The following is a 69,858-nucleotide window of genomic DNA, read 5'->3' as shown; positions in this document are numbered from 1 at the left end:
TGATTAGGAATGTCAAATATTCTTTTCTGTACACCGTGCATGCCTCTTATTTATGTAGGAAGCAGCTGGTCTAGGGACTGAGCCAAGCACTTTTTTTACTCAAAAAAAGTAACTTTTCTTTCAGAGCTGGGGGGACAGAGTATTACTGTATTTCATTGTGAGTTGACAGATAGAATCCATCTCTCTGCTTTTCCCTCTGTGCCCTGACACGTCTCTGGGAAACACTTTCCGTGTCCTTGCTTCAAAGAGATCTGCAGGTGTCTGGGAGAATGGGGGCAAGGAGGGAGGGCTGGTACACGGTCGGGCCAGCGGGATGTTTGTGGCTCAGGGACCACATTTGGGTGCCCAAATGACATCAGAAAAAAAATGTTGTCTGGGTAGATTTCTGTCCACTTCTATTTCTGCACGTTGCTGAGCAGTACTAGATGCAGCAGTTACTGTCTAGGGGATGATATTAGCTCTGTCTCCGCGTGACTCTCTGTGTAATTCCTTTCTGTAATGAGCTTAAAATGGAGCGTATGTTCCCATTTTTCTCAGCAGGCAGTTACGCTTCCCATCTGAAGTAACACAGCCTCAGACTGCATTTCAGAAAGTTTGCCTGGGAGAGGAGGAGCCCAGAATTGCAGTGTAGCTAAATTTGTTGCTGAGGAAGCCTGTTCACTCTGCCTGATTGATGGGCAGGCACTGTCTACTTGGAAAGCCTGGCAAAAAGAATGGTTCTTGGTCAAATGAGTGATTGAAACCCCTTTCAAAGATGCAGGACTCTTCTGTAGAGCCATCACAACACATAGAAGTTGTCCAGAGAAGGGCAACAAACCTGGTGAAGGGCCTGGAACACAAACCCTATGAGGAGAGGCTGAAGGAGCTGGGATTGTTTAGCCTGGAGAAGAGGAGGCTCAGGGGTGACCTCATTGCTGTCTACAACTACCTGAAGGGACATTGTAGCCAGGTGGGGGTGGCCTCTTCTCCCAGACAACCAGCAATAGAACAAGGGGACACAGTCTCAAGTTGTGCCAGGGGAAGTACAAGCTGGATGTTAGGAGGAAGTTCTTCACAGAGAGAGTGATTGGCATTGGAATGGGCTGCCCAGGGAGGTGGTGGAGGCACCGTCCCTGGAGGTCTTCAAGAAAAGACTGGATGCGGCACTTAGTGCCATGGTCTGGTTGACTGGATAGGGCTGGGTGCTAGGTTGGACTGGATGATCTTGGAGGTCTCTTCCAACCTGGTTGATTCTATGATTCTATGATATAAATATATCTGCCAATTAGAAGAAATATTTTTTAGCTTGAACATGTAAATGATTTAAATGTGAGGAAGACCAATGTTACAGGTGTCACCATAAGGCTGTCACTATGGCTCTGCCTCACCTCAAAGCAGCCTGCTGCAGCTCTGCACAACCATGGCCAGGGGTTTTGGTTTATTAAAAGGGGCTACACAAAACAAATGGTAATGGAAGCAGTAAGTAAAGCTATGTGAGGAATGAAAATTATATCTCCAATAACATTTCTGCTCACAGAAGGTGAGAGCAGCAATGGGTCACACATTAGAGGATTGTTGAACTGGCAGTCTTTCATTCAGTGTAGGGCTGGCATCATCTGCTGGTTTGTACCTGAGTGGAGAGAGCTGGGAGATAGCAAATAAATAGGACAGTGTCTTACATCTCCCTTTAAGAATGTTCACATGACTTTCCATCACTCAGCCATGGCTGACATCACCACCACTGCTTCTGCTTTCTGTGATACAAATCAGTTTGGAGGGTTTTCAGCATACATCCTAGAGGTGTACCTGCCTCCATAACAAAAATGGGATCTTACTGGACTTTGCCACGGCAGTTAGCAGAGCGGCCACAAATTGAGTGCAAGCAGGGGACAAAACAGAGGTAGAGATGGACTTTTCCAGTCAAAATAGCACATATTCGCTGGGACAGGTTGCTGTGGGATGTGATCATTCTGACAGTCATCTTGTCAGTCTTGTGAGATGGCATTACACTGATACAGCTTTCAACAAGCTCATATGCCAGGTGGCCCACGGCCAACCAATCCCACCACTTACCTGTACTGCCTTCCAAGCTTGAGTCCTGAAGACAATTAAAAACAGTTTGAAGAGCACATTCACATCAATATTGAGACAACCTGGGCTGTCCTGACACGCGTGTTCCCCTTTCTTCATCCTAGTTGTGCAGCATTTCCAAGAGCCATTTCAGAGATGAACTGGTGGTTGTCATTAGGACTGTGGCCAGAAGGACGCTCTCTGCCTCAAAGCTGAGTGTCATCAGTAACTGAGCTGCCAAGTGGTGCTTGATGAGCTGGTAGGGTCGAGGCAGCTGAAAAGGCTTGACTTCACCTGGCCTGGCAGGAAACTGGGGTTTGTTTAATCAGCTAGCCAAACAACCTCCAGCACCTGCTCCCTTAGCAGAGGAGGCCAAGCAACAAACATTTTGCTGGATAAAAGTTTCCACCAAGTTCTCAGTGGTGGGTGGGAGATCTGCCAGCAGTTCTACTTTCTGGCACTGAGACCTCTTCACAGGGGCTGACACGGACATCAAGGGAAATGTGGTTAACCTTGTTGCTCCTACCAGGCACAAGGACGTAGTAATTTGGACTAAATGTTTGGATTTGGCTATTCTATTTTTCACTTGTGTTATCAGGAGCTGGTGAGTTGCCAAAGGTTTGGCAGCTGATAAAAACAAGTGCCATGACAGATCCAGGGAAAACCCCATGTTCAGAAGCAAGCTGCTAGCCCCAACAGCTCTTGCCTACATGTTTCAAGGTCCCTGAGAAATATATTCTTTGACAATGCTGCTGGAGGATGAGATATGCTCTACATGTTGAGCAAGCTGGATTTTGCTGAGGCAGTGGTTCCCATGATCAAATGCTAACACTAGCTGCAGTTGTTAAACCAATCAGGACAGGAGCTGTGCCCCTGGACTTGCTGCTGCTTGTCATATGGTGGCACATTGTTCTCCTGAGGTGAGATTCACCATACTTGGTGTTTGCCAGCTAAAACCTAAACACCTTAAATCGATCTGACTGAGAATGAAGCGGTTCAACACTAACAGCCCTTGTGTCCTTCTCTGCACAAAGCAGGGCACTGAGCACTGCCCCAGCATCGTTCATCTCCACCTTAAAAAAATGAAGCCAGGCAACTGAGTTGCTTTCTGAATGTATCCATCTTTTTCTGTTGACTGTTGAGGGAGATGAGACAACTAACTGAGACTTCAGAGCCAACATTTAGATATCTGCTGCAGGGTGAATCCCACCATTAGCCAAGATGGTGAGCTTTTTGCTCCAGTGAGTGCCCAGTTACCACCACACATGGGTAGGTTTGGGTACATGTGGAGGGCATAGCAAGCACAGAGGAAGGACAGACCTGCAGCCTTCTGCTGGGCTTTGTGCTGCATCCAGTTCTGGCCCAGTTTCCTTTGTTATGACCTCCCACTAATTCCATCTCCAAAACCTCTTTGACATGGCTAACGTCTGCTCAGAAGCTTCCACTGCTTTCACTGGCCAGCAGGTTACCCTGACTCCTGATGTAACTGATCACATCCACCCTGCAACAGGGGACAGGCTTCCATGTAAGAACAGACCAAAACAGTGCCAAGATGTCGCCTTCACAAGGCATATTACTACCTGGAACACAAATCCATTACCCAGAGGCAGGACCTGACGTCTGAGCCCAGACAATGCAAGTAGGTGGGACCTTGGATCTGGCTTTTCTGGATTGCCTCAGGAATGTCAGTGCACAAAGTCAACTCTCAAAACAAATGAGTTTACTCAACTTAAGGCGTCAATGGATGTGTACATCAAATGCCTGCTCACACCTGACATCCACTCCTCCGCTGCAGAGCCTGGCCCTTGTTTCTAGGGCCAAGACAAGGCTGTGCATGCTGTTGACTGACTGCTGAACCTTGTTGGTAGCAGATGTGCCATGTCTGTGAGCACCCAAGAACTACTGCGTCCATCTTACCCAGCAGCCTGTCTTCATGTAAGAGAGCAGAAATCTGGGTGTGCAGCTGGAGTGGTGACATTTTGCATACAGACACTCCATTTTGGTTTTAGAAAGGATGACTCCTGTCTTTCCTGCACCTGCTATTTTATCAGAAATCCCAATGGTTCTCAAACAGACATGGATCTGGTCAGTCCCTTGAAGACTCTTGATTGACATTGCAAACAAATGGGAATCACAGTGTCCCAGATATGAAATTTCTCAGGAAATAAGTTAGAATAGACAAAAGCAGTTTTACTTGGATTCCTCTACAACACAGAGGTTGAAATACAGTCATCTGGGTGCCAATCACACTGTCACTGGGAAGAGAAATCTCAAAGTTGAGCATAAGCCAAATGGGAGCTGAAGACCTGAGGTGCAAGTAACAAGGCTTTTCCCTGTCCCAGCCTGGAATCTTGGCCAGAAATGTCATGAAACTGTTCATCTCACACATGGTTGTTTTGTTCTTCTGTTTTGTTTAATCTGACAATAAATTGGTGTGTATGATATGACCACCAGGATTAGCATCTGTGGATGTCTTTGTAGCTTGAGTATACCTAAGTGGGGGTGGCTACCTTGAAGAGACATTGCCCTGCAAAATGACTAAAGCTGGATGAGGCCAATGGCTGGGAGAGGTGAGGAAATGCACCGAAGAGCCGTCAGCTCCTCAAAGGAAAGCCTGGAGTTGACAGGCATCCCAACCACAAAGCCCCCACTCCTCTGTGGTGCTGGAAACAGCCAATCCACAGTGATGAGGACAAGCAATGGCTCTGAGGTGCCAAGACTCCCATGACAGGAGCCATCCGTGCTGCCCGACCCCCACACAGTGGGAGAGAAGAACTAAATCCAGCCCAGGAGGGCCTTATTGTGAGAAGGAAGTATTATTTAATGTGCATTGTGCTGGGAAAGGAAAACAAGGGTCCTGGCACTGGGCCAGGTCCATTGGCCTCTTTTTTTCCCTCTTTTCTTTTCTTCTGGACAATTGTTCTAGTGAGGCCACTCCACTTTTTTGGGTTTGTTTTTTTTTCTTTTTATTGGGGGGGGGGGTTGGGCTTTTTTTGTTGTTGTTGTTTTTTTCTTTTCTTTGTTTTGTATTCTTGAGTGGTTTTGGAGTTGACAATGCACGGAGTAATTTCTTGGCGCTCTTCCTGTGTTTTGGCACAGGAGCTGCCCAAGCACTCAGCCATGCTTCCTGTGGCAGAGACACCACTGCCACCACCACAGCCACAGCCACAGGCACCCGGTGCTTGGATCGCATCATTGTCCAAGTGGGGTCTTGTTGCCTGCCTGGGAGCTGGGGGGCAAGAGGGAGAGGCGGGCAGTGGAGGTGAGTCAGTGTGGAAAGGCAGCTCACATTTCTGCAGGGTGACTCACCAGCCCTTGGGAAGAGAAAAAAATAATGAACAAAAATTCCAGCCAAATTCTTTCAGGGAGGTAAACAAGGTCACACAGCGCGGCGAGATCCTGTTTACCTGAGACAGGACGTCTTTGCCGAGCTGGTGCTGGAAGTGGGGACATGTTGACATGACTCAGGGTGGACGATGCAGGGAGACAGGGCTGGGGGCACCGCTTTGCTCTAGGCTGCCAGCTTCACCACAGCAAGGATGGGGCAAAGCCCTGCCATGGGGTCAGGTGCTCCCCTCTCTAGAGGCTAGCTCCAGCGCCCTGTGAGTGGGCAGGAGACAGAGGAACACTGGGCAATGGTAGGGTTGTACCAGCACTTGGTGCTCAATCCTCACCATGCCAGGGACCTCAGCAGTTCCAACCCGTTTCTGCCTGCTTGCTTGTATCCCACCACGAGCAGGTGCTTTCCCCACGGCCCCACGAGGAAGCCCTGGTGGCCACACAGTTAATCAGAGCCCATTCCAGACGCTGACTGAGTGTTTTTTCCTGATAAGAAGACGTGTGTGAGCGTACGTCGCTGGGGTGAATATCCTGTTCTTGCGACGGGACGGAGAAACAGGGGGCAGCCGGAGAGGGAGGAACTGCGACAGGGCAGCGTGCCAGGACTTCGCATTCCTGGCATTCCTGCCTTGGCTGGCGACTGCAAAACAGCCCAGAGGGGACGACAAGGCACCCACGGGTGACCACCCCAGCTGTCTGTGCACCCATGCTTTGCCTCCATCAGTACCTCCCCAGTGAGCCTGGCCTTGATGTCAGGGAAAGGAGTCAGCCTGGGCTGCCCCTTTGTGGCCACCAGGTCCCCAGGTGGAAGGATCATGGCCATATCAGCATCTCCTCTTTCCTTGACAGTCTTGGCCCCTGTTTGTTGGTTTGACCTTCCCAGACATGTTTTTGGAATGCCTTTTCTGGAGTGGCCCTCATACTCCAGCCCTGCAGCAGGGGATACCAGCAGGAACCCACACTGCAGATTCAGGGGCACTTGCTGCAGGATGAAAGGCTCCAGGACTTTGCCACATCCTTTGGCCACTTTGGCCAACCAGCAAAGACATACGGCAAGGACTTCACACTCAGATCTCACAGTCTAGGGTTTCATTGGATGAGAAAAACCCAATTCCTTCTTCACCTGGGTGCTGTGCACAGGGAGGACAGGGGTGCACAGGAGTGGAAATTTCCCTGGTCTGCACTGGAGAATTTAGCTTTCAATAAGCAGGTTTGTCCTGCTGCTTCCTCTTCCACAATCTCTGACCTATCAGCCTGTATGGGCTTCTTGCTGGGTCCAGACATATGAAGCATGCTTTACACTTCTGCTCCCAAGCTGCCATTAAGAACTAGCACAATGATGGCAGAACCCATGAGATCCCCTCCTTCTGTCAGCACCATTTCACTTCTCAGGGGTGCCAGAGAACACCCACAGCCCTGCTTCACTCCCAAACAAAGCACAGAGCTCAAGGGTGCCCCTCTGCCAACTGTCTGGACCAGCTCCCAGCCTCTCCACCCTTGCAGAGGTGAGCCAGGATCTGCAATCCAGCTATTTCAAGATCTGCAGCAAGAAGAGCTCTTTGCTTTCTTTGCCTCCCTCACCTTTTTTTCATGGACAGAACAAACCAAACAGGGCCAGCGCTGACCCTTGGCCAGCTCTGTGTCATGACGGTTTTGTCTCGTGGTCAAATCAAGATCCTTTGGGTCTTGCACAACCAGGTACTTGGCAAAAAGAAAGACTCCTTTCTTCAGAACACACCCCTACTCCACCTTCTCCAGCTTCCCACTTTCTCCTTTCACAACCTGCCATGGGTTGGTAACTTTCTCAATGAAACAGGCACCCATTGTAGCCTCACTGACTACTGAAAAGGAGAAGGAGACTCCTTGGCTCCCATCCCCAGCTGCTCACACGTGTGTTGGTGGAAAGGGAAGGGAGCAGGAGGAAAGAGGACAGTGCCTCTGGTCACATGCAGAACCCCTTTTTTGAGGAATTGAAATCATGTTCTAGCTGCAAGATTAAAAACATACCCCAAGGGTGCTTCTGCATTTTAGGAAGTGGCCAATGCTGCCATGTCTCTGAGGCCTAGGCAGGCTTATCAGAGGCTTTTGAGAGAGTCCCAGCAGTAGCCCTCTCTGGGAGCCACTGGAGCACCCTGGGTGCAGGTCCCATCTGCGACAAGGCTTGCAGCAGGGACCTCAGCCTCGCTCCGGCGCCTGGTGCCTTTGCACTGGCAGCAGCAGGGTGAGGAGGTGGTAAGGTTTGGGGGTTACTTGGTGCATGTTTGTTTGTAAGTGGCCGAGGTGAGTAGGTGATGAGGTTTGGGGTTTGCTTGGCCTGTTTGCAGGGTGGACACTTACCAGCAAAGCCAGGCTGATTTTGTGAGACTTGTGTATTTCTTTGCTATACTTCTGCTGGGGGAATCCCTGCAACACAGCAGCAGAGATCTCTAGGACTGCAGTCAACAACAGATTAGGGGACTTTGCTCAGCATGGAGGCAAGTCCTCAGTGTCTCCAGACCTGCCTCTGCAGAGAAGGGATGCTGTGCATTGGTCCCAGTCTTCTTCCTGGTGTGGAGAGCCTTTTTATTCCTGCACTGGAAAGAGACTAAATCACACTGCACAAGAACTTTGGTGCAGGACAAGGCAAAGAGGGTTTCTGCACTTTGAACTCAGCCCCCAGTGATGCACAGGAGCTCCCTCATGAGCTCCAGTTATTCCTGAATTCCTTGAGTTCAATCTCTTTTCAAAGAGCCTTTTACATCTGCAGTTGAGGAGAGGCCTTGTATTGGGGAAACACGGGAAGGTTTTGCATGAGTTGACAAATGTTTTATAAATACCTCTGGGTCTGTAGGAGGAACAGTGTCAAGGTCTGATCTTCACTGGCAAAGCCTGGCCCAGCCCACATTTTCTTTGGAAGAGGCATGCATGAGTCTCGTGCTGCCCAGAGGAAAGGTCCAAAGATCAGGAGCTTAATCTGAGGCACAAAGCTCCAGTCACTGGACTTCAGCCCTGCCCAGGGCTCCCAAGCAACCTAGCTGCTTGGGAATGGGAAAACCCCAGCAGGGATCCTCTGGTCTCCCAGAGGGTTACAGCCTGAATGACTAAACCTGTTATGTCTCTCAAATGATCTGCTTCCTTTTATGGTCAAAATCAAGTGTCAGAATCACAGGTTTCCTCTTTCCTTGGAACTGGGCTTTCTCGACACCACAAATCCTTCTTGCAGTGCTAAAATTAAATGTCTGAAAGCACATGCATAGTGTTGCAATCTTGCTGCCCTGCTTACTGCTCTGTGTAATGCATGAGTTGGGTAACAAACAATAGAGGTTGGAAATAGCTGGGACCAAAATTTCCTCTTTCAATTGCAGAATTGTTTCCTTGACTGGTGCGTGCATAAGCCAGGTGGCAAAATGCTTGCCCGAACCATGTTTCCTGGCAGGCAGGAGGGTTCTTTGGGTGAGGGGTGGAAAGGAGTGAAAGAAAAAGCTCCCAAAAATGTAGCTCTGTCCTTTCTTGAGTTTAGCTTCACACGCTACAAGTTTGCTCTCTCAGTACATGGTTCCTGCAGCTCCTCACGAACTTCTCAAGTCCTTTCCAAACCTGTGGATGGGAACTATTGGCACTTCATATCAGAGATGGAAACCTGAGATGAAGATGCCTGTACTCAAAGCAACTCTGACTGCCAAAACCTGGTGCTGTGATCTCTCTCACTGAATGATACACACCCCAAGAAGCCAGGTCCTACCAGTCCTGGAAAGCAGTGGAGCTTGTTGCTCCCCTAAATTCCAGCACTGCAGTGACCACTTCCCTTAGCCTGCAGTGAGTTCCGGATGGTGCCTATTCCAGATGAGCTCGAAATCTGGGCCTCACCAGGCTTTTTTCCCTCCACTCCAGTTCTGTAATAACTCATCATGGGCCCATCTGCCTTACCCATAGGCTCAGCAGGAGGTCTGTTCAGGAAGTTGTCACATCCCAGTCTCCAGCAGCCCACTGACTAGAGGTGGGGAGCTTGCAGCGGAGTGCCTTTTCTGCATCCTGTAGACCCAGCTGGGTGCTTCTGGTCCTGGTTGTGCAGGTAGAATCACCTACAACTACATGTTCCTGCTTTTGAAGGTCCCAACCATTTGAGGTCTCCTTCAGATGCTGCTGTTTGCACTTTATCTGACTGAAATGTCTGTCTCTGCCACACTCAACTGTCGTGACCCAAGAAAGGGACCCTGGGCTGGGAGATGTAAGCCTGTCAAACTTGAGACACTTTGGTTTTGTGACCGTAGGCACCCAAAACACCAGGGACACTGCCAGCAATGATGCCATCCTTCCCCAGCTACACCCACAGTACAGGTGAAGCACCGTGGTGGGCATGGCAGCACCTTGCCAGCTCCCACCGTTTGCTGCCTGAGGGCCTCCACTTCCTGGATGGGTATTCACACGCACCTAGATTCCTTAGGTGCATGTGAAGGGTTTTTTAAGCCAAGTTCATAAATATTCATGTTTTACAGATAGAAAAAAATACCCTGTTGCTGACTGGCCCTGCTCAGGAACTGCTGGTCTATCAGCCCTTGCTTTTCCTCCCTGTGGTAATAGGAAGCCACCAAGCTCCCAGGGCTCTGCTACACCCATCCACCCAAGCTGGCTCTCTCTCCAAACAGAGAAGAAGCTTCTTAATCCAAACCACTCCAACCATCAAACCTCTTGCTTGGAAAAAAAACAGACAGGATGAATTTGCAACCACAAATCCCACTTCCCAGTGGCTGGGCTAGAGCAGAGAAGGAAGGGAATAGTGTTGAGCTCTGGGTTTGGGGCTGCACCTGGTTCCGCATCCATGTTCAAAGTGGGAAGCTGGGGTAGGTTTTCTGTCCCACACGGTAGCAGCATCTGGTTGCTTCTTCCTGACCATGAGCTTTGAAACCATCTACAAAACCTGAGTAAATAAATAAGTACAACAATAGGTCACAGCGTAGCCAGTGGGACTACCCATGGAAAAGGGAAAATGCATATCATGGGGAAAAAAACACAAATCCTGTTCAGCTGCTCCTTTCTGTTTCAATTAATGCACTTGAAGGCAGCTGTGCTGGGAAAATGCTTTATTTGATTACTGAGCTGTTCATATCTGCCTCAGCAGAACTAGGAAGGCCTTGTCCCAGCCAAACCTGAGCGCATAGAGCCCATTTAAGTTGGTTTACAACCAACTGACAAAGCTGGTGGACGAGCTGAGGGATGCTCTACTTATCAGAGCACCCCTCAGCCCTCTTTGGGGACAAACCTACACCAGTGGCCATCAACTTTGCTGCAGCAGGTGCCAGTCTTGCCCTTTGTGGGCCAAGAGCCCCATCTAGATTTGTGCATCGTCCTGGGAGACAGCTGCCCCTCACCCAGCTGGAGATCCTTCAAGGTGGGGTCCCCTGCAAGTGAGATGTGTGCTTCTCATTCTCTCTGCTATCCAGAGCTGTCTCAATCTTTCCAAGGCAAGGCGATGCTGCAGTCGTGGTGTTTTGTTCACAGCCACCAGGTTTATGGGACACCAGGGAGGACCCCCCCGCCCCTTTTCCTCCCCTCCCCCTCCCAGCACAAGCATTTTGTTTTTCTTCTTGATTAGCGGAAAAAATTCCCGAGCTTGTCCGAGGGAAGGAAAGTCTTTTCTCTCTCTCTCTTCTCAGTCAATTAATGAAATACAAACAAGTTCCATGGCCAGGGTGAAAGAGTTTTTTCACCTAAGTAACACCTCTTCAGAGGTGCAGGCCCTTTGGCACAGCCCCCCCGGCATGAGAGCCTCCCTTCTGCAGCCACGCTGAAGCAGGAGGTGGGCAGCTGTTTCCCCGTCCCGCTTTATCCAGATACATGCAGCCAGTGCAGGGTTTGGGACCCCGCAAGCAGCTCATAGAGCTTTTTGTAGCAGGCACCAAGCCATTGTATGCAGGGTCACAGCAAACCTCCCTGCTCTCCTTTCTGGGAGCAGCTAACACCACGGCATTCTCAAATGTCAGCTCTCCTGCATACCCCACCACCCCCTTCATATTTGTGGAGCCTGCCAGCAGGCAGGAACCGGCCCCAGGACATCTTCCACATCTGTCTGCATATACCTGGCTGAGGTCTGCTGCCCACTGCACAGCTCTGCCTGCACTTGGTAACCCTGGTCCCTGCTCCCTGGAAGAGAGAGAGCATCCCACCTTCCATGTGCTCTGCAGAATGTCTGCCTAATTTGGGCACCCAAAGCACTTGTGTGGGCATGTGATGTGGTTCACAAGTGACCCCGTGTGTGTACACCAACCTGCCTATGTGCCAGACCCTCATGGGGCAACATCTGATGTCGCCAGGGGAGAAGGTCAATAATGGGACACTAAGAGCCCTCTGGCCATCCACCTCCTGGGTGCCCTGGGCTGCCACTGCATGTCTGAGTAAGGGCTTCTTTCTGGGACTGCATCTTGGTTCATTAATCACCACTCTTCCTGTGCTTACCTCATTCACTTTTGCCTCTGACATAACTGGTCACAGCCAGCTCTGTACTGCAGGGATCAGCAGCAGCTAACATCATCTCTATACTTCCCTGAGTCTGTGACAAGCTTTATAATGAAAAATACTTTCTCTTCATGCAGCAAACACTCAAGCAGGGTCTGAATTTGAGGATCAGAGTTTGTCTTCACTTGACTGCATTGGCTGGGGCTGATGCCATTTGGGAACTTGGGAGTTTCCAAAGCTGCTGGGGGCAAGACCCACAGCGGAGCTGCTTGCCTGGCATCTCTGCAAGATCCATCTTTCATTTTTGCAGTGCATGCAAAACAAAAAATGTCAGCAAACATTTCAAAACACACATAGACTGTGAAGCCACAAAGCTCCCCGCTGCCTGGGTCCCTGCTGTGTTTGGGGTTGCTGCTTAATCACTTGCAAACAGCTTCTTTTTATTGAGTTAGTCATCACAAGAGGGTTGTTTCCCTTGCGGCTGCTTTCGGCCTGGCTTTGCTACAGCCCTTGTGAAACCAAGGCAGGCCATCATGAAAGAGAGTCCTATCTGGGGAAGAAAAAACTCTAGGTGAGCTTACCAGGACTCTTCACCCTCCTGGCTACTCTGCTGAGAGCCCCATGGACCCACCGCTGTGACCGGGGCTCTCATGTCAACCCAGTGCCTGCATGCCTGCAAGGAGGCCCCACTATTTGGGGTTCCCTTCAGTTCCCACCCTCTTCCTGCTCATGTCTTTGGTGGGGACTCTGTCGTTCCTTTAACCCTCTGATGAAAGCCAAAACCAGCCTGGCTGACTCGCTGTGTCTTTTAAGATGGGAAATTCCCAAGCCTGCAACAAGTTCACTTGGTCACGGCACCATTTGGTCATGGGCTGCATGAAGGCGAGTGGGGAACAGCTGCATGCTCAGGCAAGAAGTTTTGGTTGTGTTGGGTTGTTTTTTTTTTTCCTAAATAGCTTTTAATCCTTCATATTTTCCTTCCTCTTTGTACCCTGCTTTTCCCTCGGCACAGCTGGCTTCTCCACCCCCAGAGCCAGAGCGCACCAGGCACTGCTGTACAGATACCAAGATGGGGCCACCCTCCAACCCATCTCTATCCTACCTCAGGATCCAGTGGGGTAGTGGCTCCCATTGGGCCCTCTCCAGACCCATCTGGAACGTGGGCAGGTCAGGCAGCAAGACAGGGCAGCCATTGTGGGGGGCAGCGCATACGCCAGGGAGGCAGAGAGGAGAAGGCCTGTGTGATTTTCATGTCACCTGGCTGGCATGAACAGGGCTCTTCCTTCAAGCCACAGCCAGCTGTGGGGGTGAGCTTAAGCCTTTTGTATCCCCGAGGGCAAGTAAAATAGACAATCTGCCAAGAGTTTTCCTGGGGCTGCTGAGGAATCTCTTGCAAACTGACTTTTCATTTCATGTCGCCGTGCAACAGATTTGCTGTTAGAAACTTTCAGCCCTGAAAAGCCCAAAGCCTGTCTGAAACACAGAGGTTTCCTTTTTGACCCGAACAGCCCACGAGCATCCTCTCCCATCTGTCTGCTGCTTTCGGGAGCTGTGTTCTCACAGGGGCACCCATCACCGAAGCCTCTCTCTGCTGCCTGGAATGCTGCATGCATTTCCTCCATCACAAGATGAACCGCAGGTTGAGTGACATATCCCAAGGCTGTGCCTTTAGGTAAAGCAGCAGCAGAGCAATTAAAGCAGGGAGTGTTGCCAAGGCTCCTCAGCTCCTCTGAGGTTACCTGTAGCACCAGGCGAGCCAAGCTGGCATCTCTGCGTGAAGGAGATGCTTTCCAGCAGTGTGCTGCAACCCTCCCAGGGCTTATTTCGAGATTTATTTATGTGGGCTGGGTGTAAACCACCTGCTCCAGCCCTGAGAAGCAGCGCGGGCGCCTGCCTTCCCGTGCCCCACGCTGACCTGTGCTGAACGCTGGCCAAGGCGCTGCGAGCAGGCGGAGCTGGAGCGGGAACCCGAGGAGCTGCTGCGAGTGGACGCCAGGCACTGCGGAGGTGTCGGCTTCAGGCGCCTGGGTCTGCGGCTTCCTTCAGCACCTCTTCATTCTGAGCTGTCAAGAGGGGAGATGCATGCCCTGCCGATGGGGCTGTGTGCCTCGCCCAGGAGCGCTGTGGCCCGGAGGGATGCCCCTTCCTCCCACCCCTCTGTTGGGGCTGATGCACCTACGCTTGCTGTGCTTTGTAGCCCGGTTTGCACCCACTGCTCTCCAAATGCCTTGCTGACAGGCCCTCAAGCCCTACGTGTCTCACGCCAAAAATCTTTCTTCTCACCTGATTATCCTAAGGAAATCAGGGCAGGGAGGTGATTATTATCCTCTCTGTGATTCTGCCCGTGGTTTCCATCCTTAAAGGCGGGTGGGTCTTAACTCCTACTTCTGCTCGCTTTGAAGGATCAAGGAAAACATGTCCTCACCCCAGAGTGAACCATGCTGGAGACAGGCACACACCTGGGAGTGCCAGGCTTGTCCTTGAAGGAGAGAGCCTTGAGCACACCCAGACAACGAGCTCTCTGGCTTCACTCTTGCAGCACAGGTCCCCACTTGGCCCTGTGCTCCTCACAGCTGAGTCATGGATTGGAAGATGCTGTCCATGTGCCAGGGGGACCCTCAAAATTGAGGCACGGGGGAGCAGCTGCTTTCAGTCCTCACAGCCTCCTGCCCAAGGGCCAGATGTGCCATACCTCCCTTGCTGGGAGGAGGAAAGGGAAACCAAACGGCCTTTCCGACGGGGGGAAGAGCTGCTGTTGTCTAGACGATGTGACTAAGGAGGGAAGGGGACGACTGTTTGTACAGCTTCAGGGCAGTGTAAACAGTGCCGACTGTCCCAAGCCCTTCAAAGCAGAGGAATCCGAAGATCAGAAGAAAGAGCAGGGAAATTCTGGCTGGGTGTCCAAACAAAGCAGCAAAGAAGGGGATCTCTTAAGAGATAAAATCCCCAGCACCTGAGTCATTTCAAACCAGCAGTGGGCAGGAAGGAGGAGCGCAGCACCGCTGGCCATGTGCGGGGCTGTGTGTGGACTCCCAAAGGACTTTCCCAGCTTTGGTGGCTTCTCCTTGCAGTCTCACAATAAGTGTCCTGAAAATGAAACTGGAGGCCCTGGGAATCCCACTCTGCCCCAGGGTGAGCTGGTTTGGACTCTACAATTCCCTCAGCTCACAAAAGAAAGAGAAAAGGTTGCTGGAGAGGTGGTTTCTTTCTTTCTTTTTTTTTTTTTCCCTTTTTTTTACAACTTTAAATACAGTACTGAGTATAAATTAATCTTACATTTTAAAAAAAGGCAAAAAAATAATAAAATAAAACCTCACCATCTTTACAAACTGAAGGAAACAGATACTGAAACAGGAAAATGAAGTGTCTTAAGACTTGAGGGCTTGGGGATGGAGGACAGTGGTAGGAGAAGTGCCTTGGCAGTGGTACAAGAAGTGTTTTGGGCTTGCAGGAGGTGAGGGCTAGATCCTTCCACAACTTATAACAGCCCCCAGGTCGTGGCTTGGCATCCTTACCCTGGCTTCCTTCAAGGCTTTGCCCTGTGGTGGAGGTGCATGTTTGTGTGGGGGGAGAGGAAGCTGGAGGCAGGAGGGAGAGGGGGAACTACTGTGCTAGCTCTGGGCAGGCATTTTCTTCACCTGTAAATCTGCAGAGCCCTGCATGCCATGATCCAGGACTGGGACTCCAAGGTGTTGTTGGAGGGTCCCATCACAGGTAACATTTCTGCTAATGGTGACTGGCTACTAGGTGTGCAGAAACAGCCCTGTCCACAGAGACCCCTTCCTTTGTCTGGAGCAGACAGCAGTCCAGGAGGGACTCCACAACTGGCCATTCAGTTGTTTGCTGGGTCCTCCTCGTTTAGAAGAGCTCATTTCTGTCTCAGATGGTTGCTGCCAACTGAAAAGGCACAGGTTTTTTTTTCTGTACTTACACAGAGTTGCCCACATCTTGGGCCAATTTCCAGCTGGGCTGGGCTTATCTAACAGGCAAAAATCCATAAGGAATTTGAAAGGGAAAATATAAGGAAAATGATGGGAGATAAGGGGACATTGGCAGGGAGAGAGCAATGGAGGCATATTGTGCAGGACACTCGTGAAGGGGTTAAAAACCTCGGGGGAATGATAGGATTCTGCTTTCAGGACTACAGAGCAGGCAAGGACAGCTCACTGAGATTAAGTCATGCTTCTAAGTTTGGCTGCTGTTGGTCTTGTTGTGGTGCCACTTCACCTCCTGCAAGGAAGCTGTGCTGGAGTGTTGGAGGAGAGGCAGAGAAAAGGGCAACAAGACAGAGATCAGACAATTCCTCTTCCCCCATCCCACCCCAGACCTCGTGGGCACGTTGCAGTAACAGTGTGCTCTTCTGCCAACCCAGTGAAGCCAACACATGCACGTGCCTTAGAGCTTCCTGCCACTGGGGAATGAAATCCATTTAAGAACATATATATATATATATATATATTTATATATGTATGTATAAATACACATACTCAACAGGCACACACACGCACACACACATGTGTATATGCACACAGAGGCACATACACCCACACACATACAGAGCAAGTTTCAAAAATAATTTCAGTCCAAGCCTGGAAAGTTGAATTCTCCACCAGCATGTGCAAAGAGGGCTCCCCGTGGCAGGGGCCGGGGGTGTGGAGACAATTCTGCCACCTTCTGCCCCTTCCCCATGATTCAGACACCTTCCAGTCAGCACCAGGAGCAGGAGGGGAAAGAGATGGGGGAGGGAATGCATTTGGCTTCTCTGTTTTGCTTCTTTTTGTTTGTTTGTTTCATTCTGTTCCCCGAGATGTTGTGTATCTTAGTGGTTTTGGTTTTTCTTTTCTCAAAATAAAATATACACACGCACATTAAAAATAGAGATCTGTCCAGGTAGGGCGCTCAAAGTCCTTAGTGCATCTTCCATCATCGCTCGCCGCTCACAATCTGAGACATGCCTCTTTTCAACATGCAGGTCCAGTGCAAGTGCTCATCTCAGCCAGGCCCCTCATCCTTACCAGAACCATGTGGGAAAAGGAGAATATTCTCTCTCTGTCCATTTGTTTTTCTCCTCCCCTCAGAAGGAATTGGACCTACTTTCCTTTTTCACATTTTCCGTCTTGTCCTCTGGAGCAGGAAAGGCATTGTCCTGTCTTTGCTGCATGTTGTGGCTGCCAGGGTTCACGGTTTTAGTTGTATTTTGTTCTCTTCTCATATATACACACACACACACACACACATATATATAGGTCATCTTTGTTCTTTCTTTTTTGTGTGTGTAAAACTTTAAAATGATGCTAATAAATGAAAGAAGGGAGAGGCTTTGGTGGGAGAAGGTTGACTGATGGAAAAGGAAGCACCAATTGCCGTCTGAATCAGACGTCGAGGCAGATGGACAAAGAGGAAAAGTTATCACTCCAAGGACCCCATAGGGGCAATACAGCAAATACATTAAATAAACCTGTAAGTGAAACAAAAATGGACACAGCATTAGACTATGCAACCCCCTCCCCTGCAACTCCCCTCCTCTCCTGTTTTCTCCTCTGGAAACGTTTGTGTCAAAGTGTCAGAATTCCAGGAGGGCTTTTGACCTTCCCTGTTCCTGACCCTGGACAGCTTGAGCCAGAGATGAGATTAGCATGGGTTTGCATTGTTTCTACCCTGGGTAGGAAGATCCTGGGATAATCAGAGCCCCTGTGATGCTAAGAATGGGACTACTAGTTCCAAGATACAGCCTGGAGCTCCTCATCCCCAGCTCCTTAAACACCCCTCCTTCCAAGGCAAGGGGAAGTGAATGTGAATTGAAACACCACAGGCTCATTGAAGGGGCTGTGGCAGAGCTGGAAGTGCTGAGTCACAGGCCAGGGCTCTCCCTGTTAGGCTGTGCTGCCTCTCTTTAGATTCAGCCCCACGGTCTGTGCCCTGGCTACTCTTTCTCTCTTTTTTGCACCTTTGCCTCCCAGATGGGAAACCAGGGTTTGTTCTCCTTTCCCTCCTACCAGTGGAATTCTTCTGATGACAAGGGACTTAATCCTGTTTACACAAGTCAGGGAGAGAAGAATCAGATCCTGGGCTGACAAAGTCCAGATCTCTTGCCAGAGATTCCAGTTCTCCTTTCCCCTGGCATGACCTTTTTTATGCACACAGGCTTCCCACTAGGAGAGACGAACCAAAAGTCTTGCTGATTTTCAGTCTTTTTGCCAACTCAGCTAATGAAGTAAAAGCAAAAGGGATTCCCCAGAGCGACATTAATTCTCTGCTTTCAGCAGAGAATCAATAGAGAAAGGAGAACAGGAGCTGCTCCACAGAAGAGATGAATTACATGGCCCCTGAAGGGATTTAGGTGTAGGGAGAAGTCAGACTCACTCTTTGCCTGTAAGAGAGGCAGAGAAAGGAGAGGGCAGGGCCTGACAGCAAGCGTGGTTGCAGCATGATCTTTCCACCTCTGCAAAGAGCTATAAAGCCCTAAATAGGATGCACATGTTGGGTCCCAGCCTAATCCTTCTCCCTCCTTCAATCTGGGTTTTATCATGCCCAGGCCCTGCATTAGCTGCATACTGAAAGAGTGTCCAGTGCTGCAGGAAGGGTTGAGATGACCGCGCAGAAGCGTGTCCTGGGAGAACATCTCTCCCAACAGGAAAAGCAACTTGCTGTTACCTGCTTTGTGCTCTCTCTCCCCTGCCAGCACTTCTATGCTGTGAGGATTTCTTTCAGCACTTTCTTATCGTTGACATGCTTGTACTTCTTGTGTTTCCTCTTCTGTGCCGGCGGCCGGCGTACTCGCTGCCGCTGTGAGACAGCGGCTGTGGTGAACGAGGGTGGCAAGCCTGCCAAAACAGAAGGGAGAGTGTCTGTACAGCAAGGGGCAGCCGGCTCGTGTTGAAATAACCTTTCTCCACACACTATCAACAAAGAGCTCTGCGGCAGGAGGGTCACAAGGCCTCCTTCTGTTCTTCTGTCCCTTGTCCTCTGTTCTCTCCAATCTCTGCCCTCTCCCTTTTCCCACGATGCCCTTCCCCTCACCTCTCACCTTCCCCTCGATTTCAGCCCCTTGCTGGCAAGCAGGGAGAGGTCTCTTGGCTGGGATTAACCAGCCCATGGGATTCACTGGAGTTAAGCAGACTGAAACCAGTGGAGGGCTCTTTCCTCCCTCCCCAGCCTCCCTTCTCACACCTGCCCCCGCTCTAACAATGCCGAGGTCCTTACGGCGCTGCTTGCGTGGCGCTGGCCGGCTGACCCTGGGGGGTGGACGGGACACCGCTTCACAGCGACACTGCACGTGGTCCTCCAAAGGCACAACGACTTTCTTGAATATTGGCTTCCTCTGGACAAATTCGATCTTGTTCACCTATTTGGGAGAGAGAGAAGAAAAAGATGAACACAGCTGCAGCTCCTACTCTGTGAAACTAATCAGTGCCAGTGGGCTTCAGTACTGGCTTCTCCCTAAAGACTTAGAAGGCAGTTTATAGAGCACAGTTCAGATTCAGGGGCGGTGCATATGGGAGCTAATTCTGTACAAAACAGCAGAGCAGACCTAGGCCAGGCAAGTCTGGATGTGACTGGTTGTCTCCCCTGCTCCTGACAATTGCTGCTGTTTAAGCAGGATGGCTGCCTGATCAGACAGAAACAGGGGACATGCAGAACACACTACAGCCTGTTTCTGACAGATGTGATGGCAGAGACCTAGGGGCAACCAGAAATTAATTTCCACAGGATCCTACAGGAAGGGTAAAAGGAGGAAAACTGAGGCCAAATCAAGCAAATGCAGCTTGAGCAGCTCTGCTGAGGCCTGTCTGAATTTGTCTCAAGCTCTTTAATAGCTCTCCGGGCTGAAGTTCTCTCAGCTCTGTGTTTCATGGGAAAGGCGGTGCTCTGGAAATTCCCTCGGACTCTCCACCAATGCTGACTCAGAGGGAAGACCTACTGCTTCACATCCTACCACAGGGCATAAGCTTTCTAGGGGGTCCTCCCACTCCAGGAGCAGCCAGGCCTGACCCCACTCAGCTTATCTAGCAAGACCGCAGTCCCTGAAGTGCTCCGCAAGCTATAAATACTCACTCTGCTGTGCGCCTGGGATTGAATTCCTCTAAACCCACTGCCCCCAGCAGCATCCCTCGGCCAACACTGAGGCAGCCAGGCTGTTTATCTTTCCTTGAAAGCCCACTCCACACGCTTCAGACCACACGCTGCTTGCTAGACAAACACTTCCAGCCAAACAATAGAGAGACCTCTGTCCTCAAAGAAACCATTTCCAGGTCACTTTTTCAGGCTGGCTTTTGACCTCTCACTTGTTTTTTCCACAAAAACAACTCCTGCTCCCCCCCCCCCCCATTTTCCCTAGTTCAGCCTGGCTTTTCTGAGAAAGGAATTTCCTGATGAAAAGGGCTGTGTGAATACAACCTCTACTGCCAACCTCTGCTGCCTGCCTGGGGGAGTCTTTTACAGCTCAGGCAAAGGATTAGTATGGGATGAGTATTATTTTTAAACAAGCTGTCTGGGAGGAAGCTGTGAGGAGATCACTGGTGGCTGTGAGGACAGGATCAGAGCAAGAGGTTAGCTGTCAGGAGCCTGCTTGCTGCTGGAGTGGGTCAGGAAGTAACTGTGGGGCTGCAAAAGAGGAGAAGCTGCTCCAGAGACTTGGGAAGAAGCTGCAGTAGCAAAGGGGAGATGGAGCACTAATGCTGCAAACTCTCCTTTTTCCATCAAAGTTAATTCCTGAGATCAAAATGTCCTGTTTCTTCTGCTGTAACACAGCAGACAAGGCTGCCTCCAGCCACAGAAACAGCCAAGGAGTAGAGTGGCAGCTGGGGATGGCGCCCTGTAGCTCTGATGTGGTGACAGTCCCCAGCTGCTGGACAGCACCAGCCCTCCCAGGAGATGGCATGGACGTCAGTCACCCCGCACCAGAGACTGCAGAGGGGATGCGAGGGGCGACACAGCTGTGTGAGCCTTCACCTGAGCTCCGCTGCGGTGCTGGTTTTCGGAGGGTGGGGATGGAGGTGGCCTGTGGGAGGAGGGAGCAGCGAGAGGAGCCTCCCTTACCTGGACGTGCCGGACGCGGATCTGCGAGGGGCGACACTGCACGTTGCGGTTGTTGCAGCACCCGGAGCAGCGCTGCACCTCCACGCAGGGTGGCCATACCACAAAGTTGGCATTGGTGCTGTCCACCATGTTGCGGGAGATTTCAAAGACCACTGCCCGCGTCTTGCACTCTGCCAGGACAGCTGGCTCTGCTGCTGCCAGAGCATCTACAGAGGGCCGAGAGAGGAAGCGGGGATGAAACGGGCACTGCAGCTGTTACCAACCCACCGCAGCCACCTCTGCTGGAAGAGAGAGAGACCCCACATGGCTCTCACACGTTCTTTCTCCTTCTCCCACCCCTCCAGCTCCCTCCCTGGACAGAGCCGCGCTGTATAGAGGAGCCCCCAGGAAAAGGATGCTTCTCACTGCAGCAGCAGTCCTAGGCACGAGATGACACTTCTTTAGAGCACATCAGCACCAGCAGGATTAAAGCAGAGCAGTTTGCAGAGCTCCAGACTCCCTCTCCTGCCCTCCTGGGGTGTAACACCAAGCTCTCACGTGAGGCCCAGACCCTTTTTCTCATCTGACTATACATCCATGGGCACTACAACCTCTACTCCTACACATGTATTTCAGACGGGCATCTGCACCCACCCACATCTGCTTAGGTGAGTGCCTCAACAATCACAACCTCACTCACACCTCTCACTCACCTAGGCTTCGTCGCTCTCGAGATAGGGCTATGGGGCTTTGACCAATCTGAGTTGCATTGAGGGTCAGGCTTGAGCTATCCTCCTCTGCAAATGAAAAGACACAACCAATTGGCATCAGTAAGAGGCAGGAGAAGATGGCAGGCACTTGTGTTCTGCTCATCAGGCAAAGTGCAGAGATGTGGGCCAAGCCACAGTCCCAGTATTTCACGCTAGGTGTAAAACCCCAGCAAGGTCACAGCTATGTTGAGGCACAGGAGCTCTCAGTTTGCTCTCTTCTCAGACTAGGCAGTTCAAAGCAACAAGCCTGTCATGAAAGAGGAGCCACAATAAGGTCTGGGAGAGGAAAACTCTAGTTTAAGGATGACAAAGCCTACAGCAGGGTTGTCTAGTGTCAGAGAGTATCATCTGGCTGAGGCCATAATATGACAAGATGGGACAAGCAGAAAGTTTGGTATGTAACAGTGATGTCCCTCACTGAGGTGGCTTGGGACTTGGGAGAGTCTGGCTGTGAGAAGACAGGCAAAGGGGGGTGATGGGTGGGAGGCGGGGTGCTTGCTTTCTCTCTCCCAACTCCCCACAGGTGCTCTGGGTTAGGGTTAGTTTTATGACAGAAGAACAGAAAAATAAGGTTGAAATGGCTCTTTTTCATATCCTGCTTTAAGGTAAGCTGCAGAGTCTGGAGGTATTTCAGCCAGCAATGGGAGAGGAAGGCAGATAGCATTCAGGCCAGCCCTGAGCAGTTCCCTCCCACCCCACTGCTTTTTCCCATAGGAAGTGCTGAATAGAGAAATGCCCATAATCCCCATGGAGCACTCCAACATGCAGCCCCTCCTGAGCTCTGGACAATGGCCACGCTCGGAGATAGCTCCCACCCAGCTACAGCTCTTTCCTTCTCTGACCCGCTTTAGCAGCTGAAGGAAGCTGAATGGACGTCAGCATCAAGGGAGCAATTTTCTTAAAGGGAATTTGGGGCCAGTGGAAGATCTCTGTTTATCAGATATGTGTTGGAGCAGACTTCCCATACCTATCATGTCCCATCCCTCTTCCTCAGTTCCGTTCTACTGCAGCTTAGAAACAAGTGCTGAAGGATTTGGGATGGCTGCACAGAGGCTGTATTCACAACTTCTATGAGTGAGGTGGACAGACACCCTTTAAAGCAGCTGGAGAGCAATGATCAATTCTAGGACACCATCATTTCACTCTGAGCAAGACACTCAAAATGAGATCTAGAGGCTCATTCTCTAGAAGCTGTGGGCAGCTGCAGTTAAGTCAGCAGCATCTCAGTTCATCTGACTCCTGGATCTGCCTAATCCTTGCCCCCTGCACAGTCAGTGGAGGGCAGCAGCTGTGACACATACATAGGGTGTGAAGAGCACAGGGAATAGCCCCAGTTGCTTTGGCTTATTTTGTTAATACACTAACTCCATGGAAAGCAAGCAAATGGTGACGCCCCTTGGTCAGTATCTGGGCGCAGATGAGAGCCACAGGGTGCAACAGAGCTTCATAGCACTGCTTTGTTTCCCTGACCAGCCTTTCCCATGTGGGACCTGAAGTGAAACCAGTGACTCAAAGTATTGCAGCCTTTTCCCATACCAATGAGCTTTTCAAGGCCATTTTATTTCTTAATCGTGAGGGCATTTAGTAACTGAAAAAGAGATGTATCTGTTCCTTAGATACCAGGACATGACAGACTGCATGCATTTTCTCAGCCATTCCTTCCCCACCCTTTCATCCTCTGCCGCCTGGCATTTTAGCAAACAAAGGTGGGGGCTGCCTTTTGTGCAGAGGTTGAGTAGATGGTATGGGGGGGGGGGGGGAGGAACTAGCAACAACTGTTGCCTCAAAACAAATCTCCTATTGAAAACTGTGTCATTCCCTGTCCCAGGTTGTCCCTCTGCAGCCTGGGTCAGCCATGAAGAGGGTTGGGGTGGAGGCACCCGCCTGGGACAATCCAGAACAGCTAATTTTGGAAGTTGCCCCATTGTGTGGCTCATGGACAAGGAGGGAACTGGTGAGGGCAGGGAGTGGCCGTGGTGGTGGTGGGGAGTCTTGTCGCCTCTTTCTAAGGCAAACAATAGCTGAACACAGCTGGTGCCCTCCCCCTCGTTTTCCCCCCCCTGCCCCTCCAGGGCCGTTTTGAAAGGCAGCGGGAATGCTTTTGAGACTGCGCCAGTGGTTGGACTGGCATAGGAAACAAAAGCAGGAAATTCTGTTCCCCCGTAGATAGTGTCTCGGCAAGGATTACAAAGCTCCAAACAGACAAAACACGAGAGAGAAGGCGAGCTGGGGGGGCCGGGGGACGCCGGGCGGGAGCAGGGTTAGAATAGAAAGGAATTTGCTCTGAAGAGACCGTTTATAAATAAAGCCCCGGGGCCAGCGCGGCCGAGCGGCGCGTGCTCCCGTACCCACGCGTGCTCCCGTACCCACGCGTGCTCCCGTGCCCACGCGTGCTCCCGTGCCCACGCGTGCTCCTCTGCCCACGCGTGCTCCCGTGCCCACGCGTGCTCCCCTGCCCACGCGTGCTCCCGTGCCCACGCGTGCTCCCCTGCCCACGCGTGCTCCCGTACCCACGCGTGCTCCCCTGCCCACGCGTGCTCCCCTGCCCACGCGTGCTCCCCTGCCCACGCGTGCCGACCCCTCTGCGCTCTGCTCCTGCCGCTCTCTGCGCTCCGTCCTGCCCCAGTGACCCCCAGGTGCTGCAGCCCCCTAAGCTCTTATCTAGGGGCAGGAGGTGAAGCGACGCTACCCTGTTAGCCCCTGCCCTGTATCTCACCCACGGACGAGTGCTTTGCTGCTTCTGTCCCAAGAGTCTCCGGCAGCCTTTTGTGGATGCTAAACCTGACAACCCAGTCCAGTCCCTCCTGCTCTGTCACCCTGTTTCCACCTCCCGCTTCACCACCTGCTAAACTGATGCTCTGCCAATTGAGGTCTCTTTGTCTGTGCTTCTCCCAATGTGAAAAGGCTGCCCCCAGTTCCTTGCATTCACCTTGCTCAGCTCCTGTGATTTTTGGAAGCGAGTGTCACTTGATAGACCAGACAGTTAGGAGGAGGTCTAAAAAGACACCCAGGTGTCTAACTCCCACAGGTTTCAGGGGGCTTAGATATATAATCAGATCTGGGCACATGAATGGCTCCTGTAGTGAGCAACGGCTCCTCCTTATAGTGAGGTCTGTTAATAGTGTGCCTGCTGGAAAAAAGAACAACTCCTCCCTCCCCCCACAAAGTTAAGAAAAATAGAGGAGTGTTTGGCGAAGAGATTTACCTACGGAGTCTATCCGCAGAGCACGCTGCAGGTCGCTGATGGAACGTACTGAGCTGCTGCCCAAAATCTCATAAATGTCTTCAGGTATGGGGTCCCCCTGTCAGGTGACAAAAAGAAAAGAAGGAGAGAAACAAGCGTTAGAGAGGTGACCTGCAAATACTGACTGCATGACCAGGTGGGAGCGAGGGGAATCGAAGGAGCATGGAGAAGGCACAGCAGAAGCAGCAAAACACAAAGATGTGCCCTCATGAAGACATCATGGATAAACCTGAGCAGAAGTGAGAGCCACTCTTGTTGCCTCTCATGTAAATCATAGAATGGTTTGGGTTGGAAGGGACTTTAAAGATCACTTATTTCCAACCCCCCTGCCACAGGCTGGGACAATTTGCACCAGACCACGTTGCTCAAGACCCCGTCCAACCTGACCTTGAACACTGTCTACCTGAGGGGTAGTTGTGGCCAGAGAGAGGTTGCTCTCTTCTCTCAGGTGGCCAGCGCCAGAACGAGAGGACACAGCCTCAAGCTACACCAGGGGAAATTTAGGCTTGAGGTGAGGAGAAAGTTCTTCACTGAGAGAGTCATTGGATACTGGAATGGGCTGCCCGCGGAGATGGTGGAGTCGCCGTCCCTGGAGCTGTTCAAGGCAAGATTGGACATGGCCTTGAGCTCTGTGGTAAAGGGTTGGACTTGATCATCTATGAGGTGTCTTCCAACCCTGATGATACTGTGATACTTCTGGGGAGGGGACATCCACTGCCTCCTTGTGCAGTGTGTTCTGCTGCCTCACTACCCTCACTGTAAAGACTTCCTTCCTAATATCTACTCTAAGTCTACCCTCTTCCATCTTAAAGCCATTACTCCTCATCCTATCCCTACATTATATATATTAAAAAAAAAGGCGTGTAAAGTGGTCAGCAGATTGAAAAAGACAACGAACGCCCGGGCTGCACAGCAGAGCCCTGAGCACGATCCGAGCAGCCAGCAAGGCTTCCTTCTCCGGTGCTGTATGACTTCTGCAGGTGACTTCTCATTCCTGCTGCCTGCGGTACAGGCGTTTTAACAGACTTCCCTTACGCTATCAGATAAACACCTTCCCAATATTTCCCTGGGTTATGAAACTCCCTCGCACGGCTTTTGTCAGATACGGGGTGTGTGTGCGTGTGCGTGCGCGTGTGGCTGCAGGCCACGGTGGCCCCATAATACACAGCATTTGCATACTCTGACAACGACAAAAAAAGGTGAGGGCTGGAGAGGAACATTGACCTTTGCGGCTGAGGCTGCTCCGGCACAAGCCTGCGGTGAAACCGCAAATGCCTCAGGGAGGACATGAAAGGCTGCTGGAGATGGTGGGCTGAGGAGCTGATTCGGAGGAAGAAACACATGGGAGTTTGGATGGCACTGCATGTCAATGCCAAAAAATGCTGAAGGAAGCGGGTTTACAGACACCAGGGGATGGGCCAAACTCAGAGTTTGTGCAGGCAGGTGCCACACCATCCGTTTCTTGGGAATCTTACTCTGGCACCAGGCTTGAATGGGGCTCAGTGACAGCCCTTAGCAAGACTACAAAGGAGTGGTGTGGGAAAGCAAGCACTGATTAAAACGTACTTCCGAAAGACTAGAAAAGGAGACGGAGGAAAGGACTGGCCAAAGTGTTTGCTTAGCTCCCAGCTCTCTTCATTCAGGGCTACTCATGCGTAAAAGCTGCTCTTTCAGCCTGGTGCTGGATGCTGTCTGAGCCACAGCCCTACACATGCCCCTGTAACTGAGAGAAGAACTTGGCTCGTGTGCTTGTGAAATGCAGGGATTTTCGCGTGGGTTTTTATGGGCAGTTGGTGGCATGTGTGTGGTCCTTCTGGTAGATAACTATTCCCTCCCTGCCTGTGTTCAGTGCAGAACACTTCCCTTCTACTTGGACTCGAGGAAAACCACCAGGCAGGTGGTTAAATGTTGTTTTTTAAACCGTTAGGACTTTAGCCCAAACCTGCAGCCACTTTTGCATGGCTGCTTGATCCTGGCGTCCTCCCACATGTGCCTGGCCGCTCGCCCTTTGCCTCTCCTAACATGGCAATAGGAGTGCTCCCCCCTCAGCCATGCTAGCTCACCCTTTAATATTATAGCTTAAGCTAGGACCTGGTGGCTTGAAGGGTGCTTCAGCCCAAATTGTGGGGGCAGAAACCTCCTAGCACAGCTGCAGAGCAGAGGGCACTAGTGTCTTAAATCTTTGCAGACAGATCCACCAGAGAGCTTGAGTCAGATTGAGCCTCTCTACCTTGCTCCATCCCTGTCACATCTCACCACAGATCTGGCTGTCTGCCTGCAGCAAAAAGCAGATTTTTACATCCCCAGGCATTACTTCCTCAGTCTCTGAGGGAGAGGGAAGTAGCATCAGTCATGAATGCACAGCGAGAGGGAGACTTGTGTAATTCAGGGATCACTGAATAGCTGCAAAATGAAGATGCTTTCTGACAACTCCTGCTGCGTGAGGAAGAGTGGGACCAACAGCCCAGTGCTGGAGAGGCTCTGCAGCACTTCCCTGCCTTGCACCACACACATTTACTGGAAAAGGTATCACATACAATTCCCAGTGCTTGCAGCCAGAGCTGAGGGCTGGGCAGTGAAATTGCAGGGTTTTCAATGGTTGCACCTGTCAGCCAAGTGCATCTGTGTGCAAACGCTGCTGCGCACGGATGCCCCTGCTCCTTCCTGACACTTAATACGTGTAGGAAGTGGAACTTTATTTTAAACTCTGGCACTTGCTGGGGGAGAGCGTGGGCAGGTGCTACGAGACTCAGTGACTTTGGAAGCAAGCTGGGAGGTGTCACCTTGCTAGCTGAGCAGGGGGGAACAGATACGAATAAGGGATTGCAAATGTAGGCCCTCATGAGCTGAACTTCTGAGGACTGCCTGTAGGAAAAAGCTCTACTCCCTGCTCACAGCAGTAGCTTTAGGTGCCATTTTTTTCTTGTTGCAGATACTATCAAGCATGGCTACGGCGTATCACCAGCCCACATGGCTCATAATCTTGTCCTCCTCCCCAAGGTTTGTGAGGCAGCTCTGCCAATGGCAATCAAAAGCCTGTGAAGTTCCTTGCTTTCCTCTCGCGGTGCAGAACTGTGCCCAAGGCTGGCCTAAGAGTGGCCATACAGACCTGAGCTGCAGTTTGTCCTTGCTTCCTTTACCATCTGTGATTTGGAGCAGCCATGCCTCTGGCCCTCCATGCCAGCCTTATGCATGGAGGGCTCTGATACTGGAGCAACACACACTCGGTTTCTGGGCACTTGGTGGAGATGGGACACAGGGAAGCAGAGGTACATCAGTCACCTCCATCTGAGCCCATGGGGTCAGAAGGTGGAGGAGCATTGCAGGAGCTGAGATGCCCAACAGACCAGTTCAAGCAGCTAGTGCTTTTCCTGCTTACTAGCTCCTCTGGAGTTATTTGTCTAATGAAGGTTAACAATCTCCTTTTTAACTGTGCAGCAGATCAAAGAAGACTTTTGTCTCAGTGGACTCCTGGCTGTCTGTCAAGTGCCCCAAGACCTGGCCTCATATTCCTGCGAGGCCCTGAATTCTTAGAAGAAAGTAAGTTTGCTCTTTCCTGCCTTCCTCTGCCCACAGTGTCTGGCTCTCCCCGAACCTCAGAGGCATCCCCCACTCTGCCAGAAGACTGGCAAGGACATCACCTCCCCTGCTCTCAGCTGCTGGTGCTTGGGTAACAAGAGCCAGGGCACACCTGACACAAGGCAGTAAAGCACCTGGGCAGAGGCCTCACTGCCCGGCAGCCACTCGGCACTGCTGCTATGACGCCAGCTTTGCCTCCCTCCTCCCAGACGTCAGCACAGTTGTTTGGCTACTGCAAACCAACTCAGGGCATTGCTGTATATGCAAACAAGACGTTCCCTCCTCCTAGCTCCCCACATACATGGTTTCCCAAAAGCAACCTCTTCCCTAACCCCTCCGACCTCTGCTTACAGAGCTTTCTGACAGTGTCTGCTTGCTTCTGAGCACCATGGATGCTGAAAGGTCCCTTTGCCATCAGCCGCTTCTGGGGTGGTGGCACACTGTGCAGGTCCTTCCTGCAGCTGTTCACAGTCAACAGTTTCAGAGTCTTGCCCAAAGGCGTATCTCTTTTGGTTGAACAGCAGTCACAGAGGAGGAGGGACCAAAGACTGTGCAGCTGGCAGGGAAGACAGACCCTCAGGGCTCAAAGAGACCAGCCAAGAATATTTCCAAGGGTGATGACTCCTCCAGTCCTCTTTTTTGAGGTGGTGTGTCTAAACATCCATGTGTGACTGCACAGAAGACAGCAGCAGCACCAGTCCAGGGTGAAGAAGCACTTGGCCACTCATTCTGCACAGGAGAAGACTTTCCTGACCACCTCCACACTGACCATGGCAGAGGATTTTGCCAGCACAGTTCTCAGGAGATCAGCGAGGCAAAAAAAACAAGCATTTTTTAATTCCCTTTGAAGCTGACGTGAGGACCCTGAGGGGAGACTGCACCACATTCCCTGTCAGAGAGCAAGACCAGCAGCACCTGCCAGAAGCCCACTGAACCTCAGAGGCTCTTGTTCCCCTGGCATAGGGCTTCCATCCTTTCAGCACCACTCCTGGCATCGCCTGTTTTCTGTGCCTCTCCCTGCAGCAGGCACAACCCTCCTCACACATGCCCCTTCCACACAGGACAACAGTTTATGTTTGCCTCCCTTAAAAGAATCAAACTTTATGTTTGATCTATCCCACGTTCCTAAAATACCACCACACCTACCCACCCTTTTCCCATTTCAAGGGGGACTCCACTGCTCCACCCATCTCCCCCGTGCTCCCCCGACACCTCTCATAGAGCTGAAGGCATTTCCATCCCTCAGGCCAGCTGTGTACCAGCAGCCCTGGAAGCAGGGTAGGAACCACTGTCATTCTCTCCTGCTGCGGCACGTCAGCTGATGGTGAGAGGGAGGCAGGGACAACTTGCCTGGCTCCTTCCACGAGCTCACCCCAGACATGTCATCCATCCCAGCTTCCACTGCTTTGTCCTTGTCACAGCCTCCTGCTAGGGAGACTTGGGAAGAGCCCCAGAGCCTTGCACCAGGAAAACGTGAGAGGGAGCTGGGCCGAGGTTATAAGCAAGCACCCAGCCGCACCCCATTCCTCTGGAATTCCAGAAAGCCCTGCCAGTGGGGCTTCACCCCAGCACAACCACACTGGGCTCGGCCCAGCTCTGTAAATGTTGCAAGGCAACTATTACAGCCCGTGGGGCAAATGCAAATTGGTTCACCATCCTCGCTTCCCAGCTGGCAAATACCTTCCCGCTGAGGCTCCTGCTCCCTCTGGGTGGAAGAACTCCAGGGCCCTCCAGCTTCAGATAGGTGTGATTGAAAAGGGAAAGCAACCCAGGAGGCTCCATCTCCCAACTTGGGCCTCCACTATTCCCCATGCACTTTCTCTGGCACGGCTGGAAAGGACTTGCCAGCCTCAGTCAGAGAGCGGCTATGGTTCAGCAGCCTGGTAGCAGCCGTGTTGTATGCACCAGGTGCAGAGGGTGCAACACACTGCCCTCAGAGTAGAATGTGGGCACTGGTTGCAGGCAGAAGCACCCACCGAAGCAGAAACTTTCTTGGTTCTCTGGTCATAAAACAATAACATTGTGATTCCTCCCATGAAATCTTGAGCCAGAACTGCCAAATTCTACTAGGCTGCCATACAGCCTTTTATTGTGATTACAGGTTAAGGTCTGGGATCAGATGCTTCATCTTCATCCTTCCCTACCGCCAGCCATAGCTGATGGTTCACACTGTATGGGAGAAAGAGATCTGTGCCACCCACAGAGGAAATACCATCCTCTGCCCAAAACAAACATAACCACTGGGTAGCCCACAGCTCTAACTGCTTCCCTTTGCGGCTTCAGCAAGGTCAAAACAGGCCCATAAAGGAGGTGATGTGATGCTTTGTACCCAACCCCTTCCCTGCCACCCACAAAGAGAGGCTGCCCAAAAATGAAGGAAGAGAAAGAAATGATGCAACAGAAGGGAAGTTTTGCTGGAAAGATATTTCCTGCCCTTGACACCCCCTAAAATGCAGCTCCAACTTGTGGTTTTGCCACCTTGGGTAGAGCTAAAGTGGGAACTAAGTGCTGTGTGTAAATGTTAGAGGTCTTCTGACTCCCTCAATCTGCAGACCATCAGATGTGACAGTAGAAGCCAAAGGATTTGGAATCTTGGGGCCCCATTCCCCTGACCACGGCTTGGGATGGGGCTTTGATTTCCATGCAGAGACACTGAAGAAGGGTTGAGGTATATGTTCATCAGCCAAATCCACCACCTGGACATTGTCTTTTGCCTGACTTCCCCCTGAGCTGAGCACGAATGAGGGCTGTGAGACCAGATGCTTGCGTGACTGTGCAAGTGCACTAGAGACACTTATGCCCTGCCTCTTGGCCCCAGGTAGTCACACACCTTACCGAGTGGCCATGCCACCCCAGTTTCACTGTCTCTAGCCATGCTTCCCTTCTCCTCACCCCTTTCAAAGCTGTCTGCCCTTTCCTCATCATCCCCTGGTGATGCCAGGTTGGGTTTCACACTATGCATTATTCTGGAGGTGGGAACTGGGCCTTGGTCCCTGCCTTATGCATGCTGCTGCTGCTGCGATGCCAAAATAACCAGAGGGAGCGAGAGGCTCTTCAGAGCCACCGGCTGGGTGACAGCCGCTGGGTGAAGCTGCCAGCCGGCCTGAGGGCTGCGAGCCCCTTGCTGGTCCCCAGCTGCACCCCTGCTCCCACATCAACCGGGCACCCCTTCAACCCAGTCTCCCGTCCTTCGCTGGCCGGCCGTTGGCTTCAGCGGGGAAGGTACACGGGGATGGGTTTATTTCCACACGAAGCCTCCCCGGCGGGGCCAGTCCAGGAGGGAGGCGCCCCGTCCTGAGGGGGAAACCGTCCCCAGCGGCCGCTGCCCCGAGTGCCGGGGGCGGGCGGCTCTGCCCGCCATGAGCGCGCCCGCGCCCCTGCTCAGCCCTTCCCGCAGACAGGGGAGGGGAGGGGAAGGGAAGGGAAGGGAAGCCGCCGCCCGCCCGGGCTCCTCGCACCCGCCGCGCAGCCCCGCTCCGCTCCTTTCCCCGGCCGCCCCGGGCTTCACCCCGCCGCACCTGCGGAGCGGGAGGCGCCGCCGCCGCTTTCTCCCACATACTCTCCGGAGCTCGCAGCTCGGCAGCACCGCCCGCTGCCGGCGACGGAAACTCACCTCCAAGCGGGCCAGGGGCAGGGAGAGGATGAACGCCAAGACCACGCCGAAATTCATCCCGACTTCAGGCCCCGCCGGCTGCGGGCACATGGACGGCGAGCCCCGAGAGGGAAACGCTTCCCGCAAACAGCTTCGCGGCCGCCCGACCTCAGGCATCGAGGGCGCCCCGCATTCCCATTTCCCCTCCGAGCTGGGCTGGTGGTGGGAGAGTTGCAGGAGCCCTTGGAAGAGGAGGAGGTGGTGATGATGATGGTGAGGGGAGACAGAAGCAGTTCTCGGTGACTCGCCTGCCTCTGCGCTATCTCATAAGTCCGGTGGAAAAAAAACGCAGTCCCTCGAAATTATAGGCATCCAGGGTCTGTGTGTCCCTCAGCACAAGGCTTGCTTCAGGATTGCTTTCTGCTAGGTGGTCCACATGCTATTTTTCCTCTTGATTGTCTTCCTTTAAATATATATATATATATATGAAAGATTTTACATACAAGTAACTGTGACTCAGTGTTCTTAGAAAAAGATGCACAAAGTAGTAATTAAAAAGCCCACAACTTTTCCAAAGTTTGGTACAAATAATAATAATGATAAAAATCTTCTTTAAGGTGTCCTTTTCTTAAAAAGCTCCTTTCCTTCCTTACGCCCACTTGCTTTATAGCGAGAAGTTGCTAAGTGTACATTGAAATTCTTCCCCTTACATTAGATTCTGGCGCCTCCTCGTTCGAAGTGATGGCAGTTTGCTTGGACGTGAGGTTTGCTTTGGGCTTGGAGACAGGTGAGAGCAAATGTTTTCACTCCGGGTTGCCTGTGTGTGTATGCTGAGCCTTGACAAGCCTCGGAGCAGAGCTGCTGCTGCCTCCTGCACTCTGTTGCAAAGAGAAAGAAAAAGGAAAAAAAGAAGACGAAGGGGAGAAAAAGGTTAAAAAAGCCCGAAGGGGAGGCGAGCGAGCCGATGGGTCTTTATTTCAGTCTGCGAGCTGCAAGAGAGACTAAACTGGCACTCGGTGCTGCTCCTTTTATACAGGAGAGGAGATGGGTGGAGCATAACTTGCCATTCTCCTCTTGGCTGGGTATCAAGGCGAAAAATCTAGTGAGGGAGTAGCAGTCCGTTGCTGACAAAATAAAAAGTGTGTCCATTTAAACGATAAATTAATTTAAAATGACTAATGCAATAATAACCCGTATAATGTGGCTTCAGTATCGCGTGAGGAATGGGGACAGAAATTCCTTCCTCCTCGGCAAGAGATAAGAGAGGAGTTCCCGGCACGGTAGTTTGTTATTTTTTTGGCCCCAGGTTCTTGCTGTTGCAGTCTAGAGCCCATTTCTTTAAGCTTCACTCATCTTCTTCCCTGCCCTGCTACACCACTAGCTCCTGGGAGGGAAACGGCTTTAGTATCTTACATCTCTTTGTGTGCAGGGGAAAGGAAAGGGGGGAAAAAAGCAAGCCAGAGAAATTTAAACGTTGCTACAAGACAATCTGGTGTTGCTTGTGGCACCAGGAGGTATTTTGCTGCATGATTATCTCCACGATGTAATAAACATCTGAAGGGAAATTAAGCAAGCAGATATTTGCCGGGGGGTCGGGGGGGGGGGGGGGGGAGGTAAGGGGAAGGGAGAGGGGTAAGAAGAGGGATGGGGAGGGGGAGGCTGTTAACAGGTGAGTTCAAGAAGGAGTCACATCCTACTGAAAAAACACCCGCATGCACGCCCTCTCATGTACGTACGAGTGATCTCCTGCTGCAGAGTTGCACACTCGCAAAGCGCACTCCAGGCACGACCAGGAGGGGTTTCTGCACCATCTTTGTGCAGGCTCGTATCCACCGATACATTCCTGCACCGTCATGCACCGCAGGCACTCGGCAGGCGTTTGCTCTGAATCCCAAGCATCCTCTTTGCTTTTTCTATGCTACGCACATGCTTCTTCTATTCGAGCCGCTCGCATGCACAGCTATGTGCAAATTTTGTCTCATTCACACATCCTTGGGCATCCATGTGTTCTCCTTCACTCTCCCTCTCTCTCTTCCTTTCTCACATACATACACCCACCAGCATACCAGTGGCTTCATCTCACAGCATCACACATGCTTCCTTAGACTATCTAGGTGGCTGTGAGTGTCACGCAGCCAACCCGCTTTCAAACACATGGTCGCCTGCCAGCACTCATGTATGCACCGTCCAAAATGTCCAGGTATGAGGAACAGCTACCAGAACTCAGCAACAGGCAGTCCACCAAATGCTCTTCTGTAGTAGGCATCTGACAACAACTCCCAGCTTGGCTCTGAGCCTGACTTTGGTCTCACGGATGTAGGTGTCGTTCAGGAAGCACAGGGACACAAGGTAGACTCGGGGTCCTCCACAGCTTTCTTACAGTAGCATAGCTCCTCCATACCTCCCATCATAGAGACAGTTAAACACAACATGAAAGGTCCTATGGTAGGGCATCAGGACACCATGCTCTTAGGTCCCAAGGGGCCATTGCACTTCACCCTGACCCAGGAATAAGAGTGGCCATATTTCTCCACAGGTAGGCAGTTTGCCAGAGTCATGCCAGCACCAAAGCTGGGACCATCTGAGGTGCGTGAGTTCAGAGATAAGAAGTGTCCTGGGAGTCCCTCAAATCAAGTGTGAAGTGGCTCAGTCCCAGTTTTGAAGCTCAAGTGGGAGAAAGTGGAAATGCAGCACATACCTTTTCTCATTTGTACCTCCAGAGACCTTAACAGGACTTTACCTTAGATGTTCCAGACACGCTAGTCCTGTCCCACCCCAAATTCCTCAGGAACTCTTAGAATTCCTCTCATTCTCCATCCTGGCCTGCCAGCAGTGTACCAGCCATTTCACGTGATGACAGTTTGGCTCTGACCCCTCAGCAAGGTGGAGCTACTACCCTACCATCTACCTGAGTGCTAAAACTACTGAAATCTGCAGGGGGCTCTGAAAAACAAAAGGTTTTAAAAGGGCCTGGGTCCATCTCACGTCCCTCAAGGTGACACTAGCCAGTGAAGTGCCATAGCAGAGCTACTTGGCAATCAGCAGGAAGAAAGCCAAAAATTTGGGAAGGCAAGTCAGCTTCTGGAAGTCATTCTGTGTAGAGGGAACTGAGGGCATCTAGGTCCTAAATGTCCATGACCCCATTATGTGTTTAAAGTCCATAAGGGATAAACGGAGGCTTAGATACCCTTTGAGGATCTCTGCCCTCAAATAATCTGATGTGGCTCCATCACAGTTTATTCAAGCTGTGTAGGGTGTCCCTCATAGTAGCTGCTTGGCCAGGACAGAACAGCCTGCATGTGGGAGGGTTGATTAAACTCCTCAGCAGGGAGAGCTGTCACTGCTGGAGAGAAGGACTCACAGTAAGCTAGCAAGGACTGCTGCAGATTTCTTGCTTGGTACAGCAGGAGCTGCTGCAAGGCCTGGGTTTTTTTTTTGGGGGGGGGACTCTATAGGGCATGCTTTTTTTTAAATATCCGGCTACATTACATGTGAGCTGGGATAGAAATAGAGTTATTTATTTTCATGTGCATGATGCCAGGCAGTTCTCAGACACTCAACATCAGAAACAAAAAAGCTGATCCCTCTTGAACCTCCAGACAGCAAGGAAGAGGATGTTTGGAATTTGTCTAATCATCTACCTATGACCCTGCCTGGAAATACAGCAAAATGACATTCAAGCCTCTCAGGCTTCACTTTTACTTACTCTTTCTGCTTTTAAGACAGGGATAGATTTTTCTCTGTTGAGGTCTTCAGATTCACTAAAGACTGGGCAAGTTTCACTGGTGTGGGGTAAAACAGGAGCGTGCACACTTAAAACCACCACAAGCCAGGTGGAAGCTCATTTGATTCTCCTGCTTTCACAAAGTTAGCTTGCCATTTATCCCACAGACCCCTACATCTAATGAGGATGACTCTGTCTTCCCCTCCCCTGGCCTGTACTGTGGGAGTAGAGGCCTGCAGTGCTATCAGGGTGTCATAGGACAAGAGTTTAAAACCACTGTCACATACTGTGGGAAGATTTTTTGGGGCTACACGAAGCAGCTGGTTCACAAACTTGTCCCGTTAGAGCATGGTGACTTGACAAGGTCAGGTCAGAACTGTGCTATCAGGCAATAAGCCCTGCAGAGAAACCACAATAAACCCTGAGATTTCATAAGAGCCTATAGCAGGGTTCCTTATTAACACCCTTGCACCACCACTGCAGCTCTCCAACCTGCCAACAGCTGAACTCATCTCTTCGGCTGTTTTCTTATCGCAAGGGAGGAGGGCCACACGTGTCTGAGGACAATAGGCAATTCCTCGCTGCAAGGCTGCTCTGCCTTCATTTTGTACTGCTGGAAAAAATGATCTACCAGCCCCCATCCACAGAGGCACGATGTGAGGGGTCATATCTCTTTCTTTTTTTACCTTTTTTTTTTTTTTTAGAAGGAGGGGGGGGGGAGAATTGTGAAACAGCAGGAAGAAAAACAGGGCTTACAATGGAAAGCAAGACTCAATCGGAACAGCTGAGATGTCTCAGCCTCTCCATGATGAGTCCTATTTTGAAAAAACAATCAATGGAAAGAAATTAGGAGGTGTTGACAGCCAACGTGTAGTCAGCCCGCCCACTCAAGGTATCTCACTTAGGTGTTGCTCCTGCTCCGGTCTCTAAGTTCAGGAGAAGGATGAGCAATCCCCACGCCTACTCTGCCGGGCTGCCACAGCCGTCAATGGAGAGGAGCAGCCCTGACACTGAAACGAAGCACCTAGAGTAAGTTTTACGCCTAGTTTACACCTGGAGGCTCATTCCGTGAGTACATCTGTTTTACACAGCGTTGCCAGGCTTGCCCTAACCCAAGTGATAAGAACAGAGTCACCGCACGTAGCTTATGCAGCAGTTTACACCCTTTGCCCCAGAGGTTACTGCGGTGGGAGCTGCCTCAACTTCCTAACAACTGAGTTCAGTCTAAACAGAGGAAGAAAAGAGGAAAGGAGAAGAGAGACAAAAGGAAGGAGACAGAGACAGGCAGGGAGCCTGGTGTTTACAGTTGGTGCTGGAGAAAGGCAGAGCCTCGGGGTGCCCAGAGCTTGCATAATTCGCCTTCTTGCCCCTGGCACCGGCAAGGAAAATGCTTTCCAAGGATGAGTAAAGCCCTCACAGAACAGCTAGCTCCAGGGGAAAGGGAAGGTGTCACCTGACAAGCAGGCGTTGGATGAGACCTGCCAGGCTTCCTCCGGGAACCCCCCTCCCCCCCCGCCCGCCTGCCTCTCCCCAGTGGAGGGATTCCCCCAGCCCCTCACCACCTCCTTCATCTCACCCGTTCCTGGCAGAAACTTGGCAGAGAGGAGAGGATGGGGAAGGGACTTGAGCACACAGCTGCATGCAGAGGGCAGATTATGGCTCCTGGCAGAAATGGAGAGGGCTTGTGCCGGCCACAGCTCACTGCCCTGTGCTTTTGGGTGAAGGAGAAGGCAAAGGCACTTCACATCTCTGCGGATGTGCAGCTCAGGCAGGATTCAAAGAGCAAAGGCAAAGCTGGAAGGACTGATTTCCCAGCACTTTCCCGTGTGTTCCTATGCCAGGTGAGGAGGAGGGGATGCAGCCTTCCCTGCTCACACTACTGTATATTCCTTCCCCCCACCCAACCCCCAAGTTTAGGGTAGAAGGGAACAATTTCCTTGCTCTGGCAACCATCCATTATGTCTATGGATCTGCTCCCCACCCCATTCCCCCTCTCTTTCCTGTTTTGATGAAAGGAAAAAATGTTCTGCTTTCCTTCTTTATTTTTCCAGACTGGTGAATAGCACTCGAAAGGAATTTCTCTCCCTCCCCCCTTCCCCTCTCCCAGTATAATAAATATATACATATGTGTGTGTGTGAATACGCCACACATTGCAGGTCATCTGTTGTTTTTCAAGAGCCATATACTATTTTTGTTTCCAAATTGATTAGGTGGGCAGTGGTCCCCCTTTCCACTGACACCACCCCAAACACGGCTTCCCCTGCCCTCAGTCTCTGCCACTCACCATCTCCCCATCCTTTGCCCCTGGGTCCGCAGCGAGCGGCTGTGGTGGTAGCAGCAGCGAGAAGGAAGCTTGCTGAGCTGGAGTAAAAATAGCCCCAGCAGTTACTCAGCTCAGAACGTAACATGACTCATGATGTGAAATGAAGATGAGGGTCGAAAACCAAAAGCAAGCAGCTCTCCCTTCCCCCCTCACTTGCTATCAATGCTCATATCACAGAGCAAAACCCACTCAAAATACTACTCACCAAAGGTCAGGGTACCAGCTGAGGCAAAATGCCCCATGTGCACTGCCCACGACAGCTGGTCCTCCCACCTGCACTGATTCAGTTGCACTGACACCAGCAGTGGGCAGATTTGCTGATGCTGTGCTCAACTCCCAGCCATGGACCCCGAGTAAAACTAGCATCCCATTGATACAGTGGGATGAAATGCCTTGTGGCACCCTTGTGCCACCTTAGTCAATGGCTGGCTCACAACAGCAGAAATGCAGCTGGGCATCCCTGTTTGCCTGAACCCACCGTGGCTGTAGCCTGCAACAGGGCAGTTGAGCGGGTTCAAGCCCAAAGCCTATCCCATCCCCCAGCCCTGTCCCTGGGCTGCCTGGTGTGGTGGACACCCTGCTCCCCAGGGTGCAGAGGAGAGCAGCACCTGTGGCATGGCAGGAGGCAGGCCATCGCTATCTGCTGCTCTGTGTAATAAAGGAGGGAGTTTAAAAATAGACTTTGAGCTGCGATGCCGGAAAGGCAGCGAGACGTATGGAGCGGGTGTGTGTTTGTCCTGCACGCCCTGCCGCTGACACCCCACTGGCACGGGGACCTGCCCCAGGGCTAAAGCACCGCTTGCTGGTCACAGGTGCTTGCCAAGGGCCCCTCGTGCCAGCTCTTACTACTGCTTTGACCACAAATAGTGGTGAGTGTGCAGGGCCGAGGGGAGCCCCAAGCTCAGGGCTGCTCAGAGATGCTTAGCCACTACTCCATCCCAAGGCTATCTGAAGCACACATGCCTCTCTCTTCTGCCAGAACCGACCCGATCTGTGACTTCTCCACCCCTGTATACCCAGACAAAGTGGCATCTCTTAGGACAAAGCTTCTCAATAGATCCCCTGCCCTCTGCCCTCTGCTGAACAATGAGAAATCAAGGAATATTGTCCGAGCCGAATAAAAAGATCTAAATTTAGAGTGTCTGATGTATTCTTGGTTTCCTGCCATGACTCCCCTCCCCCTCCCCAGCCTCCCTCTTCATTGCTTGCTAACCTTGTGCACGGAATGGTTTCTGATGGAGTGAGATCACCACCAAGACCCTGTCTCCCCAGTGATGAGACAGAGGGGAATTCCAAGTTTGACTCTAGTCTCTATTTTTGTAGGACAGGGAGGAGACCACACCACTTTTTTGCTTTACCGACTTAGATGTGCAGAGAGGAGAGGGAAGCTTAAGGTCAAGACAGATGGAACTTTCTCTCCCACTTCAGTCTCCTCATGTCCTGGCTCTGATGTGCCTCAAACACTTTCTCCATATATTTCCACCTACTTGCAGCATCCTTGCTTCCAGCCCTGCCACAGCAACTCCTTGGAGCAGCATTGCCCTTGTACTTTTCCACCTTAGAAGCTCTGTCTTGTAGGACCCTCACTGTCCTCTCATCTTCCCCAAGCAAGACTGGCAAGAAGCAAGCATCCCAGAAAGAGTAAACAGAGGAGAAAACAGCCTGAGCCGACCAAAAGAAAGCCAAGAGAGGAGGGGGAGGAGGGGTGTTACCCAGCAATGCACTCCTGACGTTTAAGCAAGGGACTTGCTTGGGTCCGTGCCTGATAGAGCTGGGTGTCAGGGGAATCTATTCACTTGCTTCCCTCGTTAAACAAAAAGGCCTTCCCATAACCACAACGAGGAGGGAGCAGACTTGTCTTGAGTGCACACGTGGGAAGCCTTTCTGTCTTGCTCCTAGAAAGGCAAAAAAGCCTTGAGTGAGTATTGCCCACCCTGCTCAGTGTTAGTGAACAGGGGGCCTCGGGCCAGCATCATTTTCTGCATGAGGATGGGCACCAGGAGCTAGCTCAATCTTGCTGGCACGTCTCTGGGGTGTCTGGATGTGCAGAGGTCCTTTCCAATAGCGGGATCCAGGCAGATGGTCTTGGGGATTGCCTCAAAAGCAAGGAAAACTCCTCCCACTTTCCTTTGGCTTTGAACAGTGTCTCCAAAGAGCCTCCTCCGACCTTTCCCAGCTTAGTAGCTGAGTTGATGAGCAGGCAGAGTAAGGCTTTGAGGCCAGCCAGACCCTCCCACGCTTTGCTCTCTTTCCCTGGCTTTGTAGTTAGGGGGGGGGTGGGTGGGGGTGGAGTTATTATTCTTAAAATTGTTATTTTTAGTTTCTCTTTTGTCAGAATTTGGGGACAGGCTTTTTGGAATGACACCTAAGTGTGCAAAGGACATGCCAAGTGTGACAGAGCCTCCAGTGGGACAGGAGTAGCGAAGGAGCAACTTTAGGTGGTGACAGGGAGGTGGAGAAGCACCCCAGCTGCAGCTGACACTGTGTGAGCAGGTAGAGATACCAAGTGGGGCTGGATTCCCTGAATGCCCCCCTGCTTCCTTCTCAGTCAAGGTGAATGGCATGTGGGGCTCAAGGAGTAAAAGAGAGAGCAAGGACTTGCTTGTTAGTGCAGAGCAAGTTTAATGCCCATTCTCAGCTCAAAGGGACTTGCAGTGGAATGGAAAAGTTCAGGCCTCCTGTTCCACGTGCAGCTGCTGCCAGAATGCATCAAGCTAATGGATGCAGCAGGGTGGGAAGGGAAAAAACAGCATGAAGGCCACTGGAGATGAGGCCTCCTACCATGGTATGGCTTGACACCAGTGTGAGTGAGAAGCAGGGACAGGGCTGCTCTATAAGAGAGGACAAGTCAGAAGTCAGGAGCGATCCCAGCCATGCTAATCCAGGTACAGTCCCTCAGTATGTGAGCAGGGGCAGATGAGACCAGAGATGAAGCAACTTACAAAGTGGGTTTAGAAGCCTTCTAGGAAAACTAGAAGTTCAGAAAGCTGAGGCAAATGAAGACAGGAAGAGGCATGGGTACACCTACAGCACAGCTCTGGCCAAATGGAGCTCCTAGGTCATGAGGATGTCAGAGTTCAAGTTCCAGGTGGGGTTGGCCAGGGCACATGAGGCCAAATAATATGTTCTGGATTCTAACAACTGTCAAAGTATGTTCTTACATCTTGTGGAAGCCTGGGCTGAATGAATGGCTCCTTGTGCAATGCCTTGGATGCTGTTTGTTGGGCGACAGGTAGTCACCCAACAGGAGGGACAGGGAGCTGGGTTGGGATGCGGCAGAGTCAGGGCAGGGTCACAGTGTGGGGAGGTTTGGGGCCTCTGTCATGCATAGTTGAAGACTGAAGAGACCTCAGCTCATGGCCAAGAGGCAGTAGAAGTGGGACTGCCCCACACAGGGAACTGGCCCAGAGCCAAGCACAACCCCTATGCAATTGCACAGGCAGTCAGCATTGCCAAGGTGGTGATAGGGACAGATTCCAGCCACAGCCCTAGACAAGGTAAGATCTGGTCATGAGCAGCAGGAGACAGGACTGGAGACAAGGCTGCAACATAGTCCAAGGTGCATCCTGAAGACAAAGCTACCACCAGCTAAGGTCTGGAGTCCATCTGGGACAAATAGTCAGGAAACCAGGATGATCAAGGACAAAGCCAGGCAGAGCTATAGCTACAACATAACTCAGGTCAGAAGCAGGTACCTGGACCTGAGCATAAATGGAGACTCTGGGCAGAGGGGAGGTGGTCCCAGGTGAATTTGGTTGAGGCTATTAAGCCCCACCAGTGTGCTCAGGGCACTGCCAAGCATTAGCCATCCCCATGGTAGGACATTTCCAGCTCTTCAAGGCATAGATCCCAAGAAATCTGTCCCTGGTGAAGCTCACCATTTGTGCAGGATGTTGATTCACTAAACTAGCCAGAGGGAAAAGAGGCCTGAAAATCGAGACACACCTGATCAAGGCGTAGCCAAGCTGAGCTATCCTTGCATGGCCTCATCCATCTTTCACTTGCTCTCCCTTTCCCACTGGAATGACAACAGTAGATATTGCCTCCATCTCTGAAACCTGTGCCAAGAAACTTTTATTTTTAAATTCACAAACAATGACCTAGCAGCTGCTCCAAGGCTTTTTTTGTTTCTTCCCTTTTTCTTTTTTCCCTTGCTAACAGAGTGGAACTTATATATATTTAATTAGCTCATCGGAGCTAGATTTCCCTTCCCACTATTCTTCATTAAAGGCAGATGCAAAATGACCCCCGACTCCAATCTCTATTGAAGGGGGTGTGACCCCTCTCCATCCAACAGAAGTTTCCAGAAAGCCAGTTTCTCCCATCCTGCCTCTTTGCTTTGTCCAATTGTTGGTAGAGGCAGCCAAGAGTTTAAAATGCCATTTTGGCTGCCTCTCCATTATCTTGGGCAGAGGCAGGGTTGAGATACCTCAGAGAATGGAAAAACTCTGATAAAGGAGGGGAGTGTGATATAGATATACCCTTACCTCTTGCAGGCACTTGGATCCAGCTGAGATCCAAGGATGCTTTATTGTTGTAGAAAAACAACAATCCTCACTATTTCTTTAAATATCAGCAATCTCAGATTCTTGCTGGGCTCGAAGTCAAGCCCAGCCCTCGCCCAAAGACTAGTCCTTCCCCGTGCATTGGCCATGTGCCACTCCAGGGCAACTCTCCTGACCTCATGCAGGGGGAATGGGGCCCAGGAGCTCCCCACAGCCTTGCGCTGCCTGGATAGGTTTGCCTACAGCACTCATGCACGCTGAGCGTTCCTTGTCCTGAGGCATGACAAAGGGATGCAGCCTCCTGTTCACACCTCTGAGGAGAAGTTGATTAAAATGTGTAAACTGTTTTGTTTTCTTTGTATTTCCCCTGAAGGGATTCCCTGAAGGCATTACTTGTCTTCTTCTGAGCATTACTTCTCCTCTTCTCTCCTTTTTGTTTTGAGGAAAGGTGCTGGGCTGCCTGTTCTGGTCCCTAAGGTCCAGAAACAATGAAAGAAGACGCATCTCCTTTTTTTTCCCCTGCCTCTGTCACCTTCCCAGAGGTTTGTGTGGGCAGCAGGAGACAGAGTTCAGCACACACCTGTCCTTTGCCACTACCCAGTTTGAGAAGGACCATATCCTCCAAGGTGAAACACCACCTCATCCTTTCCACAGAAACAGCAAACCAGGAATGCTTGAAGCATAGGCTTGGGTACCACATCTCAATCTCTCTTCGAGTCTTCTCATTCTCCTATCCCCCCTCCCAGTTTTATTTGTGGCCTGAATCTGGACTTGGCTTAACTAAGCAGAAAATAATAGCATGCTAGATGCTTCTGGCATGCTGTCGGCCACAGCGACTTGGACTTGACACTGACATTGATCTAGGTGGTTGGCTCTTGCTCTGAGAAGTCTCCTGCAGGATGGTTGAGATTATCAGTCACTGAGTGCATGTGCTGTAAGTTAGACACCTCCGAACAACCCAGCTCCCAGGTCACTCGGCCTGGCACAGGTTCAAGGCAGGACATGCCAGCCTGGCTGTTTGGGACCTGGCAGTTGTTGGCAAGACTGGGTTCCTCCACATCACCCCAGCCCCCTGCCACCTATGCCTCTAAGCCTGGGAGCTGCGTGATTACTGCCTCAATCTCCTCCAGTGTCTGAGGCACAATAGAAGGTCAAGTCATACGTAAAGGCCAGCTCCAGAGTGACTGCGAATAGGTCAGACTTATCTCAAGAAAACACAGCTTCAGAAATGGTGCAGCCCCTCTTGTCAACCCGTCTGATTCTCCTTCTTCCTCACTTGCTCCCAGCAGAGACCCTCCGCAGGGCTGCTGGGGAGGCTGGGATCTCAGCAGTGTTGGTTGCAAAAAGGCCTGTCCAGTGACAATAGCTCCTTCCTTCCTTCTCCCATTCCTTCTTCCACCTCTGCAGCTCTCACATGTTGCCAGAGCTGCTCCAAATGCTTTACAGGAGGTCCTGAGCAAACCCCCTCTCCTGCCCTCCTCCTCCCGCCTGCCTGGCTGGGTGTCTGCAGGGCAGCCAAGCTGGTGCTTTCGGAGAGGGGTGTCCCTGCAGGGGGGCAGACGCACTGACATCTGTCTGTGACTCAGGGTGTGGTTTCAAAACTGGCGCCAGTCGCTTGCAAAAAAGCTCCTGCAGAAAGCAGTTGTCCTGCCTTCTCCCCTCTCTCTCCAGCTGTGCATTCCCTCTTTCCGCCCCCCCCCCCCCCCCCCGCCCTGTTTTGTCAGTTTAGCTGGAATCGTTCTCAGCCTAATCATCTCTACCTGCCACCTGCTCGCTTGTGCTGACATAGGAAGCTGGAGTGGGCACAGCCAGGATAGAGGCATCCTGAGTAGAGTCCTTTTCTTGGCACCAGAAGCTTCAACCAGCAGAAACCAATTCTGAAACCACCCACTCCCAACCCTTCTCTCTTCATGTTGGGGAATATCCCAGAGGCTGTGTGGGATTTATGTGTATGGCTCTGCCTGTGTGCCAGGGATGTTCCACACATCTCCAGAAAGCTGCATACCATGAGGCTGGTGGAACACTGCAGCAGGTTTCCCAGGAAGGCAGCTGAAGCCCCATCCCTGGAGATATTCAAGATGAGGCTTGACAGGGCTCTGGGCAACCTGATATAATTGAGGATGTCTCTGCTTACCGTAAAGAGGACTCAACTAGATGACCTTCAGAGGCACAACCTTCTAACCCAAACCATTCTGTGATCCTGTGATTCTGTGATTCTATGATAAGGATATGCCAGGAGATTTGTGCTGCAGAATTTCTTGCATGGGAATGGATGCAATGCAAATTGCCTGGAGGTTCTCTATGGACTCATAAGTGTCACAATATGTGTGCCTGGGGGATAATTTCTTATGTGAGGTGGCCATGTGCCAACTCACAGCTTTACCTTTTCTTTGCCCACACAGAGTTTGACGAGCCTGGAGCTGGGAGCCAAAGCCATATGACCTACTCTGTTCTGAATCTCAGCTGAAGGAAGTGAGGCTGGAAGAAGCAGCAAGGTTGCTGTAGCCACTGTCTTCTCCCCCTCCTCCTCAGCCTATTTCCTGACACAATTCATATATAGGACAAGTTTCTGCTGCAATCAACTGTTAGGTTAATGAAACCCTGAATTAACCCCCCTTTTCTCCCCTTTCTCTGGGGAAACCATCCCAGCAGGCAAAGCAAGTCCTGGGTATCTGTTCTGCACTCTGAGGGAGGCACATTCCCAAGGACATGTGTGGGAACTTGGGCTGGAATGTCCTGCATGGGAAGGACTGCTTGATACAGACCTTTAAACACTCCTGCACTCGTGTGCAGGGACAGTCACCATGATCACTGAGAATGGTAGGAAAAGGGGGAGGGGAAAGTAGGATTGTGCAATTGGCATTTCGCTTACCCAACAGACAGCAACCCCCCCGGGCACTAACAGATAAGGGAGCAGTGGTTGGTACAGGTGTGAGAACTTTCAGGCATTGCCTGGCAAGGTGTTTGCTTGCCCCAGACAGGCTGGTTTGCTGGTGGTCTGGAGGGTGACCTGGATTTGTGGCTCAGAAGAAATCACTGTGTTTGGGTAGAAGCCATTGTATTAAGGAACTTTTGTACCCAGGAGCAGAGAGAGTGCAGGGCCACTCTAACTGCTGGCTTAGCCAGGGCTGGTGAGCACCTCTTAGACTCTGCTGATGGACTCTAATCAGTGTATTTTTCCAGTGTGGTTCCTTTCCTCATTCAAAGGTTGCCCTGAAGCTCCTGCCTGACTCTACATGTTTTTAGAGACTTTTTTTTTTTTGCCTTTAGCACTGATGGAAATTATCAATCCAAAGACTTTGGTAATGCTGTGTACTTCTTTTTCTGCCTCTTCTGAATTGAGGGCTTGCACCTTAGCTCACAGGTGGCCTAGAAGAGTCTTCCTCTCTGCCTTTTGTGTCCAAGACAGCATGCTAAAGGAGCAATCTTCCACTTCATTTGCACCTTTGCTGCATCCCAGATCTGGAGTGATGTTGTCCTTCTGCTGAAGGACTGGGCTCAGTAGAGGCCAGAGGTTTCAGGTCATTCTCTGGTTCTGCTCTAGCTCTGGGCAGGGATGCAACAATGGACTCAAAAGCATAAACACCTGTGGGTTTTGCTGAGAGGTGATGCTGGCTAGAAATGCCAAGGTCAAGCTTTCTGTGAAAATGCAGGCAAGCTGGAGGAGGCTGGGTGGAGGGAACTTCAGTTGTACAGAACAGATCCTTTAGTCCTGCCTGGCACTAGCAATGATAGCAACAATAGTAATATTCATCATCACCACAGCATTCAGATATCAATTTCCATCTTGCAATTTCTGTGTGTGCACTGACTCATTTATTTTCCCTGCTGAGACAGGGAGGAATTGTTATCCCATAGCAGATGCGGGGAAGCAGACATCCCAGGCTCTGTGGAGGGGGACAGTAGTGGAGGTCAGTCAATACATTGGTCCCTTCCTTCTAGTTCCACATGTGCAATACTCTGCGTGGTAAGTGTCTACTAAAAGAGGACTGACTACCTTGTCATGGCACCCCACCCACAGAGGACTCCATGAATCAAAGCAACCATCTCTCCAAAGCTATTTGAGACTATCCTTCCCTGGCAAAGCTGTTACGGTGTGTGGGCACATGGGAAGGTATTCAGCACCACTGTAAGCTTCTGAAGTCGTGTAACAGCCTTTAGCTTCCAGTGCCCAGGCTCTGGCTCCTCGCAGTGGGACTAAACGGGCTAAGAAGCGTGTCTAAGCGCGGAGCCACCCGTGTGACGCAGGAGCCACCGACTGCAGTGAAAGACAGCTCATTGCTGCAGCCCTTTCCCAGGCCAGCCTCCCCCGCTCCCAGCTGTGCTGGGCAGGACCCTCTTTGCAGCCATGGGACCGCTGCGTCTGCAGCTCTGTGGCACTGCTGCCTGTGCCTGCCCGCATTCAATAGCAGCCATTGTCCTGGGGAAAGGTCACCCAAGCCAGGCATGCAGACGGCAGCGAGCACGGAGGATGCTGCTGCTGCTGGAAAGACTGAGCACAGGGAAGTGAGACAGGGGCAAAGGGCAGAGGGGACTGAGGCGATGGAAGGGGCAAGGATGTCAGAGGAGTTCTGGGTTGCCTTCTGCTTCGGTGAGGGTTTGGGTCCACGTGTAGAGAGGAACTGGCCGATTGCCACGAGGCTAGGCTTGTGTTTGTGCGGGCAGCACTTGGGCCCTGCTTGGGAAACGTCTAACACCAGAAAGCTCGAGGCTTTTGTGGGCAATCTGCTTTTCCCATAACTGGCTGTGCTTTTCCTTTCTTCCCTCTTGAACGCAGTGCTTGCAGGACTTTAATGGCTTTAGCACCACACCTACAGCCGACATCACCTAGTCTCCTCTTACACGCCTCAGTCCCCAGACAAGCGCTGTGATTTACTATGTCTGACCTTGTGCTGCGAGACGTAATGAAGGAATGTCTTCTGCATGGAATCCCCTTGCCCCTGTGGTCCAAACAAGGTGCTGTGTTCACAGGGATGGAGGATTTTATGCCTGCTCAGTGAGACTTTCAGTCCCCAGCCTGTTAGCGTTGGGTCATTTTGTGCTCCTTACCGAAGCTTCACAGAGAAGCGGGGCTGCAGCCCTTCTGGCAATCATTTCCTTTCCCCTCATCCCCTCTCTCTGGAAAATACACTGGAATTTCAGTATCAAACTGAATTCCTCCAGTTTCACAATCAGATGTCTGGGTTGTGAGTCCCACCCTGGTTTCTGCAGCACAGCTTCTACCAGCCCAGGGTGGGTGTCTGCCTCCATCAGTTCCTGCCTGCGAGGATGTCCATGAAACCGCTCACAAGGTTAAAGCAATTGCCAGCATTTTTTCCTAACCTATTCATAGTTCTGTAGGGCTTTAGTCAATGCTCCCGAAGCAGATGCCCGTTGGGTGAGCGTCTTGCTTCTGAACAGCTGCTAATCTCTGCAAATTCACATTCACCAGGGTTTTTAGCCTCCTCCTTAATCTCAGGGCACTTGGTTTTGAGGTTTGTACGAGATTTCCATTTTCAAAAGCACTTCTCATTATCAGAGGGATCACCCTGGGACAATCATTCTCCAGGGAGAATATAATGGAGATAAATTAGAGATGCACTTAATTTTATTTCACTTAACGTGCCCAGAATGAGCTGCAGGGCGGGCAGGGCAGCAGGGGAGAAAGAAAAGAGAGAGTAGTTTGCCCCTGGGTACCTGTTGAGAGAGGTCTGGCTCGTTACATTATGAACCATCCTCATTTAGGAAAGATTACAGACCTGGGTTTTGCCTCAGACTCTGAAGAACCTCACGGTGCCCCTGGATATGTCTGCAAACATCCTTCCTCCATTCTGGGATCCTTCTCCTTGAACTATTGACTCCAAACCTCCTCCATGTCCTTTTTCCTGGAAGCCAGGGGACTAAAGGAAGGCAGGCAACGCAAACTCTGCCTTCAAAAGAAGATCCACCAATGCGTGCTGCCAGCATGAGACCCCAGGAAAGCAAACTGTGCAGTGCTGCTCAAGCTGAGCTGGTAAAGCCTACGGAGCCTGACTTCCCCTGGCTGAGCCTGCTTGAACCTGCCCTTGCATTCTGCCAGGCTTCTTCTTCACATTGGCACTGGCTCCTCTTCAACGAAAAAAATAAGGGGACTTTCCCAGGCATCCTTCTTTAGCAGTACCAAAATGAGACAGATCTGAGAATGGACTGTTCTTAGCTACTAATATCGCTCTGGTTTTGCCAGACTTGACTCTGCAAGATTTGGTGGCTGTAGTTGTTTGGGCCAGAGTTCCTCTCTTTGGCCAGTTTCTCCTTTGGACTTGCACTGACAATTTCTGGTCAGCTTTATTTCAAGTCAGCCACAGGCACTTCTAAATTCTCCAGACCTTCAGAGATGTGCTGCTGTGAGAGACCACAGTGACCAAGAGAAGAGTCCTTGCACCTCCAGCATTAGAAAAGAATCATAGAATCTTCCAGGTTGGAAGAGACCTCCAAGATCATCCAGTCCAACCTAGCACCCAGCCCTATCCAGTCAACTAGACCATGGCACTAAGTGCCTCATCCAGGCTTTGCTTGGAGAATGCAGATGTTTGCAATTTCTTTACCAATGGCTCTACAAAGATTTTGTCTCCCATGCCTGTACTGAACAAACCCTTTTATTTCAATCACCTTGTGACCACTTCTTCAGAGATTTGTCAGTGCTGTCTAGAATCCCTAAAGCACTGTCAGAAAAGGGGCAAGCAGCAGAATTGTTTTCTTCATTATATCCACACTCCTGCAATCCTGTTGTCAAAATGAGGTTGTTTAGAGCCATTTGAGTTGTTTAAGGGCATTGGAGACACATAAAGGGTGCTGGCAGATCTTTCACAGGACTTACTGGAGACCAACACCCGTCTGGAGTAGCAGCTGCAGGCCAGGCAGGATACACTTCTGCATCTGAAATGAAACTGGATGCCAGTGTTTGGGGAAGTGAATCAAACCACAGCTGAGCGAGCTGTAAGTGCATCCTCAACTTGAGTGAGACGACCTCAGGATGAATAAAAATCCAAGAGCTGAATAACTGCAGCAGCACCAAGCCTTGCAAACACCCTGTCTTCTCTGCCAAATCAAATCTGGTTCTTGCACTAACACTGAGTCGAGCTGCTTGTCAGCTCTGCAACAAAATAATTTCATCCCCACTCAGGCTGGCCATCTGTTCACTCTTTGGATTCACATGATTTTATGCTGTAGCTCTGTAACCTGATGATCAATAGCTTCACCATTTCTGGCAGCTGACATGCTCCATAAAATCTTTCCCAAGTGCTCTTCTTACAGGGATGAATGGAAGGAGCCTTGAGATTTCACAAGGGTGTTGACCAGCAGTTTCTTCCTGCTGTTGCTTGAATGGCGAGTGGGTCCTCACCATCTCTGTCTCTCCCACATATGGTGGCACAGACTATTTCAGCTCTTCTGCCTGCTCTTGAGGACCTTGCTGCTTCATGGGCACTGAACCACCTGCAGCTGCCTTCTCCCATCCTCAGCCAGAGATTTAGTTGACTTTGGTCATTGTGAAGTGTGCTGCAACTCACTGCAGGGCCGATGAGAGCCTGAGTTTTATTTCTCAGCCACAATTACATGATGCTGACCAAGGTTGTGGTGAGTTATGTCACCATCACATGGCTGGGGCCATCGTGCACTGCCTGTGTTGGCTTCCCAGCTGAGCATGTGCAAGGGCTAGCATCAGACTGTAATAGTCCCAAAGCGATTGGCCTCCATTCCCTGGGGGATCTCCAGTGTGTTTGACAAGACATGCAAAACCCAAAGGTGCTGTGGTGGACGCTCAGGTGTGGATAGAGATGCAGTCGGTGCCTGCAGGTCAGCATGGTGGGGAGCCTGGCATGCTGTGGGGCAGGGAGCACCGCGCTGGGAGCTCCCTGTCACGTCCCCTGCAGGCAAGGTTAGGGGAGGGGAGGCCCCCTGAGGAACAACAGAGCATTGAGCTGCCATATCTCTGCGGGGTGAGGGAAGCGGAAAGGTGATAAGAGCCCTCTTGGATGAGGAATTCCTTCTCACTTTCCCCGTTCTGTTTGCCTTTCATCAGAGATAACAAGTCTCAGGCAGCATGCTGGGAAGCTGAGCTGCCAGCAGAAGAAGGGACAGCAACAGACACCCCTGCGTCTGTCTGCTTGGGCACACACCCACATCTGCCTCCTCCTCTGGTGGGCTTCCAAGCAGCATCCTGGCCACAGCCCCCTCTCCTTCCCCACCATCTGACCGGTGTCCTCAGGACCTTGCACAACATCCCAGTCCCACTGGAGCTGTAACCCGAGGAGCCATTCGGAAAAGGGGAGTAAGCTTATGGGCGGTGAAGCCAAGGCTGATAAAGGTGTCAGATTATTTGGGTAGTGTTTCACTGTGGCATTACCTACCTGGGAGGGAGCAGGGAGCATCTGAACCCCTGCCCATGCTGTCTTGAGCCTGGGCTGTGCACACCTCCAGAGGAGTTGTTCTCTTCTGTCTCTGAACATCTTTGAGTGCTGCAGCTGCATGGCATGGTAGTCATCTTTCCAGCTACCCCGTGGTAGCCCTTTTTCTGCTGGCCCCTCCAGAACTCATGGCCCACTGCTGGGGCACTGCGAGGCCATCTGACACCTTCCCCTGGGCCACTTTCACGTTCATGGTACCAACCATGGACCTGCAGCAGAGCCAGGTTGCAGAATACCATGAACAACTCAGAGCACCCATGATAACCTAAACCTAGCAGTGTACACAGGTCCAGGAGAGCAGGCAAAGACCAGTACCTCTGATGGTGGCCAGCTAGAGAGCTCCAGCATAGGCTTCTGCAGACTTTACTTAGTGAGGTCACATTCTTAATTCTCAGAGGCCCCGAGTCCATTTCCTGCCTCTGCAGAAGTGGTGGGTTTGAAATAAGCAGAATTCTAGGAAGAAAGGCCCAGAAGAGCAGTCCTACCAAACCATGAGTTCCTTCTCTAATGGTCTGAGTCATTTTCACAAGAAGAGGCTGATTTGTAGTTGCATTTTCTAGTCAAAGATGAACACTCTTAACTGCTTGGTCTGATTCCCTCTTTTCCCTGCCCTGCACAACACAGCCCAGGGAATCTTGACTGCCAGCCCATGTTAATGCAGCTGTGATGCCTCCAGTGATCAGCCCTAGCTGTGTGGTACGGTGAGGTACAAGCACACTGCGGGCTCAGTGGGAGCTCTCTGGGAAACAGGAAGAAGACAGAAGAGTTGCAAGTAGCTGGACCCAGTGAGGCTGATCCTGTTGCCAATTTTCTCAAGAGAGGCTGAGCTGCTGCAGAGTGCTCGGGAATCCCTGAGCGTGCCTGGGCTCGCAGGCTGCCTCCTCAGCAGGAGTGACTGACAAATAGTTCAGCTGGAGATTTGGCTGTGGTGCTGCCCCAGATCCACACCTTCCTGCCCACACCCCCTTGCCAACAGTGGGGAGATTGGTCATTTGCTTTGGCATTTCAAGAGGAATAACCTGCCAGCTCTTCAAGGAGAACAGAAACATCCCAGCCAGGATCTACCCGTGGGGGTGAGGAAGGAAATGAGCGGAAAAAACAAGCAGAAAAGGCTGGATGATGGAGGAAGGATGCCAAAGTGTGGAGCTGATGTTTCATCCTTGGGTTTAAACTGTTAGAGTGGGAAAGGAACCCTTGCTCTGGCCAGAGCAGGATCTGGGAACATTCTCTTGGTGCTGGAAATTCAGTTATTTTAGCCAGGGACTCTCGAGTACAGCTTCCAGTGAGATTACTCAGAGATTTCTCTGTTCCCTGGAGTCATCAGCCCATGCCACTCAGCAATAGGCAATGCCCAGTCCTCTGTGGTGCTGTGGCTAGGATATGCATGCTGGATGCCACTTTGGCCTCTGATTCATTCCTCCTGTTTGTTGCCATTCCTTGCCAAAGGGAAGGTTGGTGAGATCTTGGGAAGATGGGATGATTCATCCCCAAAGCCCAGGTGGCTGCCCTAGCTGAGGGACACCTGAGGGCTCCCAGAGTGGCAGGAAAGCAGTAGGAAGGGCAGACATTCCCAGAGGGGCCATGAGGAATAACCACAGGAGAACAAGGGTTTCCCTACTGCATTGTGTGCCTTTGCATCTGAGAATCTCATCAAGCCCACGCAGCAGAGTGAGCTCATAGCCAGGGTGGGAAGGCAAACTCACATGCTTTGTCTACCCTCAGGTCCCCTCCAGTCTTTGCTTTGGCTCCCTGTTGAGCTGATGATGCTGGTAGCTGAGTTACCATGTGCTAACTCAGCCTTGACCCACTCGTGCTGGGATAAGGAGGTAGGCAGTCCTCAGCAAGCATGTCCCTGAAGGCACAGGCATCAGAGTCATCTCCCTGCCACAGCACACCCCTGTGCCAGTGCCTCCAGAGACCAAATGCTATGGGGAAGAGCAACAAGTGTAGAGCCAGAAGAACATATGGATGAGATCAGTGAAGGTTCAGGAAGTTTCATGTAAACGTGGGGGGGATTTTTTTCACCGTGAGGGTGACAGAACACTGGATCAGGCTGCCCAGAGGGGTTGTGGAGTCTTCCTCTGTGAAGATAGATATTCAAGAGTCCCCTGGATGTGTTCTGTGTGATCTGGTGATGGTGCTCTGGCAGGGGGTTTGGACTAGATGATCTTTCGAGGTCCCTTCCAGCCCCTGACACTCTGTGATTGTGTGACTCTGTGAGATGGTGGTGTAGAGGAGCCAGCTGGAGGAGGAAGCTGGAGCTAGCCAGGGAAAGCTCAGGGCTGGGTTTTGGAGAAGTAGGTGAGATGGAGGTGGAATTGCTGCTAATGAATACTGTATGTGACCTGGCAATGGAGATAGATCGCGCAGCAAGATTAGAGGTCATGGAAAGTGTATGACAAGGCCTGCGTGGCTTTTATTCACTGGAGACCGTTGGAAAAACAAGCAGGAAGGCAGCACAATGGGGCTCCAGCTACCGACATCTCCGCGCACATTTAAAAGACAATGGGCAAAACCATTAGCTGCGAGAGTCCTCTATCCTGTCTGCGGTAAGATGCATGCCTTCTTTGGCCTGGCTAGCAGCTAGGGCTCAGGGGGACAATGCCAACTGCACTAGAAAATCTCTTCGAAATCGCTGCAGGGGAAGAAGGGGGTGGGGAGGGTTGAGCGCAGCCCGAGGGAGCTGGACCTTCCGCAGAGGCTGGCCAAGCAGGTCCTTGGGTCCTGGGTAAGGGGGGGCACGGCTTTGGGAATGTGGTCTGGCTGCTGCTTCACACAGTCCCCAGGTGCCTGCAGGAGTGTCCACTCGGCCGCCAACGCCTGCCAACACATCTCTGACCCGGGAGAGGGGACGCTAGGAACCCAAGTGCTGCACAAGAGAGGGTGCTTTAAGGCAGCAAGGGCTGCAGGAGCTGAGGAGTGTTTCTCTTCTGCAGGCCCGCAGCCAGCTGGCCACACTAAAGGGCCATGTCTCATCCGGTGCCCCACAGACAGGTGAGTGGCTGGTAGGGTGAGGCACTGGAGAGCAGCAAGGAGGGTGTTGAGGACCTGCAGCTCTTCTTCCTGCTCTAACACTTGGCCTTAGCTGAAAGGACATGGTCAGGAGCATCCTTGCTTGAGATCTCTCCAAAGGTCTCTCCAGGAGGGTAATTTGCAGCCTGTCACCTGTCTTAATTAGATAGATTGTCTAATTAAATCCTCTTCCATCGATGGTATTCTTTCTGAGAACAGATGGTGGCTTCCTCTCCCAGGAACCAGGAAAGCTGTGCATCTCTCCTCGTGTTCTGCCACATCCCTGCTCAGCACCGCATCCCCTGCCCTCCGTGGATAACCAGCAGCAGTTCACAGGGCTCTGCTGGGGATTTTAAAGTTCAGTCATATTCATCTGACAGATGACTGGAGGGACCCTGAGGCACTGTACCACCTTCCCTTCATGAGATGACCTCAGTCCTTTAGCGGTGATTGGCCTACAAGACAGAAGCAGATCAAGAACTGTAGGCATGATCCCTCAGGTCTTCTGATCCCTATGCTGGGAGGGCTTCCCTGCACCTTGCTGGGAAAGCATAGCTGGGATTCACAGCTGACTTGAGCAAAATCAAACTCCTGCTCAGATGGGCAGTGGAACTGGACAGGCTAATGTGCTTGTAAGGTCACTCAAAGATCAGAAAGGCCTGGCATGATGTTCAGGCTGGTCCCTTGATTCTCCTGCTGCCACAACACCCACCTGTTTTCTCTTCCAAACCTCCCAAAGTCCACTGCAACCTCTCCATGTCCTCTCCTGGGTCAGCAATCTCACCCCTTTGCCACTCTGCTGCTCCTCAAGTCACTCCTGTCCCACGTGTATCCTGTTTGCCTGGCCTTGGAAAATTTCTGCTGTCATTCCTCATGTCAAAAGGAAAAATGGAGGGCAGGGGGAAGCAATCACCAGAGACAGAGGAAGGCTAGGAGAAATGGCAGAGGTGGGAAGAGGTACTGGCAGCCCCTCCTGGGAGCACCTGGCCCCCCTCACCACTGCTCTCTATGCAGCCCCAGGAAGGTAGTATCACATCTTGGATCTGGAGGAGAGGGGATATCCTTAACATAACTTCTTAAAGGTATTTTGGATGAGCATCCGGTCCCCTCTTCCTCTCCCTGAGTTCCTGTCCTCTGCAATCAGCGGTGATCTCAGCTCATTCAATGGGTCGTTCAGTTCAGAGATGGAGACCTCACCATGGTCCCTTCTGGGCCAGCAGGCTATTTGGTTCATTTCCTAAGTCTAGAAATAACCTGTTATTTCAGAAGATCCTTCCCAGTCTTGAAATTACCCTCCTTGAGGGTGCTGTTTGATGCTTTGACTCATATACCCCCTTCCTCCTCCTGCCACAGCCTGAAAGGGTCTTCAGCTGCTAATTTAACAATGAGTTGATGTGGTGCTACGAGGCTGCAAAGAGTTGAAGAATCTCCAGTTGAGAAGGTCCTCTCTAGAGGAAAACAAAGCTTTACACAGAATGGGGAGCTTTTGCCACTCCCAATATTCTCAGCTCTCTTGGATGTACCTCAGAGATCCATTTCCACTGTTCTCTATCCCTCTACCTTGCTTTTGAGGGCACTTCTGAACTTGGAAGTACTCTAAGCATCCACTCACTTCTCAGCACATTCCCTGAAAGGAAAGCCTTCTCTGACTGAAAAACATCTCTGCTCTAACCTCCATCCACCACACATCATTGCCAGTCTCCTCTTCCTCTGCATTCCCTTCCATGGTTTCTTTCCCAGCCCTGCTTCTGGACATGTGTGACAGCCTCCAGGTCTGCTCTGTAGCAGGATGTGCCTCCATTCCTGACTCTGAGATACATCAGCCCCTTTGTATCCTGCTTCTCAGGAGCATCTTAATTTTGTGATTCCCAGCCCTCCTGTCCTCAGCAGGCTTTCCCCACCTAGTGCTGATCCTGACTCCTGTTGGGCGTTTATCTCATGTGAGGCTTCGTCCTGCAGTATCCAACACAAATGGATACAAAACCTTTTGTATTCTGCATGAACACCTTTGCTAGATCTTCTAAAGGGCCAGGCAAGAGAGGAAGCAATAATCTACAAACAGCATCAAATTTATATGCTTAGTCTCCTTCACAGATGCTGTCAGGACCATACATGGCACAGCATGAGGCAGGGGCTGCACAAGGGAGCAAATTGAGATGTGTAGGATGTGAATATGCTGTGAAAGGCCAGTGTGTGTCAGGGATAGACACTGAGCACTGCACTGAGCACTGATTTCCTTCTTCCTGAGCCTCCCATCTCACACTGAGTCCTAGAGAGCATCCTACAAACCACCTCATATCTGCAGCACCCTCCGTGTAACAGGCAGCCCAAGAGCCATCCCATGCACTGGGACTTTTCCTGCTGGGCAGAGCAGGGCTTCTGGATCAATGTATGGGGAGTGAACATCATCTATCCAGGAGGAAGAGCAGGTGCTGGTAAATTTGGAGCATAAGGAGGTGGAAGAGAAGTCACAGCCTGGCAGAAACCAGCTGCTGGTGGCAGGGTAGCTCAGAGGAGATGCAGCAGCAGCAGTGCAGAGCAGCGTTGCAGGAGCTGGGGGGAGGCTCACACAGGCAAAAGGGGGGTGAAGCCGGTGAAGAGCCTCTGGAGATGTAAGTGAAGTCAGGTAATTCCTCATATAGCTGTTCCGGCGCCACTCTGGGAACAGACAAACAAGACCTTCCTTCCTCCCCAGCTTCCTCCTCCTTGACAGCTTTCCTTCTCGGGAGAGGTGGCCAGCTGGACCGCTCCTCCCACACGCTGGCTGCATCCCTCAGGGTGACTCACCTGGCCCTTGCTGTGCTCCACAGCTTCACACCTCCTTGGCCGCATGAGAGCGTGGGCACAGGGATCTTGCCTGGGCCCTACACAGCAGTACCCTGAGGTGGCTCAGAGTGGCTGGGTGGCAGCCAGCAGTGCTTTGGGCAAAGGTTGCAAAGCCTCTGTGCACCTCCAGCGTGGTGAGGTCATGGCTGCTATTTTAGGGTGGGAAAGTGCAGGAGAATGGACCTGAAATCTCCCTGCAGAGCCATGGTGGGCACTTGCCCAGGTGTCAGCTCCAGCGCTGGCGAGCCCCGGTGGCGCAGCTATTTTCGGGCTGTATTCTTTCCCTCTGTTGGGGCTATTTTTGGAGGCTGAGTGGGTACCAAAAGGACCCGGATATGTTGCAGATAAGAGCCTGATGACATTTTGGCACTCATGTTTCAGCCACAAACACTGCTCGTGAAGGCAGGCGCTGGGAATAGCAGCACTCCTGGCAGCAGCAGCAGCCTGGCTGTGCTGCTTTTGCCGCAGGCACCAAGGTATGGATGCTGTGAGCTTCCCACCAGCAGTGCCATCCCACACAGCTCCATAGTCTCTGGTGCTCTCCCGGATATCAGAGGTGCCCCACAGCATCACTGAGCCTTATGGCATAGCTGATGTGAGATCCTGCTCCCTGTCTCTGGAGCAGCCATGCTGTGGGAATGGGGTTATGGACCAAGGAAGTCTACATTGGATAGGGCTGGGACAAGCTCTTGCTCCTCAGCCACAAAAGGGAATGACGTGTGAGTGCTTCCACTTGTAATACAGAAAAGAGAAGTCTTTGTCACAAGCAGCTGCAGCACATGTCCTTTCCTTGCAGCTAGGAGTATGTGGACTGAATGGGAGGAGTTTCCTTGGCACAAGTGTGTCAAGCAGGCATCATAGAATCCTAGAATGGTAAGGGTTGGAAGGGGCTTTTGGAGATCATTGAGTCCAACCCCCCTGCCAAAATGACCCAGGGCAGGTCACATAGGAACACACCCAGATGAGTCTTCAGTCTCCAGAGAAGGAGACCCCACAGCCTCTCTGGGCAGCCTGTTCCAGTGCACCATCACCCTCACAGTAAAGAAGTTTTTCCTCACATGGAGGTGGAACTTCTGTGTTCAAGTCGGCATCCATTGGCCCTTGTGCTATCACAGAACACCACTGAGGAGACTGGCAGTGTCTTCTGGACACCCTCCCCTCAGAGATTTATAATCATTAATAAGATCTCCTCTCAGTCTTCTCTTTCCCAGGCTAAACAGCCCCAGGTCTTTCAGCCTTTCCTTATAAGAGAAGTGCTCCAGTCCCTTAAGCATCCTCCCAGCCTTCCATAGGAGGAGGCTGTGTCCACTGCCACTGCTCTCGACTGCTACGCTCAAAGACACTACTGTGTGACCTCCCTAGCCTGAACTCCCTGGCTGAAACACCTGTGTCCTGCAGAGCCAGGAGCTGGGAGACACAAGGGCTTTTCCCTATGTCAGGAGAGAGGGTTTCATGCCCTAGAGCCAAGCAGATTGGATGCAGCACAGCTGGTCTGCACCTTCAGGAGAGGAAGCACACGAGGACCTGAAAGGTTCCACGGACAGAGATGTGGACAGACGTGGCTCATGTCTCCGCAAAGGCAGAGCCTTGCACACTCCTCCCAGCCCTGGATAAGATTGATGGCCAAGACCTCTGCCCCTTTTAGTCAAAGTTTCCATCCATGCCCACAGGACAGAGGGCCTGTTGTGCGTGCAGGGCGTGGGGACAGCCCCCGCAGCATTTCAGTGTGGTGGAGGGGAGAGCTTTGAGACAGTGAGGAGGCTGGCACCCAGGGCACCACTGTGCACCACTCTGTTCCCACGGCTGCCCTCGCTCCACCGTGCCAGCCCAAGCTCTCACAGCAGCTGGGGCCAGGACACAGCACATACCAGTGCATAGAGGGTGGCTACCAGGAGGATGGAGACTCCCTTTTTACAAGCGGTCACATAGGGAAGACAAAGGGTGATGGGTACAAGTTACCCCTGGGGAGATTCCAATTGGAATCCAGAAGAAAGCTTTTCACCATGAGAGCACTCAGACACTGGGATAGTCTCCCAAGGGAGGTGTTGGATTCCTCTGCACTGGACAGTTTAAAGACTCAGCTTGACAGGGCGCTGAGGCATCTCATTTAAGTGATACTATTACCTAGCAAGGCTGGACCAGATGATCCTTGGGGTCCCTTCCAACCCGGAATACTGTGATTCTGTGACATCTCCCTGGGTCACCCTCCCCAGGGCTTCACCATCTGTGTTGGCTTACAGCTGCTTCCTCTCCCCGCTCTGCCCCCAGCCCCCGAGGTCTCCTTGCACCCTAGAACTTGGCACGGGAGGCTCAGGCTGGGGGCGACAAAGGTGCAGCGTGCCGGAGGGGCGGGAGGTGTGCCACAAGCTGGGACTGAGACAACTTGTCCGGGCTGTCTGCAGTGCAAGCCTGTGTATAAGCCCTTCTGAATCTCCGTCTTTGTTCCTCTCAGTGGCGTCAGCAGCTCTTCGCTCCCTCCAGGAGATGATTCTGCTTCCGTCGCTGCTGTTTCCTGTGTTTCTCTCTCCCCCCTCGCTCCTGTAGAGCCAGGCAACACCAGCACAAAAACAGGATCCGAGCTGCTGGAGAATTACCCTGATAACAATGACCAAGGAGACAGTTCCCTGGATGGGACCCTCCCCGGAGCCAGACCGAGTGGGGCCCTGGTTCAGCTCAGGCCAACTTTTGGTACCCTCTCTTCCCTGTCCCTTGGGGCTGCTGGTGCACAGGAGGGATTTTAGGCAGGGGTGTGAGCAGCCAGAAGAGGGAAATCCTGGACACCCTACTGCTCACCAGCAAGTCCTTCCATCCCCACACCTTGGCCACGGTGGCTGGGCAAAGCAGCTGTGATGCCACCCCAATGACAGCTCTCATCCCCACCAGCAGAGCCCTGCTCTCCCCTGCCAACCCAGCTCCGTGTGCCAGGGCACAGTGTTTTCAGAGAGCAGCCATGGGTGATTGCAATCCAGCTTCAGCTGTGAGCACACCTGAGGGCCACTCTGACTTGAAGGCAGAACCAAGGAGTATGATGCCTGCAGACTTGCTCCCTGCCGACATCAGATCTCTGCATCCACCCCTCTGCCCTGAGCATGCCAGAATGAGAGCTGGGATTGCTTAAGCAGATGTCACCCCCAGCTGCTGGCCACCTCTCTGCTGAGGAGCTGCTGCTCTCCCACAGCGCTGGTGAAGCCATGTGGGGGAAGCACCGGCAACTTCTCTCTGTGCAAAGCTGGCTGGTGCAGCTGAGACAAGAGCAGAAGGGGCCCGAGTGAGCCCAGCTGACGGTGCCTGAAGCAAGCAAAGGAGCACATGCATAGACTGATCTGCTGGAAGCTCTGGAGGCAGCGACAAGCGCTGGGAAGAAGCTGCAGAGCAGGAGCACAGCTGGAGCCCAAAGGAGACGTGTCAGTAGCCTCGCTCCAGCTTGTTGAACAAGCCAGGTCGGAGCACAGGCGAGTGTCTGCACCACCCTCCCCCTCACAGGTGCTTGCTCACCCCTCACCAAGTGCTCTCTTCACCTCACACAGCAGGCACATGCGGCTTGAGGGCCGGAATAAAATGGCTCTGGGTGACAAAACCCAGTCAGCTAACACCCCCCTGGCTTTGTGGCCTGGAAACCACACCACTGTGCTCCAGTTTAACAGAGCACCTGCCTCCCACTTTTGCTGTGGGTGTCTGCAAGGTTGTACGATGCAAGAGATGGCCTGGAGATGGAGGCACTTGAAGTCCTGCCTGCTGCCACACTTAGCAAATGCCAGCCTTGCAGAAAAAAGCTGGAGCTGGAGGATGCTCTCCCCAGCCTTACTGATATCTGCAACCTTAGCCCTGACCTTGCTCCTCTAAGGCTAGATGACCACTGCCCTACCCTGTAGATGCCCAGAAGATGCACAGGACCTCGGAGCAACTGGTGGGACCAAGGCCAAGTGTAGGCATGAGTTCATCTTGCCAAGGCCATGAGGTTGTAATGCCCTGGCTACCAGTGGTGCTGATGATCCACAAATTCCCAGCAAGGGAGGAAAAGCTGACTTTTGGCCAGCACAGGAGGTCTCCGACCAACAGAAGCAGGAAATAGCTACGGTGAGCGAATAAATAAATGGTGCAACTGCAACTCTGCCTTACATGGTCTTCATGGGGAGTTTTCCTTTGTTTTTCAGCTTGGCTATTTATACCATGGAGTGTGAAAATGACGTCAGCGAAGCCTCTGCTCTTCGCCACAAAGAAAAAGCAGCCCCAAGATATTCTTTTTTTGCAGGGCTAAAAGACCTCATTAAGCAGCAAGACTCAGAGCCTGTTCACATGGCTGGTGGAGCTGGTGGGAAACCCCAGCTGCTGTACAATTCCTGAGGTGTCACCTCCACTTCCATACACCCAGCGCAGGGGACCAGTTGTCCCAGACTCACCCACAATATGATTTTGCCCTTGTAAAAGCCCCTCTTGCCCAGATGGACACATAGTGCCCTCCCAGCACATCTCCAACCCCTTCCCAGCCTCTCTCACTTTCTCTGTTGCCCAGTTTTCTCTATCCTGTCCTCCATCACAATCTGTAAGAGTTTCAGCTCCAGCCTGCTCCTCCCCATGGTGTTGCCCCAGTTCTGACCTGGAGGACAGGGGAAGAGGGGATGGGGCATCCTTCTCAATATGGAGCTTTGCTGCTACCCTGTGAAAGCCTAGAAGGCATTTTGAAGAGCTAAGCTCCCAACTGGGCTTTCTCCATGCTCACATGAGGTGGGAAAGCACAGGAGCAGCACAGAGGAAGAAGACCCCACCAAATTCTAGCTGAGCCTGCTTAGCCAGAAGTGGATGGTGGGCAGCAACAGCCAGAAAGGACAGAAAGAATACCACCTCCCATCACATTGCCTTTGTCCCCTGCAATTGGGAGAGACAAGAAGAAGCCCTCGTGATCTTCTCAGCAGCCAGCAAAGCCTCAGCCACAGGTTGCAGAGCCCACGGGCAGGGGCCATCGGCAGCGGGGTGGGAAAGGAAAAGCCAGTGTGAGTTCAAGGGTTGCCGGTGTACTTGAGACGAGAAAAACTCTTGCTGGTGACACATACATCAGGTGTTTCCAGACGATAACAAAACCTGCCTGAGGTCATCGATATTTAAGTAGCAATAGGCTGGGTTAAACATTAGCCCGGGGGCAGGAGGGAGGGGGAAGGTGCTGAACTGAAGAGAAAGATTTAACTCTTTGCAGAGAAACGGGAGGAGAAAGGGTCTCCATGGGTGGACCACCTCAGGCTCTGACATCAGACTTGCTGGAGGGAAGGAAAAGCTTTGGGGAGCTAAAGTTGGAAACTCAGCACTCCTGCACCCTGTGAGCCGTGGGGTGGCCAAGCGTGGCTGCTGCAGCAGTGAAGTGCTGGTGGGCAGCAAAGCCAGTGGCTTGTCTGGACTCTCTAGCAGAGCCCTGCTGGCCATGGTCGTACTGGTGTCTGGAGCACTGTGGTGCTTTCTCTTGTACGGCTGAGTCATGGCCCTGCTACCTGCGCAGGTTTGCACCTGGGGCCCTGCCTCACCGCTGTCTCTCCTGCTTCCTCTGGCGGCTGAGCCTCTGGCACCAATCCCATGCCCCCACCCCTGGGAAACCTGGCACGGTGCTCCAGGGCAAGAAGAAAGAGAGAGGTGTGAGAGGCCTTACCTAGGGTTTCCTTTTGGGAGGAAGGCTCATGCTGAAGAGGAAGTGGCACTGAAGGCTTGAAGTGGGGGGAATGTGTGTATTTCATCCCTCCAAGTACATCCTGACAGCTTGCTCCAGGAGGAGACTCTGTGAAGGTCCATGTCACTCTGGGGTGCAAGAAGCAAAACAGTATGTGATGGAGGGTGGAAAACATTTTGTACCCTCGTGCTCCCTCCCCAGCTCTGATCAGTGCAGGGCAGTAACCATGCATATCCAGAAAAGGAGCAGGCCAGGCTGCATGCAAGGAGCTGAGATTAACAGAACTGGGCTGTCCCAGTCTCTGGAGGCACTGCAGAGGGGGATGCAGACCTCAAAACGGGGAGGCAGCACTCAACTGCATGGGGCGAGGGACTGCTGCAGCACCTAGACATGGAGCAGGGCAGAATCCAAGTGCAATGGTGCTAAAATCACACTAGCACCTACCCCACTCTGTCCTATCCCAACCCTCACTGTCACCCTGCTGTTTTCTGCCATCTCCCCCCTCCAAAATTCCCTCCTGGCTGCCACAAACCTGACATCCATAATTATCCTCGAGACCAGAGGGATCTGCTAAAAGAGCAAACATGAGCCAGGCTGGAGAGGGAGGATATGAACAGCAGCCACAGCTGCCTGCAGCCAGGCATTCCCTGTGCCAGCAGTCCCCCTGGCACTAGAGACACCTGAGGAAGGTGCTTACTGGGAGGCAGGAGCTAGAACCTGTAAGAAGACAGACAGGACAGCACAGTCCAGCTTGAGATGTGGCCAGCTGCCTCTCCTGCTGACTATTTGGCATCCCAGAGGTCTGCTTCTGCCCTGCAGGGAAGCTTTTAAGTGGTCAGTGGCTGGGTGTTGTGAGGATGCTCCTGCTCTGCCCCAGGCAAGCCTAGGGGACAGTTAGCCTTTGCCAGGGCTTGGGATCCTCTCCTTAGGGACATTGCATGTTGTTCCTCCAGCATCTCTGGCAGCATCTGTGGTCTCCCACTGATGAGTCCCCTCACTGGAAGAGATCCTAAGAGCAAAATGGCTTTGTGGAAAGAGAGATCACTGATATAGCAGTATAGCAAGGAGCCTTGGCTGGGATGGGGTCAGCAGCAGCAGGTGCCCACGGCAGGAATGTCATCCCTCACTTTGCATCACTGGTGATGCAAACAGACCTGCTCAGTGTAGCCATAGCCACACTTCTGGCCCTCACCCTCCTCTTATCCCTACTCATCACCAGGGCACAGAAGAAGAGGATGGAGGTGTGGAACAGAGAAATAAACGTCTGGCAGGCATCTTCCCCTCACCAGGAGCTGGCATACTCCTGGTTTCTTACCTCCAGCCACAGTGACATCCATGGGGACAGCCTGCATGCTCTGCACAGGAGCTGCCAGACCTCTCATGGATCCTCACTGAGGTCCCTCAGAAAAAGGATTGGGGATGAAGCCAAAGGGCAAAGATGCTGCAGTTCCAGTCCCCCTGTACCCCTCACCCATGAACTCTGATAATGGAGGGGAAGGAAGGAGGAAATGCCCCATTTCAGGACAGCAGCAGCAACACCCCAAGAGTCTCTGAGAAGGAAGAGGCTGCAGCCCCAGGCAGGGCGGAGCAGGGCAGCAGATGCAGGGATTTCATCTGCGAGGAGTGAGGAAATGTCCCAGCGCTGTTTGATCTCATTGTGTGGAGGGAAGCAGGAGCAGGCGTCCAGCCTTGCTGGAACCAAACAAAGATTATAAATACCTCCTGCCATCAACAGCTCCTCACCGGCCTGGCCAGCCAGGGCCCCGGCTGCTGGCCGATTCCCAAGGGGAAAAAGCAGCTTTGGTTTCTATCCAGCCCTTGAACCTGGAGGTGGACAGGAGCAGAGCACACGGCAGACAGCTCCAGCCATAAAGCTGGTAGGAGGGGGATTTGTCTCCGTGGGAGGCTGCACAAGGAGGGAGTCTCTCTTGCCGGCCACACACAGAGCCGTGTACTGCAGGGATGGCCCTTTCTGGCTGAGTTTGGTCTCTTTCATCATTGGTGTCAATAAAGAAATGTAAAAATATATACTCAAAAAGCCCTGTGGGCTGGTGGCTGAGCATGAAGTGGTGTTTGAGCCAGGTGACAGCCTCAGAGAGGTGTCCTCATGTCCCTTAGGACATGCACGGGATTGGATCTGGGCATATACCTTCTCCCACTTCAGTCCTTGAGTTGAATTCAGTGCCACATATGGCACCAAGAGTGCTGCTGAACACTGGGGCTGGCAGGGGGCTGAGCCCAAGCACTACCTGCTGAACAGCACCTGGGTCCCCCAGCACAGCAGTTGTCCCCTCTGGGAAAGAGGAGCAGCCCCACGCCGTGTTTTGGGGAAGCTGAGAGGTGGTGGGAGATACATTTAGTCTTCCCTGCTGTGCCTGGTGGCTGCTGCAGAAAAACGTGATTCCACAGTGCCACAATGCAGGGGGGTGAGGAGGCTTCCCGTGGGCTCCTGTGAGCTCTGTGCCTGGCTGGGGGGCAGCACTGCCCCAGCAGCACTGACACCCATCAACGGCGAGGCCACAGCTGCCATGGAGGTGGAGGAGCTTTGACTTTGGCTTTGCCCTGGTATGAGGAGCTCGGAGTCCTGGAGCAGGGATGCCTGTCACTGCCTTGACCCGCGCAGGGAGGGCCTGACCTCTGTGGGACCCATCTCCTCGATGCATCCTCCCCCCAGGTCCTGAAGGCACTTCTAAGGGTTGATGAGAAGCCAGAGAGTTGTCAGGTTGGAGAACAGTCCTCGGGCTGGGGAGGCTGCAAATCAAACACTGCGCTTGGAAAAGCCCAGCAGAGCTCCTGCAGAGAAGCCACCAGGCGGTGCCTGAACTCGGTCGCAGCTGCCCCAGGGCAATTTCATCAGCCCTTCTCCCCAGTCAGGCATACTTGACGCTCCCTGCCTGTCACCGGGATCAAAGGCAGGGGCTGGGGCGGGAGACAGGAGTGTCAGCTGGGCCGCTTGTGAAGCTGACTGTGGGAGCCAAGACCTCCGACTTGAACCTGCTTTTCCCCCCCCGCCCCGGGCGTCCTCACACGCTTCTAAAGTCTCTGCTCCAGCGTCGCAGCTGCGTCTCTTTTCATCTCTGGCAAGGAAAGCAGCAGCGCTGGAGCCAGATGCGCCCCGGAACGCTGGAGAAGTGGCCCTCCCACTGGGAGCACTGGGTCCCAGCCCTGCGCTGCTGGCAGCTGGGGAGCACCGGGTGCTGGGGTGAAACCCAGCTCCTCTTCCCAGCCATGGCCCTCTCAGCACCAGCTGGGACAGGGCACATTCCCACGGTGCCTTGTGCTATTTCAGTGAGGTCAGGGCTGTGCCTGTCCCTCCACAGCCCTCGGCTTAGCCCGAGCATCACCAAGGCATGGGATCTTTTCTGTGCAGACAGGGATGCTACTGGTCATTTTGGAGCAGCGATCTGAGCACTGCCACCAGCCATCTGTGGCAGGGGAAGGCAGGGGAAGACAACCCTGCCAAAGGGTTTGAAGCTCAAGATGATGAGAAGGTTTGAAAAAAGGCAAAATAAAATTAAATTCCACTCTAAAACCAGTTCTGGGCTCTTGGAAGTTCTTGGATTGATTGGTGACCTGCACTGATTGCTGCCTATTGCACTGGGTACTGTTGCCAGAACAGAGGACAGATGCTCTGCAGGAGCAGGAAGGCTTGGAGGGGATGAGGACCACTGGACAGACACAGAGTTTGGAAGCAGGAAGCTCTGCCAAAGCCAGCTCGGCATCCCATGGCTTTCCCTCCTAGCCACAGAGCTTAGTGAGGATATCCCAAACCTGCATCCTCGGAGCACCCCAGCAAAGTGCCCGAGTGGCACTGCAAGGCTTCAGTGGAACCCTGGGAGAGGCCAAGAGGGACCCTCGGGTGATCTGACCTCAGCTAAGGCTTTTTCTTCAGGTCAGTGCCACCAATAACCCTTGGGGACAACGTCCCACACACCATCAACAGAGGGAGGAGCGCCACCTCCTGACGTTGGGTATCCTCTTGTCTCCAGTTGGAGTCATAAACATTTTCGTGGGTCTTTCCCCCCCACCGCTAGTGTTTTACCACTCGGCAACGACCACTTCAAGAATAAACAAAGCCAAGCCTGGCACTGGATCTCGAGACGAAGCAGCTCCTCCTGCTAGACGTGAGCTGAGCATCTCCCTTGAGGATGGCATCTTTTCAGGACCATTTCCTTCTAATTAGCTGCTAATTTGAGTAAGAATTTGCTCCACTACCACTGCCATTTCAAAATACATTCACCAGTGAAACTCCCACCACGAGGCATGGCGTGGTAGAATGAAGCACAGATCTTCATCAAAGCAGCACATAGCTTGTCGTGGATGCCCATCCCCAGCACATCCCGGTTTATCCTGATAATCCCAGCTCCCTTGGATGCATCTGACTGGTTCCATCAAAGCAGCAGTAGCAAACAGGGCTGGCCTCGAGCCATGCACTGCCCAGCCGGCTAGATCATACCTGCTTTGAAAGCAGCCAACTCGCTGCCAAGTGGAAAGACCACCTAAGGTTTACTGACTGGCAGGAAAACCTCAGTCTCCAGAACCACTCCTAAAACTGCAGCTTCTAGCTGGACAGGGGTTGGGAATTCCACCTTCCTGCATCAGCAGAATGCTGATTTAAGGCTCTTCTCTGGTTTAAGGCCTGCTGGTTTAAGACTTGGGGAGGAAAAACAGTAGACAGACTCGGTGGGTGAGATCTCTCTTGTTACATTTGGCTGAAGTGAGCCAGCAGGTTCATGTGTTAAATAAGGCTGACATGGAGCCAGTTTGTGCAGTCATACAGTCTGGTTTCTAGGGAAACAAGGTAAATGTTTTTTTCTCCTCCTTGTCACCTCTTAACTCTTAGAAGGCCCTCTTATGCATCACCCCAGGAAACACTACGTCCACCTTTCCCCGGGAGAGCAAATAGCATCAAACCAGTTCCATCTCAGATCAGTGCTGCACTCTGGCGTGCAGATCTAGCCAGCTACGGCCTCAGTTGCTCCCATGTCTCCAATTATGGTCAGTGCAGGATCTGCCAGCAGTTATCTAAATTTACACCAACCTTTGGTCAGGCCATGGCCTGAAGCACAAGTGATCTCACTTTTGTGGCTGGAGGCAGACCAGCACTCAGGGCTACTGCTGCCTTTCTTGGTATAAGACCCCACCAGCTCCTGGCACCAGAATCCTTGTCAGAACTGGTGCTGTAGAGAGCCAGACTCTACACAGGTGCTACATCTCTGCTCTTCACCATCTGACCCTGCTGGGACCAGCCAGTTTCCCCAAGAGCTGGCCAAATATTTTGAGCCTATGGTAACACAAGCAGCACTTGCTGCCAGCTGCGTCCTCAGGTGCCATGCAGAAGTCACCTTCTTCCTCTCCCGGGTGGGTGTGTTTCCCCATCACCTAGCAGAGCCCTTCAGCGGGAATAGGAAACAGATTGAGAAATACTGAGCTCAATCAACTTCAGGAGCACTTTTGTCACATTACCTGCTGCCTTCTGCTGAATAGCAACAAACTGCATTTGCAGACCGACTGCAGGTTACTTTCCCCCTCTCCTACAGGAACTGGGATGTTTTCACATCAGTACCAATCATCAGCCCTCTACCAAAGCACAGTGATGGTTCAACAGTCCAGAGTAGTCTCATTTCAGAACCTGTTTGACCCAAGGAGCTCTCCCAACAACCAGCAGAGGATGAAGACATGGAATTGCAAACACATTTCACACAATCAACCAGTGAAGCCTTGCTCTGCCCCAAAATCTTTGCTCCCCAAAACCAGCAACAGCAGCTTCTCCTTACAGGAGCCCTGCTGTCAGAATTGAGTGCTGATGAATTCCAGCTTTCCTAGCTTCTTTGGTCTGGGTGGTCCCTATGCACAAGGCCTGCAGTAAGAGTACCAGACATGATGTAGCGAAGTACAAATCAAGAGGCAAAGGTAATTTCATTACAATATTTATTTTTTGGTCTGACAGCACAGAGGCCACAGGACTACTCCACACATTAAGCTGCCTCCTCTTTTGCAATACGATCTTTCTTGAGTGGTCCCTAAAAGAGAACAGAAAAAAAAAAACCATGTAAGCAGCAGTCTGTGCCAGAGACCCCATTACAAGGCCGCAAATCTCTTCTGGCAGCAAATAAATTAAGGCAAAAAACCCAACCCCAAACCAAACACCCTCAAGGCTGCAGCCTGTTGGAAATTCCAAGCCTCCATGCTCAAGAGTTACAGGTTCTGGTAGAGCTCCATGCTGCACCCAATCAGTGCTCTGGTGCATCACAGAGAAACGCTGGTGCCACCTTGTGGGCAACCTCCCGTGCAGCCCACAGGCAGCTGAACCACCTTCCGACCTGGCAAGGGCCTTCTCCAGCAAGTGACACATTGACAATGCCACCACCCAGAGCCCACTGTGAGCACCACAGCCAGGAGCAGCCCGCAGGCAGAACATGCACCTGCCACGGGTGTCAAGACAGTGTTCAGTGCTTGTCTCACTTCATCACTGAGTTCACCTGAGCAACTGGAGCCCCAACACAGCAACACCTCTAGGGTACCAAACACTCTCACAGGGGGAAGCAAGATCCCAAGCCACACAACAGTTTTAACTGGCTGGGTCAGGATGGGCCCCTCAGAGCTGCCACCTTGAGAAAATGCCCTTACCATGAAAGCCTTCTTCTCCTCAGCTGTCTGGAAGCGGCCATGACCAAATTTGGAGGTTGTGTCAATGAACTTCAAGTCAATCTTCTCCAGGGCCCGACGCTTGGTCTGCACAAGCAGAGACTGCAATAGAGATGCCGAATGAGTATGCAGCAGTACCCTTTCAGGCTACTTATCATCTAAGCCACTGTGACCTGATAGTTCAGTTGCTAGTATATGAAGAAACACTTACTAATGAGCCAACAAGCACAAGTCTACCTGCTCCTGTCCTTATGGTCTGTAAGAACACTGAACCCTAAAGCTTGCCCTTCACTATGAAGTCCTGGACCGAATTAACTGGTGAGAAGACCTTGAACTCGCCTCATACAAATACCCTGAGTGTAGCCTATGTGCACAAAGCTTCTTTCCCACTGGCAACATGAACCCCAAGACAGCGCAGGTAATGCAGCTGTTCTACCCATATGACAGCCACGTTGCACTACTCACCTTGCGCAGGGTTAGGACCCTCTTCTTGGTCCCAACAACACAGCCTTTTAGCATAATGAAGTCATTGGTCACCTCACCATAGTGGACAAAGCCTCCCTGAGCAAGGAGAGAACAGATAGTGCTCTGTATTAAACAGGTCCAGTGATAACATCTGCCTACAGGATCAATGTTCTCAGGCTGCTTCTGGGTCTGCTGTGCCCAAGTCCATTGAAATCCCATTTCCAGCATGACCTTTCAGTGCTTAAATTTCTTGAC

At 52.0% G+C, this 69,858-nt stretch overlaps 2 protein-coding genes across 3 annotated transcripts in view; both read right to left on the bottom strand.

The window, feature by feature from the left end:
• Window positions 1-16,262: 16,262 nt before the first annotated feature.
• Window positions 16,263-38,101, bottom strand: PDGFB (platelet derived growth factor subunit B). 2 transcript variants are annotated; one of them, XM_064155232.1, is made up of 8 exons: window positions 38,033-38,101; window positions 32,045-32,901; window positions 24,814-24,910; window positions 21,552-21,635; window positions 20,860-21,065; window positions 19,024-19,165; window positions 18,475-18,644; window positions 16,263-17,278 (listed from the first exon to the last, which is right to left on the bottom strand). In XM_064155232.1, the coding sequence occupies exons 2-7, from the start codon at window positions 32,198-32,200 to the stop codon at window positions 18,508-18,510; spliced, it is 822 nt and encodes a 273-aa protein (XP_064011302.1). In that variant the 5' UTR covers window positions 32,201-32,901; window positions 38,033-38,101; the 3' UTR covers window positions 16,263-17,278; window positions 18,475-18,507. The 2 variants fall into 2 exon arrangements, with proteins under 2 accessions (XP_064011302.1, XP_064011303.1); XM_064155233.1 differs by lacking the exon at window positions 38,033-38,101 and adding an exon at window positions 33,760-33,778.
• Window positions 38,102-68,404: 30,303 nt separating this feature from the next.
• Window positions 68,405-69,858, bottom strand: part of RPL3 (ribosomal protein L3) — a 7,480-nt gene continuing 6,026 nt past the window's right edge. The window contains exons 8-10 of the mRNA XM_064155231.1: window positions 69,604-69,699; window positions 69,121-69,240; window positions 68,405-68,513 (exon numbers count right to left, since the gene is read on the bottom strand). Coding sequence (XP_064011301.1) covers window positions 68,469-68,513; window positions 69,121-69,240; window positions 69,604-69,699 — 261 coding nt within the window. The 3' untranslated portion in view covers window positions 68,405-68,468. The remainder of the gene's footprint in view (window positions 68,514-69,120; window positions 69,241-69,603; window positions 69,700-69,858) is intronic.

The sequence above is a fragment of the Pogoniulus pusillus genome, chromosome 15 (genome assembly GCF_015220805.1).
Source record: "Pogoniulus pusillus isolate bPogPus1 chromosome 15, bPogPus1.pri, whole genome shotgun sequence".
Classification (NCBI taxonomy): Eukaryota; Metazoa; Chordata; class Aves; order Piciformes; family Lybiidae; genus Pogoniulus; species Pogoniulus pusillus.
This window is presented reverse-complemented; position numbering and strand designations above follow the sequence as displayed.

Excerpts from the sequence above, each read along its gene's own strand:
- PDGFB (XM_064155232.1), bottom strand. The coding sequence starts at position 32,200 with ATGCCTGAGGTCGGGCGGCCGCGAAGCTGTTTGCGGGAAGCGTTTCCC. Across the intron at positions 21,636-24,813 it reads TCTGCGGATAGACTCCGTAG|AGGAGGATAGCTCAAGCCTG; the intron begins GTAAATCTCTTC and ends TTTCATTTGCAG. Across the intron at positions 19,166-20,859 it reads TCCGCGTCCGGCACGTCCAG|GTGAACAAGATCGAATTTGT; the intron begins GTAAGGGAGGCT and ends TCTCCCAAATAG.